The following is a 72,089-nucleotide window of genomic DNA, read 5'->3' on the forward strand; positions in this document are numbered from 1 at the left end:
GATCTGTCTGATGTCTTCCTTATGTGGGGTTATGAGTTTTAGGGAGGACGACCAAAGAGGTAGAGTGCCATTCGCATCACATCGTATCAAGGGTATATAGTGCCAATATGACTTATCACTGTTGACATTAACCTTGACCACCTGTTTCTGGTTGAGGTAGGGTTGGTCAGGTTTCTACACTGCAAAGTTACTTTTCCTTCCCTTTCCATACCGTACTTTTTGGAATGAAGTCACTTCAAGTGTGTTGCCCACACTTAAAGAGTGGATATCAGAGTAGGCACATAAAATAATTTGGAATTCTTCTGCATGGTAGATTTGTCTATGGTCTCAAATTTATTTTGTTAGTTTAGTTAGTCATTTATATCAGTATGGACTCATGGATATTTATTTTATACTTTCGGTTATAATTCAATATTACTTTATTTTGATGCTCAAACTGTTTCAACTTTGGCAATTAGAAGTTCTCTCAGTTGGCACCTATATCCCTTGACATACCACACTGATGGGGTGTGTGTGTGCATGTGTGTGTGCATTTTCTTACTTTCTGGCACTACATCAAAGAATGACAATTAGAAACTAAGTTCTAGGTGTTATGTGTGTTCATTGTTACTAGAGTGTTATTGTTTCTAGTGCCTCTCAGTTGAAAGATCAAGGAAATATATATATGGTATACCAACTCAGATATAAACACATATCTATCTATATTAAGCCCAAACTTCAGTTCATACTGATGTCTCCAACTCTAATCCCCTCCCACAAGGATCATTCTAGCATCCTCTACTTGCTATCCATAACCTCCCACTCCAACAGTGTAAACCTGGCTCCCACCAACCATTACCTACTTAACTGTTAAACTGTTAACCTATATCCTCATGGGAAACAATTTTATCAACTAGAGGACATCACCTCTAGTTTTACAAACTCACTCATTTCCAAAGTTGCATAGGTCAGCACCTTTGCCCCCAGTCCCTTCAGTGAGTCCTTTCATACATCTGTACTACAGGTAAATTCATCTGTCACATTCTGCATTCCACAGTGAGATTCCTTGACCACTTAAGTGATTTAAAAAAATATTTTTGTATATTAATTTTCATTCTTTGGGCTGTAAAACTGTATGAGTTTTGCAAATTCAGTGTTGTGTTTCTACCATTACAGTATCACACAGAATAGTTTCACCACCTTAAAAATTCCTTTACTTCTATTCAACTTCTCCCCAAAGCACTGTCAAACATAGATGTTTACCATCTCAATATTTTTTCTTTTTACAGAATGTCACATAAATGCAATCATACAGTATGTAGCCCTTTTAGATTAGATTCTTTCACTTAGCAATATGAATTAAAGATCTATGTCTTTGGGTGGCTTGATAGCTCATTCCTTTTTATTACTAAATAGATTTCCATTATGTGGATGTACTACAGTATGATTATCCATTCACTTAGTGAAGAAAATCTTACTTGCTTTGCATTTTGGGAAATTATGAATAATGATGATATTAACATTTGCATGCAGGTTTTTGAGCAACGTTTCAAATTACTTGGGTAAACACCTAGGAATGTGATTGCTGGGTCATATGGCAAAACTATGTTTAGCTTTTTAAGAAACTGCCACGCTGTCTTCCAAAGTGACAGTACCAACTTTCATTCCCATCAAAAACAAATGAGAGTGTGATGTCCCTGGTGGCGCAGTGGTTAAGAATCCGGGAATGGATTTGAGCCCTGGTCCGGGAAGTTCCCACATGCCACGGAGCAACTAAGCCTGTGCGCCACAACTACTGAGCCTGCACTCTAGAGCCCGTGAGCCACAACTACTGAAGCCCAAGTGCCTAGAGCCTGTGCTCTGCAACAAGAGAAGCCACCACAACGAGAAACCTGCACAGCACAAAGAAGAGTAGCCCCTGCTTGCCGCAACTAGAGAAAGCCCGCATGCAGCAACAAAGACCCAACGCAGCCAAAAATAAATTAATTAATTAATCAAAAAACAGAGTTCCTGTTGCTCTACATCTTCACAAGCAATTGATACTGCCAGATTTTTAAAATTTTACCCACTGTTGTAGGTTTGTAGTAGTAACTCATTATTAATTTGCATTTCTCTAATAAATTATATTGAGCATGTTTTCATATACTTATTTGGCATCTGTCCACCTTTTTGGTGAGTTATCTGTTCAGATATTTTGCCCATTTTTTTTATTGAGTTTTTTTCTTACTGTTGAATTTTAAGAGTTCTTTCTGTATTTTGGATAGAAGTCCTTTACCAAATATGTGCTTTACAAATATTTTCTCACAATCTCTGGCACAATTTTTCATTTTCTTAACACTGTCTTCTGCAGAGCAGAAATTTTTAATTTTAGTAAAATTCAACTTATCAGGTTTTTCTTTCATGTATCATTCTTTTGAGATATATCTAAAACTTCAGTACCAAACCTAAACTCTTGTCAATTTCCTTGTGTTTACTTCTACACATTTTATATTAGGCCCATAATTGATTTTGATGAGTTGCTTTTCATGTAATGTATAAGGTATGCATCTAGGTTCATTCTTTTTATCATAAGGACATTGAATTGTTCCAGCACAATTTGTTGGTAAGACAATTATTTTTCCATTGAATTCCCTTTGTGCCTTTGTCAAAAATCAGATGACTATATTTGTGCGGGTTTAGTTCTGTGCTCCCTATTCTGTTCCATTGATCCACGTATTATTCTTTAACTAATACCATGATATATTTATTACTGTAACATTATAGTAAGTCTTTCTGATGGTTAATATTATTGTTAACTTGGCTAAGCTACAGTACTAGGTATTTGGTCATACGTTATTAATATACCCCACACTTAATTTCCTTTATTTTTAACATATGATTTTTGAATATAGAATCAGCCTTGCAAAGCTGGAATGAATCCCATTTGGGCATGATGTATACTTTTTTTTATACATTATTGTATTTGATTTGTTAATATTTTGTGAAGTTGTTTGAGTTGATGTTTATGAAATATATTAGTCTGCCACTTTGTTTCTTGTAATGTCTTTATCTAGTTGTAGTATTTATACTGCTAGCCTCATAGAATGAATTAGGAAATGTTCCCTGTGCTTCCATTTTCTGGAAGAAACTGTGAGGAATTGATATTATTTCTTCCTTACCCTTTTGGTAGAATTCATCAGTAAAACCAAAAGGGCCTGCTGGGGTTTTTTTTCATGGAAGTTTACTAATTATCCATTCAATTTCTTCAACATTTATCTATTTCTCTTATATGAGTTTTAGTAGTTTGTGTCTTTCAAGAAATTGGTCCAGTTTATCTAAGTTATCAAATCTGTGGGCACAGTGTTGGTTGAAGTATTCCTTTCCTCTCTTTTACTGTCCATGTGATCGGTAATGATGATGACTCATTCTTTTCTGATATGCGCACTTAATGCCTTCTCTCTACCCTTTTTTTTCTTTTGTTTTGACCTGGCTACAAGTTTATCAATTTTACTGATCTTGAAGAACTCAAAATATTTTAAAATATCTCTTGAGACTTCTCCTTTGACCCATGTGTTATTTGAAATGTGTTCATTAATTTTCAAATATTGGCAATTGTCAATTATTTTTATTTTATTGATTTCTAGTCTAATTCCATTGTGATCTGGGAACATATTTGAAATATTTTTGTATATTTAAATTTGTTAAGATGTGTTTTGTGGTCTGGGATGTAGTTTATCTTGGTAAATGTTCCATGAGAGCTTGAGAAGAATGTGTTACGCTATTGTGGATGGAGTATTCTCTTAAATGTCTATTAGATCAAATTACTGATAGTATCATTTGAGTTTATCCTTATTGATTTAATTGTTATTTATCTATCAATTGCTGACAGAGGGGTATTGATATATTCAACATTAATAGTGCATTTTTCTATTTCTCCTTTCAGTTCTACCAATTTTTGCCTCACATATTTTTACGCTTTGTTTATAGGATTGTAATGACTTTTTGGAGAATTGAACCCTTTATAATTATATAATGTCCTTCTTTATCCCTGAAACTTTTCCTTGCTCTGTAGTCTGTTTTGTTTGAAATGTAGCTACTCCAGCTTTTTTTGATTAGTGTTACGATGGTATATCTTTCTCCATCCCTTTATTTTTTAAGTGAGATTCTTATAGATAGCACATAGTAGGCCTTGGTTTTTATACATCTGACAACCTCTACCTTTTAATAAGTGTATTTAGATCATTCAGAAAGTGAATATTAACGTGGTTGAATTAACAACCACCATGTTTGTAACTCTTTTCTATTTGTTGTATTTCTTCTTCATTTTTCCTGTTTCCTCTTCTTTTTAGTATTAATTAAGCACCTTATATGAATCTATTTTATCTTTTATCTCAGTGTATCAATTATATATCCTTAAAAAAATTAATGATTGCTCTGGAGTTTACATTTTAACTAATTTTATAACTAATTTTAATCAGTCTTCAAATAACACTGTCTCTTAACATGAAGTACAAGTACTTTAAAACATGTATCCCCAATTCTTTCTTCAAATACCTTGTGGCATTGTTGTCCTTTATTTTACTCATTCATATGCTATAAGCACTAAATATATTGTTACTATTGCCACTTTAAACACACATTTAGGTTTTTGATCAATTAAGATAAGAAAAATAAAAGATTTTATTTTACCTTTATTTCTTCTCTGATGCTTTTTCTTTCTTTATGCGGATCCAAGTTTTTGACCTATATTATGTCCCTCTGCTTGAAGAACTTGTTTCATTATTTCTTCTATGGCAGGCCTGCTGAAGATGAATTCCCTCAGTTCTTCTCTTTCTGATAAAGTGTTTATTCTTCTTTTACTTTGAAAGGATAATTTTACTGGATCTAGAATTCTATCTTGGTGTTTTTATTGTCAGCTTCTTCAATATTTCACTCTGCTCTCTTCTCACTCATCTGGTTTCTCAGAGTATAGTATAATCCCTATCCTTGTTCCCTTGTTCTTCTAAGGTGTTTTTGTTGTCTTCTTTGGATTTTTTCAAAATGTTCTCTTTGTCTTTGGTTATCTCATATTTGAATATGAGGCATCAAGTTTTTTGTTTGTTTTTTTGTTTTGTTTTGTTTTTTAACATTTATTCTTCTTGATCTGCTTGCTATTCTCTGAGTTTCTTGGGTATTTGTGTGGTGTCTGTCATTAATTTGGAAACTTCTCAACCATTATTAATTCAAAGATTTCTTCTCCTCCTTTCTCTCTTTCTTCTCATTTTAGTATTCCAATTGTGCATATGTTACAACTTTGAAATTGTCCCACAATTCTTGGATGTTCTGTTGCTTTTCTTTATTACTGTTCTTTTTTTCTCTTTGCATATCAGTTGGGAAGATTCTATTGATCTACTTTCAAGCTTATGCACTTTTATCTTCAATTGTGTCAAGCCTACTGATGATCCCATTGAAAGTATTCTTCATTTCTGTTATAGCGTCAGATTTCTAGCATTTTATTTTGAATGTTTCTTAGAGTTTTCCTCTCTGCTTATGTTACCCATTTGTCCTTGCATATTGTCTACTTTTCCAATTAGATCCCTTAACATGTTAACAATTATTAATTTTAATTTCCTGTCTGAAAATTCCAACATCTGTGTCATACCTGAGTTTAGTTCTGATTCCTGCTTTCTCTCTTCAGATTATGTTTTATCTTTCTTTTTGACATGCTTTATAATTATTTTTGAAAGACAAATATGTTGTGTTGGGCAATAGGAACTGAGATAAATAGGAGTTAGTATAAGTATTTATGTTAATTTGGCTAGGAGTTGGGCTGTGTTTAATGTTTGCTATAACTAAAGATGCCCAAGGCTTCAGTTTGCTGTATTGTCCTTATTTTTCTCTTCCTTCTTGACATTGTACCTCTGTAAATATTCATGTTCAGAGAGAGAGCCTGTGTCTTGCAGCTCTTTCAGCTGTAATCCCCTGTTGTTATACTGGAGCTTGTTAGTATGGTGGTAAGGTGTGAAGAAGTAGAAACAGTCTATAATTTTCTGATTAAATCTCAGTATTTTAGCTGGCTTATATATCGGAGCTGTAACCTTCACAATTGTTTCTCCAGTGGTATAGCTTTCTCTCCCTACCCTTCTCTGCCTCAGTATTCCCAGTCTATTTCCTTGTAGCTTGACCCCTGTTGACTCTGTTTCCCTATACACACTTTGGTGAGATAAGAAAGTTGTATATGGCTGGAGTGAGAGCAGTGTCTGTCCCAAGTAGAATAAGGCTCCCATAAAGTCTCTTTCCATAGACAGTAAGCCACTGTTAACAGAGAATGCTGTAGATGTATTTCACAACAGTGTCCCCATATTTTTTCCAGAGCTACAGAGGGAACTATCTTGGAACCTTGGGAACCTTCCACTATGGGAACCTTGCAGACTTCTGGAAGTAAAACTCAAAAGTAGTGTTCAGGACGCCCCCAAGACTGGGGTCCCCAAGAATTTCTCACTTTCATGCTAGCCTAGTTCAACCTAGAGAAATTCATTAAAATTACATATTTTTTTTCAACCACACTGCGTGGCATGTGGGATCTTAGTTCCCTGACCACGGATTGAACCCACACCCCTGAAATGGAAGCATGAAGTCTTAACCACCGGACCACCAGGGATGTCCCTAAAATTACCATTTAATTCTTCCTACCAGTTTATGGCTTCTACTCCAGGTAAGCATATCTTGGCTACAACTCTGGATGCTCCTGTCTCTCCAGACTTCAAGGAGACAGTTTGCCTTTCAATCTCAGTTCTCTGATGGGTCCAAAATAAGTCACTGATTTTAAGTTTACTTAGCTTTTTCTTATTTTAAGGATGAGAGTGATGACTTTCCAGCTCCATTTATGTCTGAGCTCAAATGAGAAGTGTCAGATAATTCTTAACTAGACAGGACATTTCAAAGTATATCTGGTCAAGCTTAGGAGATAATGGCTTCACTTTCATTAAATAACAATATTTGACACAAAAAATAAAAGCATGTGATATAAACATTGTAGAGATATTTCATATGTTAGATATGAAATTGGAATAAATATTTAGAGGTTTTGCCAATCCTGAGATTCCATGATTCTCTAAACTGAGATGAGACAGAGTAAGATAACACAAATGAACAAATTCCCCAATGGTATGTTTATCAACATGGGAATGCCTTAGAGCAGGGCTTTTAGCTGCAAATCTCCAAATTGAATTCAAGGTGTTTATGAACATTCTGGAGTTGAATGGAAATTTGTGTATGCAAGAGTATCTGTGCCTTTTATTCTGCTGAGTCTACAGCTTTCAACAGATTTTAAAAGAGATTCATAACTTTTGTAAAATATTAAAAATTTAAGATTTTGAGATTGTAGCCTGTGTTTAGCTTTGTGCAATAAACAAAAGATGTGAGTGGTACAGAGTTTTTATTACTCCATATTATGTTCTATTCAGAAATCAAGTATTAGGTATCATACATCACACATTAATGACTATATGCAACAGATCTTGCCCTAGTGAGGGAAAAAATTGAGTAAACAGATGATTATGTTTCCTTGGCAGGAGATTTAATGCATTCAAAAGTCCAAATATGACAGAGAAGGTCATATGTTCAGGGAACTACAAAGAGTTTAACATGTTGAGATAACGTGAGTGCTCATTTTGTGAATAAAAAGAGATTTGAGTAGAAATGTAGATAGAAGTCAGTTCATGAAAAGCCTTATGTGTCATGCTAAGGACTTTAAACATTTTAAAATCTATGGAGAGTCATTAGAAAGTACTTTCAGCTAAGAAAAGACACTATCCATTTCCATTATATTCACCCTGGCACTTATTATGAGGAATATATAAGGTGGTAAGGTAGAATGTCCAAGCAAAACTAGGTTCATGAAAACCAGTCAGATGTATGGGCACTTTTTAATACAAGTAAAAAACGAGCACTGAACTATGGATATGACAATGGAATAATATGGATTCTGGAGGCATTAGAGTACTGGATGTGGTGAAGAAGAGGAGAAAGATATCCAGCATGACTCTTCTTGTTCCTAGCTTGGGCAAATTGTACACCCATTCTTAATTTTTTAAAATGTTTCATAGACTGCATTCAAAGCTGTAGTGTTAAATGAAATATCAGGTATAAACTTATGTGTATAGTAGTGGTTTATTTTTGTTGTTTGATTTGAATATACTGATGCAAATATTAATGGTGCCTCTGGAGCAGTTTTACACCTTTCTGCTAGACTGTTCTTCTAAACATGGTTTAAGGGTGAAACACTTGGAAAATATTAAATCTATATCACTATACAATTAAAAAAAGACTTGCTTTCCTCTGGTTATTCCTTCTCTAGATTATTTGAAATGATAGCTAAGTCATTGAATATGCTGCTCAGTGATGCCTTGTTGCAAAATATTGACGATGCATTACTACGAAGCAATTTAGAGCACTGACATGAAGGTGCTATTCAAATTGAAGTTAGAATTTGTTTTTAGGCAACAAATGGCAAAGTTTACCAGCATCTGTGAACAGCTAATCTCCAGTTCAATTATACTTAAATTGAAAGAGAGATACCTGCTATTACCATCAGAGGCCAAAGTAAAAAGTAAAAGAAAAAAAAAGTCACTGTACTGTCTAATGAAATATCAAACATAAAAGACTCAAAGATTGAGTTTATCAGCTTGTAGCACATTTGCAACAAAGGATTCCTCTAAGCAATGAGGGCAACTTCCAGAGCATAAGACATTGGCTGAGGCACTGACAAGAGCAAGGTAAAAATTTTCTGAGCAAATGACTCATTAGTGGCTGTCTGTTCTTTCATAAGAGTTGTCAGGTTCACGCTGCGGTGTCTTTTGTATTATAAATAGGTATCCAGTTACCTATGGAAACATGTAATGTTCTAGTGGAGATAACACTGAAGAGAATGCAGAAGGCATTTTACTACTTCTTACTGTTTTCTAACATTGGACTAGCAAAATTAATATTGACAGTTCAGTAAAGTAGTGAAGATAAGGCCCGTTTCTCCCTTTCTGATCCTTGAAGGTAAACTGTCCTTTAAAATGCCACAAATTAGTCTATTTTCTGGGACGAAATTATAAGAGGGTCTTGGAAAACAGCTCTGGGGATCTAGTTGTAAACAGGAAGCCCCAGGAGGGAAGGGGGATGCTGCAGATAGTTAATACTAAAACAGACCTAAAATTATTAGAAACCAGGGAAAAGGGAGGTGTTATACACACATGATAATAACCCACCCCATTTTCTCATTCTAACATACCACACAAACTGCCCTATTTTCTCCTAATTGTTCATATTATTTAGTCTTCACCTCTTCAAAAATTTTAGATGGGAGGTGTTAAAATGCATGAAATGATTTGCTCCAGGCCGTAACTCCAGTAGACCACATAGCAAGGAGAATTCTAGAATCTAAATGAGTTGTAATATAGGAATCAATATTGGTCCTACAAATGCTGTTGTTCATGCAATTTCTCCATCACCTATGTAGTACCCAGCACCCCATAACCTGGAGACTTCCTGCTTCCTTTGTCTTTCTACTTCATTTGGTGGCAGTCCACACCTCAAAATATGTCACAATACAAAATCTCAGAAATCTTATCTCTTTGTGAATAAGACTTCTGCAGGCCACCTTCTCAACAGATGACAAGGGCCTAGTCTTCAAAGAATTCTACCTCTAGTGAGAAATCTATCAAACATATTTGCATAAATGAAGGAATGGAGTAATAGGCCCCAAGGATTGTGATGTGTGTTTCTTCTTTTCCCCAAAATTCCTTGATTTAAATCATGTAGAAATATCAGGTAATTTGTTTAAGAAATTTGATCCTCTAGTCAAATTCAATTTAATTCAGCAAAATTTTTATTAGCACCTACTCTATGCCATGCACTGTTCTAAACAAACATATGTGAATAAGACACAGTCTCTATCATCAAACCCAACACCACACAGGCATGAACACCATCACTGCACAATACTGTGTTATGTTCCATAACAAAGGGAAGCTCCAAAACCTTAAGCTATACAAATAAAGCAAAACAGTCTGTGCTTTGGGCAGACAACACAAATGGCATTTTTAATCTGTGTTTTGAAGACTATATTCATCAGACCAAAACAAAGCCAAAAGAAAGGATACAAAGATGGTATGTGCAAAGGTCCTTGACAAGAAAGAAGAGCAGCATGTTTAGAGACCTTAAAGTGGGACAATGTATCAGGTACTCCGCACGCTAGGTACATGCCTACTAGGAGACATGCTTGGTAGGTTTGTGTCTAGATAATGATGCATTCTATATGCCAGAGAAGGAGTAAAGATTTAATCTTGAAGGTAGATTTTAAGCATGGAGTTGTAAAGTCAGAAATTTAACAGACATACAAGAAGACTGACTGGATAGGAAAGATGTTGAAGAAAGAGAAACCATAATAAACTTTACTAGCTAAAAAACAAACAAACCCTTGGGCTTCCCTGGTGGCGCAGTGGTTGGGAGTCCACCTGCCGATGCAGGGGATGCGGGTTTGTGTCCCGGTCCAGGAGGATGCCACATGCTGCGGAGCAGCTGGGCCCGTGAGCCATGGCCGCTGAGCCTGCATGTCCGGAGCCTGTGCTCCGCAACGGGAGAGGCCATAGCAGTGAGAGGCCCGTATACCACAGAAAAAAAAAAAAAAAAAAAAAAAAAAATTGGAGGAAGGAGATCATCAAAATTGAATTTTTATTTGAGGGGGGATATGGGTTTGTGCCCTGCTCCAGGAAGATCCCACATGCCACGGAGCGGCTGGGCCTGTGGGCCATGGCCGCTGGGCCTGCGCATCCGGAGCCTGTGCTCCACAACGGGAGAGGTCACAACAGTGAGGCCCGCGTACCGCAAAAAACAAAAAACAAAACAAAAAAACCCCTTAATTTCCAAGTAAAAATAAGTGAATAAACACATAAGAGATTATAAAATTGATTAGTATTTCACTGTAATAAAATGTTAACATTAGGCATGAAATTCAGTGTCTAAAGGCATAAGTATAAGAACCAAAGGAATTGAGCTTCTTGTTCACATAAAGTGATCATTAGAAGCATTTCCCCCATTACCTCAAAAATGTAATTTAAAAGCATTGAAGAGCAATGCAGGATTTTACTGAATTCCCTTGTAAAGGTGGTAGAGGATCAGGAAGAAGGGTGAGGAATTAAATTGCATAAACAGCACAAAATTTCCTAAAAATCCTCTACAGACATCTCTCTTCTGAGAAATCCTCTCATCATAGCCATTGTTCACAAATTTACCTCTTCTCCATTTCTACCATTCCACCCCACTCTCCACTATTTCATCCACCCATTCATCCAGCCTTTTCAATTTCCTTCCATAAAGCACTCTATGCTTTTTTCTAATGGACACGTTAGTTAACTCTCGTCTAGTTTCTTCCAGGTTTCCTATGACTTTGTCAACACCATCAGCAAATTCCTGGGAGACCATCAGCACAAGAAATACTATATCTTTAGGAGACAGTATTATGAGGACAGTATTATGAATCCTTTGACTTTCATTTTTTATCCTGTCACTAAAGAAGAAAAAGCAGCAGAAGGAAGTGGAGTTTTGTGTCCCTGCTACAAATTGGATGTTCAAGGAGAATGTGGATGCACAAGCACTCATTCATACTGCTCTCTGCATATGTAGGAGCGCTCAGAAGAGTTGTACTTAGTGGGAAGCACACTTGCATGGAGACAGGAGATTCAAATTCTGTTCCTTTTAAAATTTTGTTATTTTAATTATCTTGGTCTCAATTTCTTCATCTACAACTTGAGAGCCATTGTAGAATATTTTTGAAGGGTTCTTCATGGCAAAGCTGAAATTTAAGCATTGACTTTGGTGTTAGAATACCTAGTTTTGAGCTGCTACTCTACACCACTATTAAGTAGCTGTGTGACATTGAGCAGGTTCTATAATTACTCAGGGTGTATCTTCTCCACTGGAATATGGGGAGTCAAGCAACCATCTCAAAAAGAAAACAAAATAATGATGTAAAGTGCTATTTAAGCAACACAGGCTATTATTCTAGGAATTAATTCTCTAGGATTCCAAGTTATTAAAAAAATAGTGATAATCTTTATACAAGATAGGTTTTGTATCCAACCACCTAGTTATATACAGACTTTAACTTAAAATGTTCTTGACAGATGAATAACCATTCCTACTTATGTCAAAGTCTTACTGGTAAAATAGTACTATCTCTTTCAGTAATATAGTCTACTAATATTTAAATCCCGATCATCTTTTTCTGTGCCTACTTGTGATAGAGAACAAGCAGTCATCATTCTCTATATAATAACCTTTCATAGATATGCTCAATATAAATTACTTTTTTATTATTATTACCAAGCTGCTGCTGTTATAGTCATGGGACTAAAAACAACAGTTGTTTGCAATTCTCTTATCCCTTCATACAGAGTCCATTTACTGCCTTGCCTCCCTTCACTGCTGATTACTTCAAAAGGATGAAAAGAGCATAGGGAAGCAATGTTCCTTGTTAAGAATAAATAATTAATTAGGTAAATAAAATCAAGGCCAGGAAGAAAGGAACTAACCGCTCCTTATAAGTGTTTACTTGGTTTGCCTTGATGCTCATGGGTGATGGTTCTTTATCAAAACCTGGATACTATTTATGAGACAGTAAGATGTTAAGTTGTGAAAGAAAAACAAACAAGTGAACAAAACACTGATCTCATTAGCCTTGGTTAGTGAGAGACAATTTTTCAGCATCCTCTGCTGACCACAAACAAGCATTATTTGAGAGATTTTCTGAACCCTCTTCCAGATTTTGGTATCATTTGTACAATTCCATATGTCATGCTTTAGTTTGCTGTACATTATTCATCTCCTTTTCCTGATTATTTATACCTACTCTGTTTTCAAAAGACTTCTCAGAAAATTCTGTTATTCCAGTTGACATTGATTTCTGTCTTCTAGCAATTTTCATTATGCTTAACAATGTATCACCTATTTATATAATATAGTTCACTTCCCTTATCAGACACGTAAGTAAATTTTGTTTCTATAAACGCCTAAACATCCTTGATTCAGGAAAGCAGATGTAATACTCATTTTTGTACCTGCAAAGGCACAGGGGACCTAGCCTAGGATTGACTATATAACTGATGCTCTACAAATGTATTTATTAGTTGCCTTCAACCACGATACTCTAGTGCCCAACTCCAAGGAATACTATTCATATAGCATTCAGTGTGAATACTATTAGCACTATGAAGATAGTCATGGTCAACAAGATCAAATGGGATAGAAGAAAATATTGATGGTGCCCATGGAGTTGTTCAATGCTGGCAATCATGGGTAGACTACATTAAGCATTCTTTGAAAGTGTAGATAAATGATAAAGAAATAATCATGGTTAAAAAAATTGACAATACAGCAATCAATTCTTTTTTTTTTTAATACAGCACCTCTGGCATCATTCAAAATTTCCAGAAACTTAAAGTATCTACATTTATGAAACTAGACCCAACTCAAAATTCAACTAATCCAGGAATACATCCCTAACACCCTCTCAGTAGCAAAATCATTGGGTTGTTTCTCTGTTCCCTTAACACTTCTATATACTTCTCCTGTGGTATTTTATCATCTCCCAATTTGTCCACTTCATCACTTAGAACTAAAGTTAGTCATAATTGCAGCATTTTCAAGCCCAACGGGAACTCAGCATGGCCTGGTAAAAAAACAGGAATAAAGCAGGGTATTATATAGGCAAGTCTGGGAAACTGACTAGAATCAATGTATACCCTCTAACATGGAAATCAGCAAACACCAAGCAACAGCTAGGGCTACTCAGGCTTAGTTCCAACATACAGCAATGTGCTAGAAAGTACCATCACTTCAGTGCAATGCAGCAGCAGACAGGGGCACAGCAGTTAGTAGTCTTAGAGTATTATGTGGCAGAGGCACATCTAACTAAAATGTGTAGCTAACGGAAAAGATAATTAATCGACAATTCCAGGAAAAGGTGATACCTCTACAACTCTGAAAGGAGTAAGGCAGGCTAACAAAGTGAGGATACCATTTTAGACAGGCCACAGCATAAAAACAAAGCAGGCAGGGAACAGCATGTATAGAAGGAGGTATAAGTACTCCAGAAAGAGGACAAATACATTTTGGGTTATTAACTACTGGCCAAAAAGAGCTGTAGAATAGGTAGAGGACAGATTACCATGCCATGGTTATGCAAGCCATGTTAAGAGCTTCAAATATTATCTTGTAGCTAAAGGAAATCATCCAAGCAGTTAGAAAAAGAATGACCATATGCCTGATTTCTCCAAGGGCTTCAGGGGGAAAATGATGAGTTTACTGCATGATGTACAGATTCAGTTTTCCATAAGGTAGAAAGATATTGGAGACCAGAGATTGAAGACAGAATAAAAAAGGGAGAGACCTTTTGCTAGGGAATATACATTTTGGGACATCAATTTATACTGGTAGGCATAATCCTGAAACTAGATGAAATCATTAGAAGATTGTGTAGCAGTGGATCAAAAACTATACTATATTTTACAAATGATGTGAGAGATTAAGATGCACATTTCTAGGTATGTATAATATCCCAAGCCTGACTATTCTAATTCAGTCTTTGGGGTAGGTCCATAATATCTGTAGTCTTAAAAATATCTTCAGTTAATTCTGTTGTACAGAAAGTCTGAAGCAATGTTTTAAGGGGTGAATGAAAGAGAGGAATCTGCAAAGAAAAAATAAATGGTAGAGTCAAAGGGGTCAATGGAAAAAATAAGAGAGTGTGGTATCCCCAAAGATAAGGGATTGGACAGTTTAAGTAGATCGAGGTTCAGCTATGACTTTGCCACTTACTAACAGTGTGACATCAATTTATGTAATATCTCTGACTCTAACCTTGTTAGTAAAATGAGGATAATAACAGTAACTCTCTCATACAGTCACTGTGGGGATTGAATGAGATAATGAATGGAAAATGCATAGTATAATCAAGTCATATCAGAAAATGCCAGTAAATATCAGTTCTCATTAATATGATTATTATCATGGATATTGTGATTAAGAGTCTCAAATATTACAGGTGGTCTTTGGGCTTGGCAATCAGTAAACTATTGGTTATTTAGGCAAGAGTAATTTTCATAGTATTTTAAGAACAAAAACCAAATTATGGTAGATTGGAGAGTAAAGAATAGAAATGAGTGCTAACCATTTTTTTCAAGAAGTTTGGGTGATATAGGCAAAAGAGAAACTAGATGGTAACTGAAAAGGGATAGATGACATAGCAGGGTTCTCTTGAGGAATGGAAAACACTTGACTATGTTTCTAGACAAAGAGGAGTCAAGAGAGATTAGACAGAAAAGATATATGAGACAGAAGTAATATTTTGTTTCTAGCCCCAGAAGTTGCTAGATTTAAGCAATCAGAGAAGAAAAAGAAATAGAAGGAATCCAAATTGGAAAAGAAGTAACATCGTCACTGTTTGCAAATGACATGATACTATACATAGAAAATCCTGAAGATGCCACCAGAAAACTACTAGAGCTAACCAATGAATTCGGTAAAGTAGCAGGATACAAAATTAATGCACAGAAATCGCCTGCTTTCCTATACACTAACAATGAAAATTCAGAAAGAGAAATTAAGGAAACACTCCCATTTACCATTGAAACAAAAAATAAAATATCTGGGAATAAACCTACTTAAGGAGGCAAAAGACCTGTATATAGAAAACTATAAGAAACTGATGAAAGAAATTAAAGACTATACAAACAGATGGAAAGATATACCATGTCCTTGGATTGGAAGAATCCACATTGTGAAAATGACTACACTACCACAAAACAATCTACAGATTCAATGCAATCCCTATCAAACTACCAAGGGAATTTTTCACAGAACTAGAACAAAAAATTTTACAATTTGTATGGAAACACAAAAGACCCTGAATAGCCAAAGTAATCTTGAGAAAGAAAAACAGAGCTGGGGAATCAGGCTCCCTGACTTCAGACTATACTACAAAGCTACAGTAATCAAGACAGTATGGTACTGACACAAAAACAGAAATATAGATCAATGGAACAGGATAGAAAATCCAGAGATAAACCCATGCACATATGGTCACCTTATTTTTGACAAAGGAGGCAAGAATATACAATGGAGAAAAGACAGCTTCTTCAATAAGTTGTGCTGGGAAAACTGGAGAGGTACATGTAAGAGAATGAAATTAGAACACTTCCTAACACCATACACAAAAATAAACTCAAAATGGATTACAGACCTAGATATAAGGCCAGACACTATAAAACTCTTAGAGGAAAACATAGGCAGAACACTGTATGACATAAAGCAAGATCATTTTTGACACACCTCCTAGAGTAATGGAAATAAAAACAAAAATAAACAAATGGGACCTAATGAAATTTAAAAGCTTTTGCACAGCAAAGGAAACCATAAACAAGGTGAAAAGACAGCCCTCAGAAGAATGGGAGAAAATATTTGCAAATGAAGCAACTGACAAAGGATTAATCTCCAAACTATACAAGCAGCTAATGCAGCTCAATATCAAAAAAACAAACAACCCAATCCAATACTGAGTGGAAGACCTAAATAGACATTTCTCCAAAGTAGACATACAGATTGCCAACAAACACATGAAAAGATACTCAACATCACTAATCATTAGAGAAATGCATGTCAAAACCACAATGAGGTTATCACCTCACACCAGTCAGAATGGCCATCATCAAAAAATCTACAAACAATAAATGCTGGAGAGGATATGGAGAAAAGGGAAACCTCCTGCACTGTTGGTGGGAATGTAAAAATTGATACAGCCACTACGGAGAACAGTATGGAGGTTCCTTAAAAACTAAAAATAGAACTACCATATGACCCAGCAATCTCACTACTGGGCATATACCCTGAGAAAACTATAATTCAAAAAGATACATGTACCACAATGTTCACTACATCACTATTTACAATAGCCAGGACATGGAAGCAACTTAAATGTCGAGTGACAGATGAATGGTTAAAGAAGATGTGGCACATATATACAATGGAATATTACTCAGCCATAAAAAGGAACGAAATTGAGTTATTTGTAATGAGGTGGATGGACACAGAGTCTGTCATACAGAGTGATGTAAGTCAGAAACAAAAAAACAAATACCGTGTGCTAATGCACATACATGGAATCTAAAAGAACGGTACTGATGAACCCAATGGCAGGGCAGGCCTAAAGATGCAGATGTAGAGAATGAACTTGAGGACACAGAGGGGGAAGGGGAAGCTGGGAGGAAGTGAGAGAGTAGCACTGACATATATACACTACCAAATGTAAAATGTATGGCTAGTAGAAAGCTGCTGCATAGCACAGGGAGATCAGCTCAATGCTTTGTGACGACCTACAGAAGTGGGATGTGGAGGCTGGGAGGGAGGCTCAAGAAAAAGGGGATATGGGGATATATGATACATATAGCTGATTCACTTTGTTGTACAGCGGAAACTAACACAATGTTGCAAAGCAATTACACTCCAATAAAGATATTTTTTAAAAAAAGAAAAAGAAAACATACATTTAGGACTTCAAATTTTGACCCAATCTCATGGCCATTACCTGACCAAACATACAAACACATGAGTTAACTTATTTGAAGTAACTGAAATAAAATAGTTACCTATTCATCAAGAAAAAATTTTAAAATTTTTAAAAAGATAAGAATCTCAAGTCTGCAGTAACTGAAACTAAAGGAGATAAATATGAAAGTGGCTATATTTGTGCATTTGGGGGAGAATATGGAAAAGTAGAGAATGCATCTGTAGACATTTAAAAAAATCATTTTAGTCTACTAATTTTCATACTTTTTCATTTATATCTTTTTAAAACAGTATTGTATGTTGTATAGAGAATGCACATTAGACTTGAATTTGTCTTGCCCCTCATCAGTAGATTGTCTCTTTGTTATGTGTGCTAGACCCATCTAAGGAATTCTAGCTTCATTAAATGCAAGATTGTCGTGTGAAGCATGACTGAAGATTGTGGTGAAGAGTAGTATCATTGCTAAGAAAAATGGTAAAAAGCATGGCCAGTCCATGTAAAATGACAGACTGGTCAGTGCTTGGGTACAGCTAAAGTTGAAGGACATGAATAGTGGCAACAGCATTCAAAACTGGGATTTGTTGTTGTTGTTGTTGTTGTAACAAAAATTCAAGACCGGAAAAAAAGAGAGAGAATTATAGGACTGACCAAGGACTGAGATTTTTCTGACTAGGTCAGAAGGAAAGCTAGGGGAGCAAGTGAGTTGAAGATGCTGGTAAGAGTGTAGCTCAAAAGATTAACCATTAAGTTTAGAATAGACAAGAAAGGAAGAGAAGGCAGAATGTTGGTGATAGATCTGTTAAGAAGTGGATCATGCAAACAACTCTAAGACCAAGGAGCAGATGTAGGGACAGCAAATAAGTAGGACAATTTTAGTCAATATTTAGTATTTTATCCCCAGATGCATTAGGTACTGTGTCTAAAATAACAGGATGAATTACTTGACTGCTGAAATAAAGGTACAACCTAAAGGATGGGAGGCCTCTGCTTCACTCTTTCATTGTAGATTTCGGTTTCCCCAAGGTGACCTCTCAAGACACAGGTGAAGTGAGGCTTCTCCAACCCACCTTCTATTTCCTCATGTGGGAACAATTCTTTCTTTTTAGAAGATCAGAGTGCCAGAGTACTTATGCCTGAAACTGCTTCCATTAACATGACTTATTATATGCTTTAAATATCACAGTGAATTTTTTTTAAGTATTTATTTATTTGGCTGCACTGGGTCTTAGTTGTGCCATGCAGATCTTCTTTGCGGCATGCAGGATCTTTAGTTGTGCCATGCGGGCTCTTAGTTGAGGCATGTGGGATCTAGTTCCCTAACCAGGTATTGAACCCAGGCCCCCTGCATTGGTAGCGTGGAGCCTTAACCACTGGACCACCAGGGAAGTCCCTCACAGTGAATTTTAGAACTCAGGAATAACTTAAGTACGAAACAAACAAGCAAAAAAGAACAGAAAAGACCCCCTCAGTCAAAACTCTTGGGGAAATTTGGAACTTCTTGCTCAAAGCTATCTTAAACCCAATGTAACCTTAAAGATTTAAAATTCTTTTGGTGTAACAGAATAACCAAGTAGCATATATATTTATTTCTCCAATAGTTGAATAGACTTTTACCTCAATCATTAATCTTCTTGCAAGAGAATAAAATGGAATAATAAATCACCAGTACAGATATGCTGGATTTGATCAATGTTTCTCTTCACAAGGAGTAAATAATAGAGAAACACTCACTCTGCAAAATTTACGTATTACAGCATTCTGTCACCCAGGCAAGGGGATTAATAAGGACTGCTGAGAGGAAGCAAGATCTCCTCTCCCCTACAGAACTGTTAAAGCAACAAGTCATCATTTACAGGGCAAATAACACCTCATTCCAGAACAGTGTAATACTTTCTCAGCAGAGAACTGCCCTAATCTTCAACCTCTTCCTCTCTTAAGGAAATTAAGAGTGGTTTATTTCATTAATCATTCTAACTGGCAGAAGAAAAAGAATAGCATTTAGAGGGAAACTACTCTATATTGAGTATTTTACATGTTTTCTGACACAATCCTTAAGTCACCATTATGAAAGTATAACACTTGTTCCCAGAAAGAAATGCTTCAGTGTAGAAGCTTAGTGTAAGTTCTAACACCAAATCCAAATCAAGCTAGGTTGGAATGCTGATTCTACTACTGAATTTCTAGTCCCAAAGTCCATCTATCTGATGTCTGCTATACCATGTTTTTTATCAGAAGGAAGCATTTAATTCAAAACCCCTCATTTCAAAATCAAGAAGAATTGGCTATTAGTAGTAAATGCTTCTTGAGACAAAATACTCATGACTAGTAATAATAAGCAATCAATGAAAATGTTTATGGCCATGTGCCCCTCAAGAGAATATCAGAACTTTCAGGAACCAGTAGGTCTATAAGAAGATTCAGGGATAGGGTGTGTGTTTTTTGGAAAATCACTAGAATACCCATGTGATTTTGATTGTGTTAGTGTCCTCCTTCCTCTCTAGACCATCCTAGCTGAAAAATCACCATTAAAATAAACTAGGTGGAGTATTGTTAAAATGGTTGCCCCTTTCCAAGCAAGGTAGCAAGTGAAGTAAGGCTTCACTTCATAATGAGTCTGGTAAGTTGAAAAAAAATGGGAGATGTAAAGAGTGAGCTTGCAGTAGCTAAAGAGCATGTGGGGATGCAAGATCAACAAAAATGAAATTAATATCACTGCAAACATAAGCCTAGCAAGACATAGCCTTCCAACTGATAAGAATCCATGAGGAGGGGCTTCCCTGGTGGCACAGTGGTTGAGAGTCCGCCTGCCGATGCAGGGGACGCGGGTTTGTGCCCCGGTCCTGGACGATCCCACATGCCGCGGAGCGGCTAGGCCCGTGAGCCATGGCTGCTGAACCTGCACGTCTGGAGCCTGTGCTCCGCAACGGGAGAGGCCACAACAGTAAGAGGCCCATGTACAGAAAACAAACAAACAAAAAATACAAGAATCCATGAGGAATGATGCCAGTTTTCTAGGGTTTAACGAGTTAGGAAATGCTGCAGACTGCTTCCCTTTTTAGGAGACCCACAATGCAGAGTAGCATCTTAAAGTCCCATTCAAAGACCCATTCCATTATGCTTCACCTCATTCTTTCAAAGTATTTTTATTTTCCTCTGCTCTAGAGGAACATCTATTAATACCTAAAAGAATAAATCTTCATAACACAGTTTAGTCTTCATAAAACATATATTTTGGATATTATCATAGACAAGAATGGAGTGGTGAGGCTGTGACTTCCATAGAATAAATAAGAATTTCAGGGAGTGATGGTGGCACTGAGTAACAGGGTTTGGGTCAAAGTTTGAAATTCAAATGCCAACAGGACCTGGAAGTAAATGTACATGAATGACAATGAGTAAAATATAAGATGGTAAATAGGAACTGACTGTCCCCATGAGACACAGAGAAGGAACAAGGAATAGTACAGACTTCAATGAAGTGGATAATGTAAAGCTTCATTTAAGAAGACAGCTACTACTAGTCTCAGATAACTGTTGCCACATAGGAATATGCATGCTCTTTACCAGTGTTCTAACTTCAAAGAGAAGCTGGAAATTCTTATTTTTAATAGAAAACTCCTACAAAGTAATTCAAATTTAAAAACTGTGCTTTCCATTACTTTGGAAGCCAATCACCTGAAGACCACAAAACACATCTTGAGATCATCTCTGGCCCATGAGCCACCTGCCTGTGGTGACTGCCTGAACAATCAAACAAGCACACTGAGCACTTGTCATGTGAATCAGAGTAAACAAGCATGGTGAGAGAAGGAACAATCTTTAATGCAGAATCTATGGTGAGATGACACTAATTGCCAAAAAAAGAGAGAGACTTCAACTAAGGTTAATGAAAATGTTATCGGAATGGTTGGGGATGCAGTTTGCTCACAGAGGTTCCACAAAGCTCAGTGGGAGAAGCTTGTTGCAAGACTGAGAGATAGTCACAGTTGTAGTGAGATTAACTTGAAGGGAATGAAATGGGAGAGAATGAAATTTGAGATAAAAGATCCACAGAAGAGGAAACGTCAAACCATCCTTCATGAATGAACATGCATAGTACCCTGTATGTGTGTGGTTTACCACAAAGGTTGTGCACTTTGTAGTGGTAGAGTTAGGCATGGCACTCAAGGCTTCTAAACTCCAGTCCAGTCCTTTCTTGTCAAACCATGATGCTTTTATTACACAAAAACTATACGTTTTCTCTAAATTTATTATAGATATATCTAAACAAGTGAACTCTTTGATACTTTGTCACCTTTTTCCAGACCATAAAAATGATTATTATAATAGAGTGTCCTTTAAAGCTAACCGCAGGCAGCCAATACTACACAGGATAGGATATTAAAATGAGGTCCATCAAGTAATTAAATTTTTCTCTCAACACAGTTAATGTAATTCTGAATTCTGAATCAAGATATAATAAAGCATGACATGAGAAGTCCAGTTAACTCTACTCTTAGCATTTTTAAAAACTTACTCCAGATGTATTACTACATTATAGAATAGCTGCAGAGCAGAACACAGGATGAAGAATTCTCATGAACATTCCAGAATAGACCTTTTCAAATGTGATTGCACAAGAATCATGTGTGGACTTTTTATTAAAAATTTATTATGGGGACTAATTCCACATATTCAGATTCACAGGGATGGGTTCTAGAAATGTATATACATTTATAAAACTGCATTTAAAAAACTGTGGTAAAAATACATAACAAAATTTATCCACATTAAACTTTTTTTTTTTTTTTTTTTGCTGTACGCGGACCTCTCACTGCTGTGGCCTCCCCCGCCGCAGAGCACAGGCTCCGGACGCACAGGCCCAGCGGCCATGGCTCACGGGCCCAGCCACTCCGCGGCACTTGGGATCCTCCCGGACCGGGGCACGAACCCACGCCCCCTGCATCGGCAGGCAGACTCCCAACCACTGAGCCACCAGGGAAGCCCCACATTAACCATTTTTAAGTGTACAGTCCAGTGGCATTAAGTATATTCACATCGCTATGCAACCACTACCACCACCATCTCCAGAACTTTTTCATTTCCCCCAGATGAAATTCCGTACCCATTAAACAATAACTCCCTATGCCCCACTACTCACCATGGGCAACCAACATTCCAATTTTCTGTCTCTATAAATTTGACTACTCTAGGTACCTCATATAAGTGGAATCATACAATGTGTTTTTGTTGTTGTTGTTGTTGTTGTAACTGGCTTATTTTACTTAGTATAGCGTCTTTAAGTTTCATCCATCTTGTAGCATGTGTCACATTTCCTTACTTTTTAAGACTGAATAACATTCTACTATATGTATATACTACATTTTGTTTATCCACTCACCCACCAATGGACACTGGGTTGTTTCTATCTTTTGGTTATTATGAGTAACATTGTTATGAACGTTGATTTGAGTTCCCGATTTCAATTCTTTGAAATATAGAGCCAGAAGTGGAATTTCTGGATCATATGATAATTCTATGTTTAATTTTTTGAGGAACCACTGTATCATTTTCCACAGTGGGTGCACCATTTATATTCCCACCAGCAATGCACAGGGTTTCAATCTCTCCACATTCTCACCAACACTTATTTTGCTTTTTGTTTTGTTTTTTAAAATAGACCTCCTAATTGGGGTGAAGTGGTATTTCACTGTGGTTTTGATTTGCATTTTCCTAATGACTAGTGATACTGAGCAACTTTTTATATGCTCACTGGCCATTTTGTATCTTCTTTGGAGAAATGTCAAGTTCTTTGCCCATTTCTAATAAGATTGCTTTGTTGTTGTTGTTGTAGAGTTGTAGAAGTTCTGCATATATTTGGGCTATTAATTCCTTATCAGATATACAATTTTAAAATAGTTTTATCTATTCTATGGGTTGCCTTTTCACTGTTTATGGGGTCTTTTGATGCACAAATGTTTTTAATCTTGATGGAGTCCAACTTACTATTTTTTTGTTTGCTGCTTGTGCTTTCGGTGTCATATCCAATAAATAATTTTCCCCATGCTTCTTTCTAAGAATTTTATAGTTTTAACTCTATAATTGGGTCTTTTATTCATTTTGAGTTAATTTTTGTATATGGAGTAAGATTCAGATCCAACTTTTTTTTTTTTTTTTCATGTGTATATCCAGTTTTCACAACACTTCATTCCAAACACTGTCTTTTCCTCAATGAATAAATTTGGCATTCTTGGTTTATGGCTGGTCTTTCTATTCTATTCCACTGGTCTATATATCTGTCTTTATGCCAGTAACACACTGTTTTAATTATTGTAGCTTTGTAGCAAACTTTGAAATCAGAAAGTATGAAATCTTTAACTTTTTTTCAAGATTATTTTTGACTACTCAAAGTTCCTTGAGATTTCATGTAAAATTTAGGATGGCTTTTTATTTCTACAAGAAAAGTAGACTTTGATAGGGATTGCATTGAATCTGTAGATCACTTTGGGTAATACTGAGTTCTTAACAATAAGTCTTCCAATTAATGAACATAGAATGTCTTTCCATTTTTTGTCTTCTTTAATTTCTTTAAGCAACATTTTGTAGGTTTCAGTGTACAAGTCTTTCACCTCCTTGGTTAAGTTTATTCATAAGTACCTTAATTCTTTTTGATGCTATTTTAAATGGAATTGTTTTCTTAATTTATATTTTGAATTTTTCACTGTTAATGTAGAGAAACACAAGTGAATTTTCCATGTTGATTTTGTATCCCATAACTTGCTAAATTTGTGTCTTAGTTCAACAGGTTTCTGTGAAATTTTTAGGGTTTTATACATACAAGATCATGTCCTTTGCAAAGAAAGATCATTTTACTTCTTCTTTTCCAATTTCAATACCTTTTATTTCTTCTTCTTGCCTTATTGCTCTGGCTAGGACTTCCAGTACTATGTTGAATAGAAATGGCAAAAGTGAACATCCTTGTCTTCTTCCTTATCTTGGAACAAAAGTTTTAAGTCTTATACCACTGAGTATGTTATCTATGTGTTTTTCATATATGACCTCTATTATGTTGCAGTAGTTTTCTTCTACTCCTAGTTTGTTGGGTGCTTTTATCATGAAAGGATATTTAATTATGTCATATATATTTTCTACATCGATTGAAATAATCATGTGCTTTTTTTCCCCTTTATTCTGTTAATGTGGCATGCTACACTGATTAGTGTTTGAATGTTAAGCTATCCTTGCATTCCAAGAATAAATCCCAGTTGGCCATGGTGTGTAATCCTTTTAATATACTGTTGAATTCAGTTTGCTGGTATTTCTTTTCTTTTTTTTTTTTTTTTAGGATCTTTCAACCAAAAGAGAGACTGGCTGAATGCATACAAAAACAAGACCCGTATATATGCTGTCTACAAGAGACCCACTTCAGACCTAGGGACACATACAGATTGAAAGTGAGGGGATAGAAAAAGATATTCCATGCAAATGGAAATTCAAAAAAGCTGGAGTCGCCAGCCATAAAAAGGAATGAAATTGTGTCATTTGTAGAGACACAGATGGATCTAGAAACTGTCAGAGTGAAGTAAGTCAGAAAGAGGAAAACAAATATCGTATATTAATGCATATATGTGGAACCTAGAAAAATGGTACAGATGAACCGGTTTGCAGAGCAGAAATTGAGACACAGATGTAGAGAACAAATGTATGGACACCAAGGGGGGAATGTGGCGGGTGGGGGTGGTGTGATGAATTGGGAGATTGGGATTGACATATATACAATAATATGTATAAAATGGATAACTAATAAGAACCTGCTATATAAAAAAAAATAAAATAAAATTCAGAAAAAAAGTTGGAGTAGCATTTCTTATATCAGACAAAATAGATGTTAAAAGAAGGATTATTATAAGAGATAAAGAAGGACACTGCAGAATGATCAAGAGATTAATCCAAGAAGAAAATATAACAATTGTGAACATTTATGCACCCAACACAGGAGCACCTCAATACATAAGGCAAATACTAACAGCCATAAAAGGGGAAATTGACAGTAACACAATCATAGTAGGGGACTTTAACACCCCACTTTCACCAATGGACAGATCATCCAAACTGAAAATAAATAAGGAAACACAAGCTTTAAATGACACAGTAGACAAGATGGACTTAATTCATAGCTATAGGACATTCCATCCAAAAACAACAAAATACACTTTCTTCTCAAGTGCTCATGGAACAGTCTCCAGGACAGATTATATCTTGGGTCACAAACCAAGCCCTGGTAAATTTAATAAAACTTGAATCATATCAAGTATCTTTTCTGACCACAGCAGTATCAGACTAGATATCAATTACAGGGAAAAAACTCTATAAAAAACAAACACAGAGAGGATAAACAATATGCTACTAAATAACCAAGAGATCACTGAGGAAATAAAAAAATACATAGAAATGAATGACAATGAAAACATGACAACCCAAAACCTATGGGATGCAGCAAAAGCAGTTGTAAGAAGGAAGTTTACAGCAGTACAATCCTACCTCAAGAAATAAGAAACATCTCAGATAAACAACCTAAACTTACACCTACAGCAATTAGAGAGAGAAGAACAAAAAAACCCCAAAGTTAGCAGAAGGAAAGATAGCATAAAGATCAGTTCAGAAATAAATGAAAAAGAAATGAAGGAAACAAAAGCAAATATCAATAAAACTAAAAGCTTGTTCTTTGAGAAGATAAATAAAATTGATAAACCATTTCCAGACTGACTCATCAAGAAAAAAAGAGAGAAGACTCAAATCAATAAAATTAGAAATAAAAATGGAGAAGTAACAAATGACACTGCAGAAATAGAAAGGATCATGAGAGATTACTACAAGCAACTATATGCCAATAAAATGTACAATCTGGAAGAAAATGGACAAATTCTTAGAAAAGCACAACCTTCCAAGACTGAACCAGAAAGAAACAGAAATTATAAACAGACCAATCACAAGCACTGAAATTGAAACTCTGATTTAAAATCTTCCAACAAACAAAAGCCCAGGATCAGATGGTTTCATAAGTGAATTCTATCAAAACATTTAGAGAAGAGCTAACACCTATCCTTCTCAAACTCTTCCAGAATATGGCAGAGTGAGGAACACTCCCAAACTCATTCTATGAGGTCACCATCACCCTGATACCAAAACCAGACAAAGATTTCACAAAGAAAGAAAACCAGAGGCCAATATCACTGATGAACATAGATGCAAAAATCTTAAAAAATACTAGCAAACAGAATCCAATAGCACATTGACAGGATCATACAGCATGATCAAGTGGCATTTATCCCAGCAATGCAAGGATTCTTCAATATACACAAATCAATCAATGTGATACAACATATTAACAAACTGAAGGATAAAAACCATATGATAATCTCAATAGAGAAAGCTTTCAACAAAACTCAACACCCATTTATGATATAAACTCGTCAGAAAGTAGGCATAGAGGGAACCAACCTCAACATAATAAAGGCCATGTATGACAAACCCTCAGCCAACATCATTCTCAATGGTGAAAAACTGAAACCATTTCCTCTAAGATCAGGAACAAGACATCTCTATTATTCAACAAAGTTTTGGAAGTTTTAGCCAAGTCAGTCAGAGAAGAAAACGAAATAAAAGGAATCCAAATCAGAAAGGAAGAAGTAAAACTGTCTCTGTTTGCCGATGACATGGTACTATACATAGAGAATCCTAAATATGCTACCAGAAAACTACTAGAGCTAATCAATGGATTTGGTAACGTAGCAGGATACAAAATTAATGCACAGAAATCTCTTGCATTCCTATACACTAATGACGAAAAATCTGGAAGAGAAATTAAGAAAACACTCCCATTTACCATTGCAACAAAAAGAAGAAAATACCTAGGAATAATTCTACCTAAGGAGACAAAAGACCTGTATGCAGAAATCTATAAGACAGTGATAAAAGAAATTAAAGATGATATGAAAAGATGGAGAGATATACCATGTTCTTGCATTGGAAGAATCAACATTGTGAAAATGACTGTAACTACCCAAAGCAATCTACAGATTCAATACAATTCCTATAAAATGACCACTGGCATTTTTCACAGAACTAGAAAAAAATTTTCACGATTTGTGTGGAAATGCAAAAGACCCCGAATAGCCAAAGCAAACTTGAGAAGGAAAAATGGAGCTGAAGGAATCAGGCTCTGATTTTAGACTATACCACAAAGCTACAGTAATCAAGACACTATGGTACTGGCACAGAAACAGAGACACTGATCAATGGAACAGGATAGAAAGGCCAGAGATAAACCCACACACCTATGGTCACCTTATCTTTGATAAAGGAGGCAAGAATATACAATGGAGAAAGACAGCGTCTTCAATAAGTGGTGCTGGGAAAACTGGACAGCTACATGTAAAAGAATGGAATTAGAACACTTCCTAATACCATACACAAAAATAAACTCAAAATGGATTAGAGACCTAAATGTAAGGCCAGACAGTATAGAACTCTTAGAGGAAAACATAGGCACAACACTCTATGACATAAATCACAGCAAGATCCTTTTTGACTCACCTCCTAGAGAAATGGAAATAAAAACAAAAATAAACAAATGGGATCTAATGAAACTTAAAAGCTTTTGCACAGCAAAGGAAACCATAAACAAGATGAAAAGACAACCCTCAGAATGGGAGAAATTATTTGCAAATGAATCAATGGACAAAGGATTAATCTCCAAAACACACAAGCAGCTCATGCAGCTCAATATCAAAAAAGCAAACAACCCAATCCAAAAATGGGCAGAAGACCTAAACACACATTTCTCCCAAGAAGGTATACAGATTGCCAACAAACACATAAAAGGATGCTCAACATCACTAATCATTACAGAAATGCAAATCAAAACTACAATGAGGTATCACCTCACACTGGTCAGAATGGCCATCATCAAAAAATCTACAAACAATAAGTGCTGGAGAGGGTGTGGAGAAAAGGGAACCCTCTTGCGCTGTTGGTGGGAATGTAAATCGATACTGCCACTATGGAGAACAGTATGGAGGTTCCTTAAAAAACTAAAAATAGAACTACCATATGACCCAGCAATCCCACTGCTGGGCATATACCCTGAGAAAACCATAATTCAAAAAGAGTCATGTATGACAATATTCATTGCAGCACTATTTACAATAGCCAGGACATGGAAGCAACTTAAGTGTCCACTGACAGATGAATGGTTAAAGAAGATGTGGCTTATATATAAAATGGAATATTACTCAGCTATTAAAAGAAACAAAATTGAGTTATTTGTAGTGAGATGGATGGACCCAGAGTCTGTTATACAGAGTGAAGTAAGTCAGAAAGAGAAATACAAATACCATATGTTAATACATATATATGGAATCTAAAAAAAAAAAAAAAGGTTATGAAGAACCTAGGGGCAGGATGGGAATAAAGATGCAGACCTACTAGAGGATGGACTTGAGGACACGGGGAGGGGGAAGGGTAAGCTGTGACAAAGTAAGAGAGTGGCATCGACATATATACACTACCAAAAGTAAAACAGATAGCTAGTGGGAAGCAGCCGCATAGCACAGGGAGATTGGCTTGGTGCTTTGTGACGACCTAGAGGGCTGGGATAGGGAGGGTGGGAGGGAGATGCAAGAGGGAGCGGATATGGGGGTATATGTACATGTATAGCTGATTCACTTTGTTATACAGCAGAAACTAATGCAAACTTATAAAGAAATTATACTCCAATAAAGATGTTAAAAATAAAATAAAATATAGTATAGACAGTGAGATATAAATGTGAGCGTAAGTTAGTTTTAATCTATACCTAAGAGGGATCAATTTGTGCTAATTTGGAATGCAGATTCCAAATAAAATTAGCTAGATTTTTATTCCAAAGGACTAACTCCAAGGCAGCTGGTGATAGCATTCCGAGTATCTTTATCTTTAATCAACACCAGAATTTTTAATTAATTAGCATAATCACATACTAGAATTGAATTTTTACACTTAAAATTATTGGCTGTTAGTGAACATAATGGATATTAGAGATGGGTTTTCAGTAGTGGATTAGTAGTTTTCAACACATATAGATTTCAGTAGAAGTACTTCAGAGACGTTCCTGCCCTTGAATAAACAGGTCATAAAAATCAAGGAAGCAGAGTAATCGTGTCCATAGGAATACTATTCTCAGCTTTATTCCTAAATGGTCCTATGTGTATCTACTTACTTCAGATGATTTTTGCTTTCCTGACTCCCACCAGTAATGTGAGCTGAATCTTGCCAACAGATGATTATCATATTTGAAGCATCAAAAATAAAGCTGGGACTTTAATGAAGCCATAACACAGTTTGTCTGAGGACTTTGTATCATCTTGTACTTGCATCAGGATTATATTCCAGACTTGTTTTCACTGATAGCTGGTATGACACTGTTGTGGGGAGAACCCCCCACCATCACTTGCCTCTAACTATTGGAGGCTACTGACATTTACCAAAAGGAATCTAATCATGATCTAAGCACATGATCAAATTGGCTTGCTTCATTTTGCAACATCATTCTTCTCAGCACAGTGATAGTGTAAATGTAACCTAAATTAGGGCAGTAAGAGGGAACTATGGAAGCTTTGCAGAAATTATTTAGAAAGTGCTGTTTTTCAAAGACACTTTAAACACACTAGAATTGCCAGGCTGGTTGAATAGAATCTTGAAGCTGCTTAGGGCCATACTGGCAACTGCACGGAAACAGTCTGCATGAAAATGAATCCAAAGCCAAGGAAAACAAGATTTAGAGGCAGACAGGTTCTTGAGGTTTGAGCATCTGTATCCAGAAATACTAGAATTTAGTTCTAACCATGAAATTTTCAATGTCAGAATTATCCTCAACAATTAGGATTACATTTCTGCCATTGCAACTAGTATAGATGTTCAAAAAGCATAAAGTTATACATATTTTTGAGAGAAATACATGATTAAAAAGCATATCTAGGGTCTGGGTTTTTTCTCACACTCATCTTTGTTGTTTTGTTTTCTCAGTTAGCTCTTGGTTGAATGAAGCTCAAGGGAGTTCTGTTCAAAGTTTGTGTTATGTTTAGGCTCCTCTTAGCATATCCTTAGCAACACTAATCCAGATTGATTGATCAGTGTAAGTGCTAGGTAATAGATACTTAACAAGGACTTTGTTTATTCACAGAATCTATCTGAAATAAATTGATCAATAAAGTTTCCTGATTTTACTTGTTTGATATCTAGACTATCTTTCTTGACTTGGTAATTTGTTTCAACTCAAGTTGTTCACATACTAGTAGGACAGTGAAAGAAGGTAGTTGAAGATAACAGCAGAAGAGTGTTAGAACACTGTATCTAAGCTGGGATGGGAAGAAAGTTAATACAGAGATGAGTGACAGAATGCAGACAAGCCAACGGACTGCTTTTGTAATGTCAAAGAACTATTGTTTCAGGCACTGCTGATTGAGAGGGTACACAGGAGTCTAGCAGAGTAAATGCAGGACAACTTTTATATGCAGCCTCTATCATCACTCTGAAGCCTAACACAATCCATTCATGACTTTTTTCTACTATCACAATAAAAAAAAAATGAAAAATAATTCACTCATTCAGATTTTCCAGACTTTTCCAACAAGGTTTGTATTATTCTGTGTTATAATTCTAAAGTGCAGATCTATAGCTTTCATATAGATTGGGATAAATCTAGCCACACTGACATTTCACATATACTTTTATTCTCTTTTATGACTTTTGTTTGCTGTGGAAAAAAAAACCATAAAAACATATAATCATTAAGAAAGCTGCAAATCATAATCAGAAAGATTGTTTAACTTTTCAACACCCATTTAACTCTAAAAATAGGTAGAAGCATACTGTATATATTTCTTCTTGGTTTTGTGCTTTTACCATAAAAAGCAAAATGTAAAAAAACTTGTGGGTAAGTGCCTTGAATCCAGTGTTTCATTCCAGCACCATTCATGTTGTATCATTTTGTACAACTGATAATATCTATTAACAATAAGAAAATTAGTAGGCTGTACCTGAACCTTTATTCTAAATACAAAAGGTGTATAATTTAGCTGATGAGTCTTATCTTTGGTAAATATTAAGTGTGCCTTTCTCACCCTTTCCTCTCCAAAGGCTAGTCATGAGATCAGTTATTTCATTATTTGATAAGAACACTTAAGAAGTCAGTAAACAAAACATTAGGGATGTGAATAAACTTACCAACTCAAATAAAAATTTATTAATTTGTTTATTACTAATGAATAGTAGGGTCAGTTTATAAACTATCAATACACTTTATCTATTGACAACTATTTATGATGACATAAATAGACTGAGAGGGCCAATATCTGTGGGTGGATTGCTTTCAGTAGGTACAGTTCATTCCCCAAATAGTCTATTATATCTCTAGATTTATGCTAAATATGTGGAAAACTGGTACACAGACATTGGATTAATTCTAGATTTTTGAACGTACTTTAATGTGGTACCATTAGAATATGTTTGGACTTAATTCCAAAACATTCTGAAAATATGTTGATGAGTATATTGTTCAGTTTGTTATACATAATACATACTTACATATGAGAACCCTCAAAAGAAATTCATCTGATTTTAGGATTAAACGTAGTTGGGCCTTTCCTAAGATACCGACTTGCTCTTGAATTTATGGAGAGTGAATTATGTGACTTACCAGATTTCCTTCTTTATACAGTCTAGAAGAACCAGATTTGTCACCAATAGCTATCAACAACATAGACAGTTATGAAGTATTTTTAATAATTATATTTGGTTAAGTTTATTTTCTTTTAAATTTTTGTCACAATTATTTCTCATTTATATATATTTATATATATATATATATATATATATAGTGTGTGTGTGTGTGTGTGTGTGTGGTATGGGCCTCTCACTGTTGTGGCCTCTCCCGTTGCGGAGCACAGGCTCCGGGCGCACAGGCTCAGCGGCCATGGCTCACGGGCCCAGCCGCTCCACGGCATGTGGGATCCTCCCGGACCGGGGCATGAACCCGTGTCCCCTGCATCGGCAGGCGGACTCTCAACCACTGCGCCACCAGGGAAGCCCTCTCATTTATATTAATCTGGGTTTTTTATATCTGTTCAACAATTGATACCTCCTTTTTGGTTTGAAAGGAGATATTTAATTAAATAATCAAGCAATTGATTATAAAAGTATTCATATAAATATGACTCCCATCATTCTTCATTGCTTCTATCAATACTTCATATTCTTTGACCATACGTAAATTAGATTAGCTAGTAATTCCATGTGATGTATACAAATTTCTTTTCATTATCCAATTTTTGCTATTTTTAATACTGGGAATACTGGATTTGCCTTTAGCAGCAACTGTTTCATTTCTGTAATAATTGTCTCTGTTCAAGACAATTGGGAGTGATGGGGGCTTTATTAGTTAATTAGCAAGGCCTGAGGAACACTGCTTCACCAGCTTAATTAAATCCATTTTAAAACACAATATAAACTATAGTTGACTGTTAATGATCAATACATCTTGTCTACTGGTTCCATTTTTTCTCTTAAATCTTTTCTTTTAAACCTGTGATCTTCCAGCTGTTTCCTCAAAATAAAGTGAAACAGCTGCTAAGATATATTAACTCAAACATCCAAAAGACATTCAATACCTTCATATTCCCTATTCTCTATAGTTATTATGACAATCATTTAAGATAACTTTTCTTTATTCTTGCCATTTTTCCAAGTAAAAAATTTGCCCTAAAAGAATGAGTAATTTAGAAAATGGGGCAATCCTTTGTTTATCTCCTTCTTTGAAAAGAATGGATAAATTAGTTAATTATATTGATTACAAAGTACTTTTCTAATTCTTTAATGACTTGACCAATTAAATATAAAAATTTCCTATCCTTTGGCTATAATTTAAATTTAACTTAAATAAACCTTTTCATTTGTATGTTATCATTTTGTATTGTTTTCCTTTTCTTTTAGTTCCCTTTCTCCTATGTACACAAGGTACCTCTATGGACCTACCCTGACATCTTGGTGTGTCTTTGATTATACAGAAATAAACATCACTCACTTAAACCAAAAAGAGAGTTGTGAGCAAAACAGAATGGCCATGTTCTTGTTTATATAACTATGATGAGCTTGAAGGTGACTGAAAGAGGATATAGAAAGGAGTAAATAGAGAAAGGATAGGCATCCTCACTATGGGCTAGGAAACCTTAGACATAGGGCAAACTCAGTTAACAGCCAGACAGTACTAACTGATCAGTCTAATTATTCTGTGTATTATAGTTTTGAAGAGGAGTGTCAAAGACAGGTAGCTGCTCACTAACTAGCCAGTGTACATTTTTACCCACAAAAATAACCCTAAATACATATTGTTGCAATATTAATGAGCACAACTGAAAACTCCATTCCTCACTCTGGCTTGCAGGTGGGGGTGGCCATGTGATTAAGCACTGGCCAGTAAGCTATAAGAAAAAGGTTTAAAAATGACTTCCAGCAAAAACCCTTTAAAAGGCAGAGACTAGGATGTGTCTCTTCTCTTTTCCCTTTCTTTTGCCTAGGATGTAGATGTGATGGCTAGAGATTCATCAGCTCTTTTGTGACCAAATACATTTGTTCACTGCGGCATTCTGTTCTAGAAGAGTGGCTGATATGGAACTCAAAAATATTTGTCAACATTGTGATCCTTTCATCTGTACGTTTTAATGTACGGATTTTTACTTTTTACATTACATATAGTAATGATAACTTTGTTGACTTACATAAGTTCCAGCAAGGAGGCTGATTAGATCTATTGATACAATGTGCTGTTTGGGGGGGCAGGGAGAGTCAGACCTCACTAGAATACCAATGTCTTAAAAGGCCAGAATGAACTTTAGAAAAGTTTAGGTTGTGTTACATTCCCCTTATATAACAGATGAGAAAACCAACATCCAGAGAATTTGAAGGGAAGTAACATGCATAATGGTTAAGAAGAGGGACTGGGTCAGAAAAACCTTTAAGTTTGTGCTATAATATTCATATAGCTGTTTTGATCTTGAGTCAGTTACATAGTCTAAGATCCAGTTTTTATCTCTCTAAAGCAGAGTGATGTTTATACTTCAGGAGTGTTGTGAATATCAAATGAAAAAATGCTTATAATAAAAAAAAATAATTGTCAAGTGAATGAATGAATGAATGAATCAATCAATCAATCAATGAAGCAGAAAGATGTCTCCTCTTCAGCAGCTGCCTTGTCTTCATCTCTTACTGAGATTTCTTTTGTTAGATTTAAAGATTGACATTTTTAAGGCCAGGCTTTGGAATTGTTGGCTATATTTATTAGGTGCGTGCCCTTTAGCAAGTCATTTACTCTTCATAAACTTTGGTTTTACCATTTGTAAGCTGAGATAATATCTATCTTGCATGGCTGTTATAAGGACCTGAGATAGCTTATTAAATCCCTAACTCGTTGTCCTGCATATTATAGATTCTAAGTAACTTGTCCACAAATGTCTTATCATTTATATGCCTCGAATACATTCTCTAGTGAATATAATGAGGAATGACTAAACTTTTATTGAATTCACACTGAATTTTATGCTAGACACACAGAATTCCCTAACTATATTCTCTCCATTTAAGCTACTTATTTCATCATTACTATACAAGCACTCATTTCAGAATGTCATTATATAACTTTTCAAAATACAGTATTAAAAACAAACGAAAATGGAAAATCTTCATTCTTTACTCTTGCATTATTTTCTACTGACAAGATAGAAATTCTAACTAGATTATTAAAATATAGTATCATATTAAGGATGGGACACTCAAGGAGCTTTTTCTATAGTAGGGAAGAAAAACATAATATAAGGTAAAATATGAATTTCATCAGAGAGATAATAAAAGCATATGAGGAATTCAAGGGAGGGAGAGATTTCTTTTGGCTGGGCACACCAGGAAAGGTTTCAGAAAAGAGGCAGCACAGTAGTCAGGGTCTGATGGATGGAATAAGATGGAAGAAAGGGCATACTATCTGACAGAACAGCGTGAGAAAAGACATAGAAACAGAAAACATGTTCAAATAGCAATCAATGAGTTGGTTTGACTGGAAGGTAAGAAATGTAAAAGGAATTTTAGAATATAAAGCTTGAAAGGTACCAAGATGTGAGCTTAGTTGGAAAAATAATAGTTAACCATTTCCAAAAAGGAAGATGTATGTACAACTATGCTCACAGTCTTCTCTTAGTAGAAAGATGAGTTTCTGGAAATAGGAGGGGAGGCTGAATCAGGACTATTTAAAGGCACTGTGATGCTGTCTCTATGGTGATGCAATCCCAGTCTTTCACTGACACATGTCCCTCCTTTTCTTTGATCACCTGAATTCATGACAGGCTCCAACTACCTATTTGATAACTGGTCAAATAGCCCAGGATGCAGAGATATTTCTGATACCTTTCATAATATTTCTAGAAACCCCTGCTCTGTTTACCTTCTTGTGCATTTGTGGACAAGAAATGTGCCTCCAGCCATGATTAAAGGCCTATTTAACATCCCACTTTATATACTTCTTTTGATTCTTTTTAAGAGTCCAACCCTATCATTTATCTGACATCTTATGGCAGATATTATGGGTCAAACAGTTTACCAGGCCATGTCAGATTCAACAGCAGATATTGCAGAACACGTGCAATTAGGTAGGGCACACTGGCTGAAAGAGCATTACCACAGCCAAACAAAAACAGAAACATAAAAGAAAACCCAATCTCAGGATATTAATATTTTTTCCTCTAGAAATATTACTTTCTTTCCCAACCTTTTTTTCCCGTTTCATAAAGTGAAATCTTGCCTTACCCAAGAAAGCTTGGATTATATTGTGACTTTTAATTACTCTATTCTTAAAGGAGAAAGAAAGGAAAGAAAAGGAAGAAAGGCATTACACAAGCTCGTGGCCTCACAGCTACTCCAATTCTCTTCTGATAATGTATCTGACTAGAATAACGCATGTGGAAATACTCTTCCCTGCACTCAGTCTGCTTCTCTGTCAACTTCAATAGCAAGGTTCACTGAATGGTCTCATTGTCTACAAGGAACTCCAGAGCTCCTTTAAACTCACCAGTCAGGCTGGAAGAACCAGTAGACATTTGGCCTTTTAACACAGGATGGATCCATACACTGACTTACCAATTAAACTGGGTAGAGTAGGAGGAATAGGGTAACTTGAACAAATCTCATCGGTTAATGACATTCAAGCCTTCAGCTGTTCTACAGTTTCTGAAATGTCAAAGACTGAGAAATCCTTTTTGAGTATCTCATTCCCTGGTGGTGTCAGGTAGCCTCAAACATGATGCAAATTACTTCTGGGGCATGGCATGGAGCAGTCTACCTCCTGCTCTTCATGCACTTTATGGGACTAGTTGATCAAACCACCAGACTCTGTACATCAGGAGGCAGTCATAACTCCTCCGGGAATAGTTGAAAAGTCAATATTAGAAATAATTATGGATTAAAAATGTAGTGGAAGTTTTAATGTGCCTTAGATACAAGCAGCAACATCTAAGGGTAATCTTCATCGTGCCTGAGTCAGTTGAGAGGATTTAAAGTCTGAGAAGATTCAGTTTGTTTATAACTAAATGCAATTTGGAATGGTTCATAGATTGGTGAATACTGAAGATTAACAGACCCCCCTAATTAAAAGTGTTTTGTTGGTGTGATGAGCAGTGCTTTCTTTCATGAAACAGACATACGAATACTTCGAAATATTTTCTTTGCTTCTGCCTTTTTTTTTTTCACTTTTACCACCCTCTTTTTCATGTGGGTGCTGTAAATGCCAAATCTCTCTTGTGCCTATATACGGCCCTCCTACCAAGACTCTTTCTGTGAAAAGACTGTTTTCAATTATTGAGGTTAGATTTCTAAGTTCTTAAGAGCAAATATATTAAATGTTGTTAGTTGAATCTATAGCTAAATCTACTTACTCTGTTTTCTAATCTCAATCAGTAACTGAATTTACCTACATACCAGTGGGTTTTTTTCATTGTTCGTTTGTTTGGTGGCATACTTTCACCAGAAATATAGAAAAGTGATGTCTGTCTTCAGGGAGACTGGTACACCTTCCTGAAAGTATTTGATTTTTTTTGTCTTAATTTTAATGGTTGATGGAAAAGATATTCTAAATAGCAGAATAAGCAGAATAATGTGGTCATTAGCTACAAAAACATTGGTGTCATCCAAACATGAGTTTAAATCCTGGTTTCACTGTGTACTATTTGTATAATTTGGGGTGAGTTACTTATCTTCTTTGGGTCTCAGCTCCCTTATCTGTAAAAGGGCATTATCTGCATTATGGAATTGTAAGGAGGATTTTAAAAGATAGTGTATTTAATGGTTTTCACACCATGACATATACACAGTAGGCACTCAACAAAAGATAGCATACAACAAATAAATTATTGCCAGTCTTCTTTCTGTCTATAGAGCTATAAAAACATCAGGCAGCTCTCAATTAACTTCTGACACTGTAGTCTTCTCAAATCAACAGAAAGCATCCCCATCCAATCGTTTGCCATAATATGTGACAAAGGTTCTCCAGCAGAGTCACACAAAGTCCCAAGACATGCTAGCGTCCCAAACACTCAGACTTTGATCTAACAGATCCAAAGAGAATCTAATGATATTGAGCTTCTAAAAACTGTGATGAGTGAGGAGCAGAACAGAACAGAAGCTTAGATGTTTGGCAAGATGGTAGCATGACACACCCTGCCTTCCCCTACACTGACCACTTTCCCTTTAAATATGACCTCCATTTTATGAATTAGGTGTACTGATACTGAAGGAGGAAATGTGAAAAGCCATCCAAAGACAGTATGAGACAGTAAAAAGAGTCTATTTTCCCTGGAAACTTCAACTGAATGCAGCCAAATGAAAGGTATGAGATTCCTTTAATGAATTTTGGAAACCCCTGCCTGCAATATATAGAGGGAGACACTGCTCTGCGCTAGTGCCATTTTCTTTGACTTGATACTAAAGCCAATGATTCTGCCCTTTAAGGTCCTACAGAATTTTCCCTTTTCCAGTCTCTCACCTCAATTCTTTCCAGTGTATGTTTTTTTCCTTCCAATTATACTGAGATATAATTGACATACAGCACTATGTAAGTTTAAGGTGTACAGCACAATGATCTGACTTAGATTTATCAATAAATGATTATCACAATAAGTTTCATGAACATCCATCATCTCATATAGATACGGAAATAAACAGAAATTTTTGTGTGATGAGAAACTCTTAGGAATTACTCTCTTAAAAGCTTTTACATATAACACACGGCCATGTTAATTATATTTATCATGTTGTACATTATATCCCTAGTACTTATTTATCTTATAACTGGAAGTTTGTTCCTTTTGACTGCCTTCATCCAATTCCTCCTCCCCCACTCCCCTTCTGATCCCCCACAAATCTGATCTCTTTTTCATGAGTTTGTTTTTGAAGTACAATTGACCTACAAAGCTATGTTAGTTCCTGTTATACAAAAGTGATTTGATATATCTATACATTTCAAAATGATCACAATAAGTCTAGTTGTGATATGTCACCATACAAAGATATTACAGTTAGTTATCGACTATATTCCCCACGCTGTACATTTCATACTTATGGCTCATTTATTTTGCAACTAGAGGTTTATACCTCTTAATCTCCCTCACCTATTTTATTTCCTCCTCCTCACTCCTCTGGCAACCACCTGTTTGCTCTCTGTATCTATAACCTTGTTTCTGTTTTATGTTCATTTGTTTTGTTGTTTATATTCCACACATAAGTGAAATCACAAAGTATTTGTTTTTCTCTGACTTATTTGACTTTACATAATACTTACTAGGTACATCCATGTTGTCACAAATGACAAAATTTCATACTTTTGATGTCTGAGTAACATTTCATTATATATCTACATACCACATCTTCTTTATCCGCTGACCTATTGATGGGCACTTGGGTACCTATCTTGGCTACTGTAAATAATGCTGCAGTAAACATAGGGGTGCATATATCTTTTTGAGTTAATGTTTTTGTTTCTTTGGATAAATACCCAGTAGTGCGATTGCTGGGTCATATGGTAATTCTATTTTTAGTTTTTTAAGGAACCTCCATACTGTTCTCCGTAGTGGCTGTATCAATTTACATTCCCACCAACAGCGCAAGAGGGTTGCCTTTTCTCCACATCCTCGCCAATACTTGTAATTTGTTGTCTTTCTGTTAATAGCCATTCTGACAGGTATAAGGTGATATTTTATTGTGGCTTTTATTTGCATTTCTCTGACAATTAGTGACCTTGAGCAACAGTGATGTTGAGCATCTTCTCATGTGCCTGTTGTCCATCTGTATGTCTTCTTTGGAAAAATGTCTATTCAGATCCCCTGCCCATTTTTAAATCAGGTTGGTTGTTTTTTATTATGTTGAGTCATATGTGTTCTTTTTATGTTTTGGATATTAACCCCTTATCTGATATATCTTTGCAAATATCTTATACCATTCAGTGGGTGACCTTTTTGTTTTGCTGATAGATTTATTACCTGTGGAAAAGCTTTTTAGTTTGATGTAGTCCCATTTGTTTATTTTTGCTTTTGCTTCTCTTGCCTGTGGAGACATCCCCCAAAATATTACTCAGACCAATGTCAAAAGAGTACTGCCTATGTTTTCTTCTAGAAGTTTTATGGTTTCAGGTCTTCAATTTACGTCTTTAATCCATTTGAATTTATTTTTGTGCATGATGTGAGAGAGAAGTCCAGTTTGATTCTTTTGCATGTAGCCATCCAGTTTTCCCAACACCATTTATGAACAGGCTGTCTTTTCCTCACTGTATATTCTTGCCTCTTTTGTCATAGATTAACTGCCCATGTAAGTGTGGGCTTATTTCTAGGCTCTATATTCTGTTCCACTGACCTATATGTGTTTTTGTGCCAGTGCCATACTGTTTTGGTGATAGTAGCTTTATAGTATAGCTTGAAACCAGGGAGCATGATACCACCAGCTTTGTTCTTTTTTCTCAAAATTGTCTTGGCTATTGGAGGTCTTTTGTGTTTCAGGACAACTTTAGAATTATTTGTTCTAGTTCTGTGAAAAATGTCATTTTGATAGGGACTGCACTGAATCTGCAGATTGCCTTGAGTAGTATGGAAATTTTAACAATACTAATTCTTTCAATCCATGAACACAGTATGTCTTTCCATCTGTTTGTGTTGTCTTCAATTTCTTTCATCAGTGTCTTATAAATGTATGTCCAATGTATGTTTTTGATCTCTATGATTTGACCAGGTACATTGGTTCCATTCTCCTAGGTTTATGCTCTTCTCCACTGTAAACCCATTTTCCTATGCAACTCCTAGGACACCAGTAGATTTTTTTAAAATTATTATTCTTAAACATCTACACCACCACATCCTTCTTGTGATAACAAAAAGCAAATAATTCTCTCTGTTACTAATGAAGAAGTTGAAATCCAGAAATGTTTAAGTGATTTCAGCAGAGGCAGCAAGGGGAGCATGCAAGTGTTTAAAACAAAGCTCATGGCCCTGACAGACCTGTTCTTTAACGGAAGGTCAGCACCTGTTTTCAGTTTACATATTTTTATCTTTTACTAATAAAATCTAGCACATAAAGGGTGCATAGCCCTTTACAGTTTATGACAGTGTCATCACACACATAGTTGTTTCTAACTTTCAGAGTAGCCTATTAAGGAAGACTTACTTTCCCTCATTTTACCTCTGAAACACTGGTTGAAGATACTTGGACAAGGTCACATTACAATAGTTATAGTGGCTGGATGTTAATCTGAAATTTCTAACTCCAAAAACCAAAATCATGTGCTCTCTCCCTATGATAAACCACATGACTGAGATTAACTCCCTGCTTAATGTTCTTTCAGAGACTTTAGGAAAAACTATGTCTCCTAAAACATCTCTATACTAAAGCCTTGCAGTGGAACCTAAACTCTCCACATCACTAGTTTCCCCTTGCATAAAACCACAGAAGGACCCGTGGATGTAAAAGTGTCAGAAAAAGTGGTAACATATCAACATAGCTTCAGATCATCTTCAGTCATTATCAACCAAATTTGACTGAATTCATTAAGTTAAACCATCAGGGATACAAGTTTTGCAGATAATCAATATGAAAAAGAATGTCTGCAGGAAAATAAGTTGCAAGTCTAGCTCCTTGGGGAAAGCAAGTGTAGAGTAGATAATTATCAAGTCCCGGCATGGTGAGATGTTGGTGTCAAGTAGTAGGAATGGTGTTTGTAGCAGAATGACAGTGAGGCTTGTTTGGGTGTCACTCCTGGTCCCATGGCTTGAGTCAGACTCTCTGATCTTCCTAGATATACTCAGATAATTTCATAAATTCCCTTCCTACTTAAGCCCACTGCTAGATGCCTACTGAACATGCAATTATTCTTTTTCCTTATTAGAAAAATATTGTACGGTTTTTTGAGTGGTAATGTATCAGTTTAAAAATAAACAGCCTACATGTCCCACCCTTTCTCACATCCACGGTGGCCAATGAGATTCAAGTAGAAGTCTCCTAGAGACTTCTGGGAATGTTTTGCCTTCCAAATATACGTATTGTCCTTTCTTCTTCCTGTCTAAAAGTTGGATGAAAATGTGTAAATTGGGTAGCTTCTTTGAGATTATGAGAAAATCAGGAGAATTAAACTACAGGCTATGGACAGACAGGAAGAAAGACAGTAGAAGCCTGAAATATTGATGTTTTAAAGCTCCTGTATCATCACTATATCACTTGTCTTAGACTTCTATTTATCTATGACACATAGGCTTTTGTTTGATTAAACCACTATAGGCAAACTTTTGATCATTGCACGGGATACACTATCCAAAAAGATTATTTTTTTTCTAAATAGGAAATCTTTACAATCCACATATAAAGATTTAAAATATAAATGTAAAGGATTTACTGATATAAGTCTCTGTTCTACCACTGCTTGACCTAGGGTAAGTAATTTTAATTATCAGGATCTTAATATCCAAAAGTGAGGTAGTTGACTTAAGTAATACTTAAGTGAATTTTTTCCATTTAAAGTTCTAGAATTCCATGACAGGTCCAAATGTAATTGAAAAATAAGTATTCCTTACTTGTAACTACTCTGCAAATTGAATCAGTTATAGCTGAGAGAAGAGACTGAAAATATTTGAGAGAGATTACCAAGGATTTGATCTTGTATAAACTGGATGAATTTGGGACAAGACCTCATACACTCAACAAGTGGAAGCCAAGTAGACTATATATCTAATTACAGATAACAAAATATAAAAATATTACTTTTAAGTGAGCTTAAGATAAAAAATTAGGATTTCTGGAGGATAACGAGAGTTCTAACGGGATTATCATACAAAGGAAAGAGGCAGGACATCAGAAAAACATTTTCATGTGAAACTGAAGTTGCTATGTGCCATATTGGTCACATTGTGGTAGAGGATGCTAATTCCTATTTCAAATATTCATCACTTATTGGGAAAAGATTTACTGAAGATGTACTACATGCAAATCACTGTGGAAAATACAATGGCATGTAGAAGAGAAATAACATCACATTCAGGAAGCTTTCAACTGACCAAAAACAGATAAGGCAGCATCATAAATAACTATAAAATAGCATGAAATGGTGTACAGGGCATAAAAGCAGAGTTACCATGCATTTGGTTTGCCTAGGACAATCCTGCATTCATTCTGTTGTCCTGGCTTAATTATTGACATTGCTCCATTCCATACTCAAAAGTGCCCCACAATGGTTACACAGATTTGAAATTAAAATTTTATTTTATATATTTACCAAGCCAAAGTGTTGAGTTTTATCCTCATTGTCTTTTGCAATAATACAAACAAAATTTTAAGTCTCCAAAATTACCTTTATGCTAATTAATTCACCACCAACTTGCTTCCTTTCCATCCCACCTAGTCATGAGCAACACAAAAGGAATCTAAACAAAATCTGAAGAAGCAGTAGTTTCAAGGATAGTGACGTAAATGGTCCATAATAGCACCTTTAGAAAATATATTGAATAAGGTTAAGTAAAAAAAAAAAAAAAAAAAAAAAAAAAAGTAAATTCAAAGGACAAAATGAACCTATAGGTCATACATGAGAATAATTAATAGGCTGGAGATTAAGAACATCCTTTTTGTCTAAGGAAATATGCTGTTAATGTGTTCTCTGATTGTAAAAGATAAAACTTTGCTCCCATTTATAAATGCCGGTTACCAAATAATACTGTAACATCCTATTTTACATTATTAGTTTTAGTATTAGTTCTTCTGGCCAGAGATGACATCCAGAAGACACTAACAGGTGATGATGATGAAAAAATAACTACATTAAAGTTATGTATGATGGCACTGAAAGAGTAGCACACAGTGGGAGGTAACCAACCGATCTGTGGTACTGGGGCTCATTCTTCTACACAGGAAACTTTGCTTAGGTCACTTATGGACCTTTATGATTGGTTTTAGCATTTTCCTTTTCTGATTGTTAAAGAATAAAAATGCTTTACATATCCTTGGCACCCACTAGAGAAATCATTTTGTTCTCTAATAATAATGGGAAGTGCTGTAATTAGAAGCACAGAGATTTTATTCCTTCCCAGTAATGTGACTTAGCATAAATCCCCTATAGTAAAACCATTTATCTATGGTTTGTTGAAACATAATTATAAACAGACTTAAAAAGCAGTTTTGGTTAATAATGCAGCACTATAAGTTGAGCAGGATTAATCTATTCCATTATTCTGTACTTCAAAATAAATTGGGGGGGGCAAGACAACAGAGCAAGGAGATTTTCCAATTTTCCACTGAAGTAAGCCATCCTGCTTTAATCACTGTTACCCAAAGTGAACTAAAGAGATTTAAAAGTCACTTATTAGTATTGAAAAGAATAAAAAAGGTTTCCAGGTTTAGACAAAACATTAAAAGATTACAAAATAGTGTAATTTTATGGGTTTAATGAAAGATTAACTGGGAGTAGAAATTTGATTGAAAGTAAAGCCTGGTTAAAAACAAATCATAAAACAAAACCCTTCTTCTCCATCTGTTCCTGAGGTTCTTGTCTCTCAATACTTAGAGAAGATTTCAAGTTTCCAAAGGTCGCATCTAAAAGTGGCAGAGGGCTTCCCTGGTGGTGCAGCGGTTAAGAATCCGCCTGCTAATGAAGGGGACATGGGTTCGAGCCCTGGTCTGGGAAGATCCCACATGCCACAGAGCAACTAAGCCCGTGAGCCACAACTACTGAAGCCCGTGCGCCTAGAGCCCGTGCTCCTAAACGAGAAGCTACTGCAATGAGAAGCCTACGTACCGCAACAAAGAATAGCCCCTGCTGGCCACAACCAGAGAAAGGCTGCACACAGCAACCAAGACCCAAAGCAGTCAAAAATAATAAATAAATAAATAAATAAATAAATAACAAATAAATAAAAGTGGCAGGGTGAGAATTTTTACCCTTGTCTTTCTGGTACCTTAATGATGAGGTTCATCCTCTTCTTTGCCAACCCAAGTCCTTTCATTTTAGGACCATTTCAGCTTTCACATGGTTAACTGGTGAACTTAATCAATGTCCTAATATAATTGTTCCTTGGAATCCAGAATAATTCACCTTTACCGTAAGGAAGGACTCTTAGGACCTCACATTAGGACTCTCTATCACTTGGATGTTCTTCACCTATGGATTCTCAACCTTCCAATTCTTACTTTTTGGCTATATCCTTCTCTTCTTTTACATCCTCTATGGCTACGCACTAAATGCACCTATTATTCAATAACGTTTAATTACTCTTTCTCTTGACCCTACTCTATTCTATTCCTTCAAAAGCCCTGTCTAAGTTTCATCTGCTTTCTTCACTCTATCTAGACCCACTGGTTAATGACTTCAGATAATTCCTAATTCCTACCTAGCCTAATTTAGTTGAAAGGGCACTGAATGTAAAATAAGACATATACAGGTTAAAATCCTGTGTCTGCCATTTGGAACTTGTGACCTTCTCTAAGGCACTATGATTTCTCAACTTTAGATTCTTCTTCAGTAAAATGGAAATAATGTCTGCCTCTGAACATTCTGTGATGATTAAATGAGATAATGTATGTAAAGTTGATCAATAGAAATAAAGGCTAAATAAAGGTTAATTGCCCCTTTCCTTTTTTCTTTTTCTTTGTCCTTATGAAGAATTCACTAATTCCTACCCTAAGACCTAGCCAACTAACAGGAATGCTTCTGTGACAATGCTATTAAACTTGATGCAATAAAAACATATCTGGCCTCAACTGAACAATTCCAGTAAAGCTTGAGATTCCTTTTACTGCTTTCTAGGCTGTTCCCTTTAGTGTACCTTCTTTTAGTTTTTGTAAGTCCTTATTATATTTTTACAAACCTATCTCAGTCTGCTACCCTCAGTCCCAGAAAATTATCTTGCCTCATACTCCTCTGAGAATCTAACAGGCTATGAAACATAAACTCCATCAACTTTCCTCTTATCACATTCAAACTCATCTATCCACTACCTACCAACCTACTATTTCCCCCCACAACTATTCTTTCTTTTTTCTGTTATGTCTCAAATTCGATGCCCTACCTCATCTCCAAGACAGACAGCTCCATCTATGTTAATCATCTCATTCTCCACTGCTCCATCTGGGACCCTGCTTGATTGATGATACCCCATTTCTGTTGGACTTGGCAATTTTCTTCTCAGCATATTAAATATATTTATTCTTTCCCATTTAAATATATTTTCTTTGCCATATATTCTTATCAGAGTATATAACCCTTGCTCTGTAATTCACCTTAGTGCCCAAGTCCTTGAAAGAACAGACTACAATTATTTTTTTCTACTTTCTCACTTACCATTCCCTTCTTAATCCAGATATGACTTCTGCCTTCATTACTTTATAAATTTTTTTAATATTATAGTAGGTACTTCTTAGGTTAAGAACTGGTGGGCATTTTATTTTTTTATGTTCAAATACTTTGCTTAGATTTTATTTTATTTTATTTATTATTTTTTAACATCTTTATTGGAGTATAATTGCTTAACAATAGTGTGTTAGTTTCTGTTTTATAACAAAGTGAATCAGCTATACATATACATATATCCCCACATCTCCTCTCTCTTGTGTCTCCCTCCCACCCTCCCTATCCCACCCCTCTAGGTGGTCACAAAGCACTGAACTGATCTCCCTGTGCTATGCGGCTGCTTCCCACTAGCTTTCTATTTTACATTTGGTAGTGTATATATGTCCATGCCACTCTCTCACTTAGTCCCAGCTTACCCTTCCCCCTCCCTGTGTCCTCAAGTCCATTGTCTACATCTGCATCTTTATTCCTGTTCTGCCCCTAGGTTCTTCAGAACATTTTTTTTTTTTCTTTTTAGATTCCATATATATGTGTTAGTACACGGTATTTGTTTTTCTCTTTCTGACTTACTTTGCTCTGTGTGACAGTCTCTAGGTCCATCCACCTCACTACAAATAACTCAATTTCGTTTCTTTTTATGGCTAAGTAATATTCCATTGTATATATGTGCCACATCTTCTTTATCCATTCATCTGTTGATGGACACTTAGGTTGCTTCCATGTCCTGGCTATTGTAAATAGAGCTGCAGTGAACATTGTGGTACATGATTCCTTTTGAATTATGGTTTTCTCAGGGTATATGCCCAGTAGTGGGATTGCTGGGTTGTATGGTAGTTCTATTTTTAGTTTTTTAAGGAACCTCCATACTGTTCTCCATAGTGGCTGTATCAATTTACATTCCCACCAACAGTGTAAGAGGGTTCCCTTTTCTCCACACCCTCTCCAGCATTTATTGTTTGTATATTTTTTGATGATGGCTATTCTGACCGGTGTGAGATGATATCGCATTGTAGTTTTGATTTGCATTTCTCTAATGATTAATACGTTGAGCATTCTTTCATGTGTTTGTTGGCAATCTGTATGTTTTCTTTGGAGAAATGTCTATTTAGGTCTTCTGCCCATTTTTGGATGGGGTTTGTTTTTTTGATATTGAGCTTGTAAATTTTGGCGATTAATCCTTTGTCCATTGCTTCATGTGCAAATATTTTCTCCCATTCTAAGGGTTGTCTTTTTGTATTGTTTATGGTTTCCTTTGCTGTGCAAAAGCTTTTAAGTTCCATTAGGTCCTGGTGGGCATTTTAAACTTACTATTTTGCTTGATCTCTCAGAGGTATTTGCCACTGTTGTTTTCTTAAGAATTTTTTTTCCCCTCTTGAACTCAGAATATCATTCTCTTCCTAAGTCTATTACCAATTCCCTCTTTTCCCTTCATTTAACCCTACCTCTTCACTCGGCACTAAAGTACTTTGTTTCCTAACTTCTATCTTTGACCCGCTGTTATTCTATACATTTCCCTCTCAAGGTCATATTTATTCTCATGAATTCAATGGTCAAATAAAACTTGAGAATACTCATACTTGCATTTTGCCCGGTCCTGATTCTTGAGCTACCATATGAATACGTAATTGGTACTAGACATCTACAATTGGATATTCTCTTATAAATTAAAGGATTTCCATTAATCCACTCATCCAATATAAAAACTTGCCATAACTCCCTTTAAATAGATAAGGTATATCCATGTTAGAATTTGAGTCCAAGAAACGAGGGAGAGATCAGCAGTCCTGTCTCCAGATAGTCAAGAGGAAAAGAGTGGTGAGCCTAAGTCCAAATGAATACCTTAAGTCAAAGCTAAGAAAACAAAATAGAATAAGACAAAACACTTGTGGCAAAAATACCCAGAAAATTCCCAAATGACAGTTGATAATGGTAGGGAAATGTCCATGGTTTGTGGCTGATAACAACCGCCAAACGGTTCACAGGTAGATCATGTTGACCTAAAAGCAGACTCGAACACTGACCCATGATTCCTCAGTTGCTAACATCTTCATATAAAACCAACCCAATTCCCAAATCCATTTACTCCTACCACCTAAACATATCTCAGACCAACTCTCTTCTCACCATCCCACAGTTCAGGCCATCGTCACTTGTCACATTCACTACTGCAATAACCAGCTAATCAGTCTCTCTTGGTCTCTGTCTCAAGTCTAATAAATCTTCCACTCTACTTTCAGAGTTATCTTTCTACAACACGAACCTGGTCAAGGCACTCCATTGCTGTAAGTCCTCTGCTGAAAAGTTAAAATCTCCATCTCTTAGCCTGCCAAATAAGAATATTCACAAACTTGCTCCTGCCCATTTTCCTAGGCTTAGCTCCAACTGCTTTTGTCAACTGTATTCCTTTTTTCTCATCATGACATTCTTTCACACCTCTATATTCCCTGCTGGTTCTGACTGTTATGTCCTAAAATCCATGGTTTCATCCCGTGAAACGTCAGTAATTCTTCAAATTTTAACTGAAATATTGTGCCTTTGGCATGGTTACCTCTAATGTGTTGCAAATGGCATGAATTAACATTGCCATAAGTAATTATCATATCCCTAAGATTCTATGATTTAACTGAGGTCTTTTACATTTGCATGCCCCATATTTAGATGTGTGCGTGTTGCCTAACACCAAAAAATGCTCAAAAAATGTTTGTAGTTGGACTGTTTGGATGGACGGATAAAGGAATTAGTGAGTGACAGATTACTGTAAAAATTACCATGCCCCATATAAATTCTAAGCTGGTTTGAGTATATTTTACTGTGGGAAAAAATATTCTTAGTACTTCTGAAAGAAGATACACAATCACAGAGAGAGAAAAGGATTGCCAGCCCCAAAGGGAAAGCTTTTCTTTCAGATACTAGATGACAATGATAGTAATGCTTTTTACAGTTGCTATTTAAATTTTTTTAATGGTATTTAAATATTTAAAAAATTACTTTCTCCCAGTAATTACAGCTTCAGAATTGATTTAATATAGACTCAGGGGATAAATTAGTATCTGGCAACTAATCATTAATTATGAAGGGAGTGAAACTCTGATCAATGATGACCCCCAACTCCCCCTTGTCCTCAATCGTTATTGATGCCTTTCCCTACCAGTCTTAGCACCACTCACTTCCCAAGGAAGTTTATGTGTGGTGTCTTCAGCCACAGAAGTTATCCTCTGGCACAATCTAGAAGTGACAGAGAAAGCTCTCATCCTACTCTACTGGTTCATTCTACATCACTAGTCAGGTTTCAGTTTCTTGCCTGACATTCACCCAGCCCTGTATCCCAGCCTGCTCAGTGAGGGCCCGAGACCTCACCTAACTTTGACCAACTTTCTTTCACTTGTGCTGAATGGATGGATCACTCAAATTAAATCACTCTTGCCTTCTCCAATGCCTTTACTACTACTTCCCACCCGAAGCCTTCTTGGGCTCTGAATCATCTCACTGTTTTATTACGTTTGCTTAAATCAAGCTTGTGTTTGCATCTTATCTTTGGACGTTCTATATGTGAAGCTGGATATTCTTCTAAAGTGCCAGTTCTAGAATCTAGATTGTTTTTAAGTTCCCTGTTGAGCTTACATCAATTTAAGTGGTTCTTGATGAGCAGACAGTAGGCATATTGTCCCCTGTGGGACATCTGGCAATGTCCGAGACATTTTTTGGTGTTCACAATGGGGGATGCTACTAGCATCTAGTGGGACCAGGGCTGCTGTTACACATCCTATAAGGCATACGACAGCCCCCAGCTCACCCCCCAAAAAGAATTATCTGGCCCATAATGTCAGTAGTCTTGAGATTGATAAATCCTGCATCTAGCATTTTCCTCTTTCTCGTACACCATTGGTGATTAAAGTACCAATATACCTCATGGCTGTACTGACCTCAGTTATAAAATCAGGACAGAAAGCATATAAAGTTTGCCAAATTTTGATACTGTAACCTAGTCACTCGTACTCCTTTTGGCCCAGGTTTCCCACCTTGATGAAATAACAGCTGACCATTCCTCTTCTACAGAGGGCCCTGGAGGTTTAATAAATCCATTTTAATGAGGAGCTTTGCCATACTCAGGTGAAAAATGCTTCCACAAATGTTATTCCCATCACAAGAAAGATTAAGGATTGCTTTGCAGATTGGCACATGAAGTTCATTCCTGCAATGCACTTCCATCCCATAGCTCCAAAAAGTACAAAATCTGCTCATAAAAAATAGAAGCGGACTGACAGTTTCAGCATTTTCTTTTACCTCTCTCAGTAGAAGTGGAGTCACTGAAGAAGCAGCTGTCAGGTGCCTGTATCTCTAATTATCCAGTGCATCAGCTATCATTGTTATTAAATTCTTTGGTTGGTTTATAGAATCCCCTAATGTATAAAGCAGGCAGTAGATGGAGATTATTGATCTCACAAAAACAGGGATTAAAAAGTCTTTAATGTACCCACCAAAAGTATCGGTCTGGCAAATGTGGCATATCTAAAGCTGTACGGATTGGAAAGGAAAAGATTAACAACTTTTGTCTCCTTAGAGTTCAGAAAACGCTTCCCCCATCTGATAGAATTTAAATGGTTTCCTGTCCCTGGGAAGCTGCCGGTATATGGTGGCCTAGATGGATTTAGTTTGCTTTCTCTTCCAAATGAACCTATGATTAAATGAGGCTTTAAGAAACTAAATTTGATTTTTTAGTCATTTTATTTTAACTAGAAAGACAATACTAATTTCCCTTTTGTACGTTACTTAATTTTTCAAATATATTCTAACATGATAGTAATCATGGTGAATATTAGTTTCATAGTCTTTTAACTACCTTAATTATCATTTTATCAAGTTAAAGTATTCAATTCATTCATTTATTCATTCATTGTTTTTTTCAAGTAAATATTTATGGAGTGCATTCTCTAAGCCAGCATTACATTGAATTACCATCTCCATAGATACCAATGTATCCAAACCACTAACTTCTCTTGCTTGGACTACTTTGAGAACCCTTTATTTTCAGTTTGCAGAGAATGAATTTGACTGCATATTGGAAAATAGAGGGGCTTAGATAAAACTGAAGATGATTTTTCTCTCATGAAGCTAGAAGTTGTAATATAGTGGTTCAGGCCTTGTGCAACAGTCCTCGGTCCCTGACCCATTCTGTCCCTCAGACATACTTGTAGATGTCTGAGATTTTGGAGATTAATCCTTTGTCAGTTGCTTCATTTGCAAATATTTTCTCCCATTCTGAGGGTTGTCTTTTGATCTTGTTTATGGTATCCTTTGCTGTGCAAAAGCTTTTAAGTTTCATTAGGTCCCATTTGTTTATTTTTGTTTTTATTTCCATTTCTCTAGGAGATGGGTCAAAAAGGATCTTGCTGTGATTTATGTCATAGAGTGTTCTGCCTATGTTTTCCTCTAAGAGTTTGATAGTGTCTGGCCTTACATTTAGGTCTTTAACCCATTTTGAGTTTATTTTTGTGTGTGGTGTTAGGGAGTGTTCTAATTTCATACTTTTACAGGTAGCTGTCCAGTTTTCCCAGCACCACTTATTGAAGAAGCCGTCTTTTCTCCACTGTATATTCTTGCCTCCTTTATCAAAGATAAGATGACCATATGTGTGTGGGTTTATCTCTGGGCTTTCTATCCTGTTCCATTGATCTATATTTCTGTTTTTGTGCCAGTACCATACTGTCTTGATTACTGTAGCCTTGTAGCAGAGTCTGAAGTCAGGGAGCCTGATTCCTCCAGCTCCATTTTTCGTTCTCAAGATTGCTTTGGCTATTGGGGTCTTTTGTGTTTCCATACAAATTGTGAAATTTTTTGTTCTAGTTCTGTAAAAAATGCCAGTGGTAATTTGATAGGGATTGCATTGAATCTGTAGATTGCTTTGGGTAGTAGAGTCATTTTCACAATGTTGATTCTTCCAATCCAAGAACATGGTATATTTCTCCACCTATTTGTATCATCTTTAATTTCTTTCATCAGTGTCTTATAGTTTTCTGCATACAAGTCTTTTGTCTCCTTAGGTAGGTTTATTCCTAAATATTTTATTCTTTTTGTTGCAATGGTAAATGGGATTAAAAGATTAGCCGATAATGTTTTACAAGTCATTTCACCTTTTTGGCCCTTAGTTTACTGTTTTTTAAAATTAAGGAGATGAAACAGATGGCCTTTGATATACTCTTTAACACTAAACATCTATGATTTTATGAAACATCCATGAACTTTTTTTCAACACAAATTGTTTTATCCTCCTAAAGACATCTTCTGAAATCTATTAAGCAACATAATTAATGAATTGACTGAAAAAATATTTACTGTCTATGTGTCAGATACCATAATTTAACACAGATGCAAAGTTCAATCAGACAAGGGCTCAACACATAATCCCAGGGAGTATTTCAGAAAGCTTTGTTTTGCAAGTTACATTTTTAACATACCATGCCATCAGCAAACCACACGGAATACTATCAATCAGCAATTTGGGTAAAAGTAATTATTTTTATATAAGAAATCAAAATTAATGGCAGAGTTAACCAAATAATTCCTAACATTCTTGAAATGTTATAATGGGAGGAAAGGTTAAATTTTGAAAGTTTATTGTAAAAACGCAGGTCCATGGATTGATTCAGAATTTTTTTTTACATTTTTCTTCAACTTAAGAAATAAAATTATCATTTGTTCTCAAGACAAAGACTTAAAACACACCTCAGCACTGTCTTGTTTTCAAAGGGTGAAAAGTGACATTATAACCACACAAAAGCTTTAAAAAATCATTCTGACTTCACGGACATTTAACATGTGCACCTGCTGTTCTGTTGAACTGGCAGGTGGCTAACAATTTTTTACCACTGCGAACCTTTTTCCTTAATGCCGGCTTGCGGTTTCATGTCATTTTCTGCCCTGAGGAGAAGAGTGTGCCTGCTGTTTCATCTGCCTAACTATCCTGCCTGATGAGTTTGCCATTTTGTGCATGCCTATATTATAGCGATAGTTTCATGAAACAGTCTAGGTTTGCTTTGTTCCCCAAACTGTCTGTTCTTAAGGTCCTAATGTGGTTCCAGAGAGCAATTCAAGAGAGAGGTAGCAGCAATCTGACACACGAAGATTAATTGGTCCTTAGAGAGTGGGAAGTCACACCCTCACATGGTCACCACTTTCCAAGGGCTAGCCCTTAGCTTTGTTAACCCAGAAACCTAATTTTATCATGTCATCAAGAACTGATCAGTCTTTCGGGACTCAAGTGAGGATGTGAGTAATCAAACCCAGAAGAGAATGATGATTCACTTAGAAAGAATGGAGCTCTAGGTTTCATAAACCTAGCTACACTGGTGTCTTCATCCAAATCACCCATTGTCAGAATCAAAACATCTAGAAGGCAGAACTTACTATTTAAATGTAGCCTGATGGGGGTTGAACCAGTGTTAAAGTTGGATATTTCTGAAAGAGGTTTCATCTGTTAGAAAACTGCGAGGAACTAATACCTTCTCCAGTAGTGGAATACCCTTCTCTTGGAAAAAAAAGAAATTCACATTTAAGATTCACTCTGCGTCAGCTATCATATTATGCATATACATAATTTCACTTATTTACACAACAGTATTTGCATCCAAAGTGGGTGATGGTGTTATTTTCACTTACTAGGAACAAATCTGAAGTCCAGAGAACACCTCATTGCTTTAGGGAGTGGAGTCAGGATGCATACTCAGGTCCTTTCGGCATCAAAGCCCAGCCTAGAACTTCCTATTACCTGCTATACTCTTAAACTCTCCGCTTCAATACAATGCTTCTCCTTAATGTGGGATGCCAAGTAAAAACTGACCAAGAAATTTTGTTATTTTTCCTTTTCTAAACTCAATATAAACCTTACTCTCCTCTGGTTGACACTTTTATTCCCTTAGACACATGTACAAACTACAAGTTTCTTTATCTTCATTCTTATCCTGAGGCTTCTTTGTTCATCTAGATTGGATTTGAGTAGTTCCAAACCTCTATAAATACTTTCAAAAAGTGAAATCATATTTTGGGGTTATAACTAGCCCTTGGTGAATGCTTGTTGCTTCTAGTGCTCATTATTTTCATTCAAGTAAACTGGATTTTTTAAAAGAAAGCTCAACTTGATGGTATAAAAATATAGAATGGTTTATTTTTCTTTAATCACTGCCTTCCAAAATGTTCTATTGAATTGCTGTTCCCCACTGGGAACCAGATTCTTTCACGACCATCTTAGGAAATTTCTATAGCCTTCTGGACATTGTTGACTATATAGTTAGTCCAACTCAGTTTAAAATTTCACATGATGGTCTATTTAAAGCTTTCCTTGTCCCCATTGTTGGCTGTAATTATGGCTTCAGGAACATTCATTGGAAAGGAGTCATGTCTGCTTTTTTAGTCCTTCTTTTCTTTTCCTCTTCTAGGAATAGCTACTCTAATAATGAGGCTAAGGAGAAAGAATGGGAAATGGTGAACGTCAGTGAGCTTAACTGGTACAGCTAAAATTCTCTCTGTAGCGGCGGCTATTGCTGCTTTTCTGACTAACAGGGACGGATGGCCTCTGTTTGTCAAGCATGCCTCTCTCATGAGGCACACCTGCCTCAGAGTACCACCACCCCTCACAGGTCTTTCCACTCCACAGTTCCTGAATATGGGAGTTCAAGCTCATCTTCCTCCACCCCTATCCTCCCAGTTTCCACCCCAAGGTGTTTGCCTTATGTAAAGGCATCTTCCTTGGCCATCAGCCCTCCTGGGTTCGTTCTCACAAGGGTGACTAAAAATCAGTTACCTTTCATACTATGCACCAGACACAAAGGAAATTCACACATCCATACCATGCCAGTGAGCATGCAGAAAGCTTTACACCCACACCAGCCTACCCTGCTCCCTCTCTCCAATTATTTTCCTCTACTTAGAAAGGCAGAGGAACAGTTAGAAACTCACCGCCCAAGTGTATATTCAATCGAGGGAAAGAACACCAGTACCTTTCATTGTAGTACAGGTATGTGAGTGATTCCCTTAGAGTGTCCCCATTATTTGAATTGGCGGCAGAGTGCCCACCTTTCATCCTTACAGTGCAAAAGCTTCTCACCAGCCACAGTTTACTTCCCATGACGCCCATGATGGTAACAACACTCCCTTTATCCCTTGCCTCTCTATACTTCTTAGATATACCGAGCAGAAAGTAAAGTTGAGGTCGTCAATTGTAAAAGAAAGACTGATTCCAATGGCACTTAGTAAGGAAGGCCTGGCAGGAGAAATGTGGCACCAATTTTTGTTAGCTATCTTTAGAATGGAATGCATTGAGTGACTTTTTGTGCAGCTTAGGCCTGACTTGAATTGTTAAGTCCTAGGAAACAAAGTCCTATCTTTTTCTTACTACACATTTATTTTTTTAATACATTATTCAAAAAACTACTGAATGGCTTCTACACAACAGCCATTGTAGTGCATGCTGATATAGAAGATGGATAAGATATAACTACCACCCTCACAGTTACAGTCAGGTGCATTAGTTCATGCTCTGTCTTTGGTCACAATACTCATAGCTGCCCACTAACTTTAACTTGAACCTTTTCTTACTGTAATGATAGTATTTATTGTGTGATGGGAGCACCTAAAGGGGTGAAAATGGTTCTCTGTGGGAGGTGGGAGGTCAGGGAAGGCTTCACAGATGAAAAATTGTTCCTACTGCCTCTTAAAGAACAAATAGGAATTAGCCAGTTAAAAAGATAAGAATGGGCATTCAAGAAAGAGGAAATAGCTTGTGCAAAAGTATGAAGACATAAAAGAAATAGGAAATTACAAGTAATCAAGCATGGCTTGAACAGAGAGTCCATAATAGTAGTACAGGGATAAGCAGAGCTATCATATTTAATGACTTTTACTTTTTTACTGTCTCTATACTAGTGATTCTTAAACTTTGTCAAAAGAATTTCCCAGGGTTCTTGCTCAAATGCAAATGCAAATTTCCAAACCCCACCAGAGATTTCCCAGTGCCACTAGAAATTCTCAATCAGTATGTGTGAAGTAGGGCCCAGTATTCTGCACTTTTAAAGACATTCCAGGGTAATCTAAACATGTAGCTTATGCAGTTCACTATCATAGATTCTGGAAAGTTTTTGAAAGGTTATTAGCAAGGGGGTAACATGTTTAGATCTGCATTTTAGATACACACCTCTGGATACCCTGTGGCTGAATGACCGGAATAAGGCAAGACCAGAGACAGGAGACTAATTAGATGGCTATTACAGGGGTCCAAGCGAGACATGAGGGTGGCTCAAACTGTTAGATTATAGGATGGACCAATCAGGCAGATGCCTGAGATACCAACATCAAAAGTTGCTAAAATGATCACTGGACAGAATCGAAAATATGATATAAGTTAAATAGGAAATATTTATAACATAACTAACAAAATGGCAAAATGCACACTGATCATGCTCCTTCTGAGTTAGAGAGGATCACTTGTCAATGACTCCTATCTCCGTACAGTGTGTGTTTTTTTGTTTTTTATTTTGGTTTTTTTTTTTTTTTGGTTCAGATGTTCAAATTCGGGGGTACAACTGTAGGTCAAACCATCAGCCAGCCCTGGAACCTTGAGTCAGAAATTGCAGTCAATTGAAATTGTAAAACCATAGGGTGCAAAGCACAAATTTAAAGATTTATTTTTATTATCTAAATTAAGCCCTTTGATATGTCTTCCATTGAAATTGTGTATTTAAGGAAATTACCAAAGAATATGGAAGAGAAACCAAAACCTACAGTAATTTTTTATTTCCCTTGTTAGCAAGTTTTTTGTTTCCCTTCTTTTCTGTAAGTTTTGGTTTCACCCTCTCAGGCCAGGCAGCTCTCTTTGTAGAGAGCCTTAGAGGATGAACGTACTAGGACAGAAACTAGCAACTAGTAAAATGGAAGGACTCCTCTTTCATTTGCCCATGGAGTAGAAGAACACTGCATAACGGATTGTACACAGAGGTCAGGGGTCACATCTAAAGACATGGAAGTTAAGGCTTTTAGGGGTGGTCTCAGGAATCCAGATATGGAACAGGAATGGAACCTCTCTAATTCCATAATGATCTAGTGACATTCCACTCCAGTTTCTCCATCATGCCAGATAACAGTGCCATGAAGTAAAAGAGTCAGAAATGCCCACTCATGATGGAAATGTGGAGGTATAAGGACTTGGTCACTTGATTGAGAGCTCTCCTCCTTTCCCAGAACTCTTTGTGGACAAATTTAGACAGAGTTGATGCGGCCTGGGGTGATAGCTCAGACTAAGAAGTCCAGAGAGTTGGTGGAATATGAAAAGAAAGAGATAACAGTAGGGTTTTAGGTAAGTGATAATGCCTTTGTCAGCTTAACACCTAAAATTCCCATGTGGATGGCTTTAAACCACAGACAGTTGTTTATCTTCTAGTCCTGCAAGGGGAATTCTGCTTGCCTGTGCCTGGCTCTCTGAAGAGGGGTAAGAGTAGAGGCCTAAGGCTGGGAGGAAAGAGGATCTCATGGGGAAATGGGGCTGCATCTCCTGCTGAGGAGCCTACTCAACTCTATTAGACTTGCAAAACCTGCTAGTTACTTTCCTGGGATAAGAAGTCATGTCTGATCTTCTTGGACAGCTCTGCGAAAAAGAACCTAGATGAAAAAACTTCATGACTATACAACAATTTACTGAAAGAGAATGTGCCTGAAATAATATTCTGAGATATTAATCTGTACACTCTTTGCTCCTACTTTTTTTCCATTTCTTTTATTAGTACTCAGTTTGTAGCAGTACTTGAGTAATATACCCTATACGTCTCTTTTCACTATGACATGACCCTAGGATGGCAGGAACTCATGGAAGGCCCAAAGTTTTTCATCAGTATAGCACTAACCAAGAGTTCAAAAGCAAAAATTAAATGGATGACTTGAAAATTTAAAACATTATATCTCACATCTGAGACTCTGAACCAAGATTCATTCATCCTAGCAAGTTATAAATTGCTTATTTTGAAACTAAAAAAGATTTATAAATTTAGTAAATAGGAAGTTAACTTTTCTTATCTACTCAAATAAATGTTAAACAAATACTTAAAGATTATTAATTCAAAGGCATGCCAAATCACTTGCTGTCCGTGTGGCTACACACCCTGGCCTCAGGCCTACGTCTGAACTTAGGAAAGCAAGTAAAGATTTAAAAGATTTTAAAGATTTAAAATCAACTTCTGCCCTTTGATCTTTGATTCAATGCTTCCTTTCAATGGTTATTTTGTCTTTCCCCTCCTTTAAGTCTTATATTAAGATGAATTATGTATATGAAGCTCCTTAAAGACAGAAAATATGACATTGTCATGTACACACTCCTTCACAGTGCAGTTCACATAGTAGACACTAAAGAAGTATTTGCTGAATGATTGGATGAGATGAAATTTAAAGGTGCTATATAAATATGATATTGTTTTGTTCCAAGCTAAAAATTGCAAACATACCACATCTAAGAAGTAATCTGCCTCCTTTGATTGAACAATGAAACAACACACAGGGGCTTAGACAAGTAATTTCAGATTTCTATTGTATCTGTGACCTTGGTTATAACTTTGGGTAACTGGCTTAAGCACAGTATCCATCTATTTCCATATCCTTGAATTCCTCTATTCATAGAGTCACAGCAACAAAGATAATTCTTTCTGACCTCATATAATGGCAGTAAGAAATAAATAGTCAAAGCTATGGTTAAGTACTTTATGACTGAAACATAATGTGCCTTCCTAAATGTTTGTGGAGACAACCAAACTGACCTTTCAGCAGACAATTAATTATTCAGATTCCACAATCATTCTAGAGCAGTCCAGATACTAATAATATTCCTTGACATTGATATAAGCACAGCAGATATGCTTTGCATAAATGAAATCATTTCTATAGTATTTATCATATTTGAATTATGAAAAAGCTCTACAAAAACAATCCAAAATATAGCTTTAACATAACAAAACTGTAATCTATTCTCAATAGCTTAATTGGAATGTGAACGGTGGTAGAAAATATTAGGCAGGATAGCAAGCAAAACACTAAAAAAAATAAGCTTTCAGTTTCTGGCTAGATTTCTGTTAGCTACTGTAATTGACTAACCACGATGAGGTTTAAAGATCTAGTTGAAATATGACAATTTAGATAAACATCTAACATGGTTCCTAAATCCAAAGCCTCATTTTCAGGCAGAGGCCCATCCAGAAATCACATGGGACAATACTTCTGGGAGAAAGTTTAATTTAGAAGGATAGTTAAGATTGCTTTAAAAAAAACCAGCAGGAAATTCTTCCAGAGCTTAATGATGATGACATTAGCCTTTCTCTGCTGAGAGGATGATCAAAGGTGGAATGAGAGACAACATAACCTTACATTAGTCAGGTTATAAAAAGGATTCCATCAAAAGATGAAATCTCTGAAGTGTAAAAATGAAATGCTATAACTTGCAGGAGACTCTATGTAATTTTTTCCTTCAAAGGCATTAAAATGTCACAATATCATTGAAGAGGAGAGTTTATCATTTCTAAAATGTAATAATGTTATATGGTTATACATATATGTCGTATATAAAGTTATATATATATGTATATATATTCATGTAAGTACATTAAACCACTGTTTTCTTGATCAAACTAAAAGCACTGAGAATGTCTGGAAGTCACAGTTAACTATAATTTGTGAGTCTGAATCCACATGAGACAAATTCACCACATTTGTGAGACACCTGACACTGTTTTCTGATTCTCTGGAGGGCTGAGGTGAACTTTCTTCTCCTTAAATTTCAAGCAAATCCAATCAGATCAGCCCAGCACTTTTACTTACTGAAACAACAAGTTAAGATTCTTACCAATTCTAGTAATTCACAAAAGCAGTAGTGAGGGCTTCCTGTAGAATGTTTCAATTGATCATGAAGTGTTAAAGGAGAGAATATATAGAATTCCTACCATACAACAAAAACAGCAGAATAGAAGAATCCTAATATTGCTTGAGATTATTTGCTCTGAGGTCCATGTCGTTTAGACACAGCCAAAATAAATCTAGCTTAAAGAGCATGCCCCAAACACTATGAGTAGAGCATTGCGATATGTACTAAAAAGGAAACAAATGACATACATATGCCCACAGGAAACTCAAAACCCTAAAACTAAAAGTTTAAAACCTAAAAGTTTGCAGATTTGCTTCATATTCAAAGATCAAAAATCTCCTTAGGAAAATGCCACACTGGAAATGAACATACATCTCTAAATTAGTCCAGCACAGGCTGAGAAGGAATGAGCTAGTGAGAATTATTTATTTACCATTTGACTAGTATTTTGGGACATTGTTAAAATACACAAAATATGCTACATTCTTCCAAACAAGGACCACATCAGGCCATAACTCAGCAAGATACTGTTACCAAAAGCCCATGGGGGGCTTCCCTGGTGGCGCAGTGGTTGAGAGTCCGCCTGCTGATGCAGGGAACGCGGGTTCGTGCCCCGGTCCGGGAGGATCCCACATGCCGCAGAGCGGCTGGGCCCGTGAGCCATGGCCACTGAGCCTGTGTGTCCGGAGCCTGTGCTCCCCAACGGGAGAGGCCACAACAGTGAGAGGCCCGCATACCACAAAAAAAAAAAGCCCGTGGGAACTGAGACCAATATGGAGAACTCAAAATCTATGACTTTCAACTCATGCTTTCTTTGAAAAGGATGGCAGGTAGAGGTAGATTCAACAGTACTATTGAAATCCTGAGTACATATATAGGTGATTAAGTTAAATGAATCTGTGATAAAACTACACTATATTTGTAATAAAGCCAAAGCAAAGCAACGATACAAACCAATTCCCCTAGGATTTAACAGGAATGAGCCTTCTGTGTACAGGAAATATGGAGGCAATTCAGGTAAACTTTGAAAGTTTGGGAGAACAGTGAAATGTGAACAAAAGAATTAAAAAGAAAAATATTCCAAAAGATAGAGACATGTGAAAGGGCAAGTCCTAGAAATGAGGAAGATACTGAATTCAGTGAGGTTCTTATTTATATTAAAACACATATTTTGAAAGGCCTTGAATTCCATGCTAAAGAGTTTAGATTTATTCTGCAAGTAGTAGAAAACTGGAAAATTCATTTCATTTCAAATGTACTGTGTTTAAGGAACCCAGGTGTACAAAAGTAAAGGTATTCATTAGGCTCTTGACAATTGAGATTGTCAACAAGGAGAATGCTTACAACTGAAGGTGATTTGAGAGCTATCTGAATGTGATGATATTTTAAGCAGTAAATATGAATGGAAGAGAAAGATGTAGCCAGCATATATGAGTGGAGAATGGTTTATACAGCCTACTTACCTCATAAAATGATCAACTTATCACATGAATCAACATTTGAAATCTAAGGATGATGTGAGCAAAAGGAAGAGATTACTGATGCTAGAAGGAAGGTGGCTAACCATGTTATTTTCAAATGCCTTCCTAAATAATGCAAAGTATTTCCTGTATAATAAAAGCTTTGAGAAAGCAAAGTATGTGGGTCCCAAGTTAATGCCTTTAGAAAACAAAGGAGGGAGTGGAAAGCCAACCTGAAGCCATTTTCAAAATGGGATGCAAATGGCCTTACAAATACATATCTCTCAAGACAATTTATCTCATAAACATTTTATTTTTAGAAACACTGCCATCTAAGAATTTAAACAGCTCAATAGACCATTAAAGGAATTGTTTTAAAGTAGAATATATAGCATGTTTGGATTACAATTACAGCAGTAGCTAGAGCGTTTGTGGAATTTTTGTTATAAAATCAGACACAACCAAATAAACTGGATAATAATAGACACATGAAAAGTAACCTAACTTAAACAGAAGTTTCCTTCTGGTTAATCATCTTGACTTCTATGGTATTATTCAAAATCTTTATAATGAAGCATAAAATACAACGTATCTAATAAAGTCATTTTTAAACTCAATATCTCTTATCTTCCTGCATTATCTTTCTTAACATCCTTCCCTTTGGATATCTGCTATTATCTCTTAAAAAACTGAAATTTCAAATCCGTAACAAGAGATTAATCCTATATATAAATGTATATCAGGTCTTCGGTCCTTTTCCTCTAAAATAATTTTATATTTTGTAATAGGTATAGAAGAAAAGATGCTAAATTATATGTACTTGACAAACCCTAGACTCTGACCCTTTCTACTTCTCTTGCCTGCCACCCTCCCTAGACTTTTAGCAGGCTGCAAAAGAGGACTTTGTCTTTGGCTTCTTGGCCTCTCCTGCTGCCTCACCATGTAAAGGCTTGCTTTGTTCCTGAGCTGTTTTATAGGATTGGGGAAATCAGGAAAGAGAGACCTCTAGGAGAGGTGGGGATGATATTCAAACACTTGTTCAGAAGGCAAAAAACATGGTTTGTTTTGTCTTCCATTCCAATTAGATGGTATATGTTCTGTAAAGGTAGTTAAATACATTGGATATCAACACCAAAAGAAAACTAGAACAATGTTTCTCAAACTGTGCTGAAGGACTAGCTTTTCCCCCCAATTCATTACACACCAATATAATTTTTAAATACAATAAAAATAAATATAAAAATGAAATTAAAAAAGACAAAATTCAAGCCCATGTTTTGTTACTAGATTCATCACACAAAACAACTCATCAATATGCTATAAAGGATTCTAAATGTTTCTTTTCAGTTTCTGTACTTTTTTCATTTCTGTTGGCAGCATACATTTATTTCTAGGATCAGTATGAATCTGCACACTGTTCTGAGAAGAGCACTGCATGGAAAGATATCACACTGAAGAAGGAAGAAAAGAAAACCATAGGCCCAGGTAGGTGACAGGAGGGGTGAAAGAGCCAAGAGTACTTTGGCCTCAATTTGGGGAAGTATTTTTGGAGAGGAAGGAAAAATGGGGCTTGGAGAGAAGCTGCAAGGGCATCTACTATGGAAAAAAATTTTAAGAACTTTTGCTTTGGTTAAAAATTAGAGTTGGCATTCTTTGAGAAAGAGTGAGCAAAGAATGGATCTCTTTTTAATAATTTTGGTTGTTGATTTCTTTACTGAATTTAATATGAGAAGAGACAAATATGCAAATGCAGTATGGTTTAACAGAGGAACTACTCAGCTCTATCAAATTAAAAAAGAATATGAGAAAAGACAGCCTTTTCAATAGTGGTACTCAGAAAACTGGACAGCCACATATAAAAGAATGAAATTAGAGCACTTCTTAACACTACACACAAAAATAAACTCAAAATGGATTAAAGACCTAAAGGTAAGGCCAGACACTATAAAAGTCTTAGAGGAAAACATAGGGAGAACATTCTATGACATAAATCACAGCAAGATCCTTTTCGACCCATCTCCTAGAGAAATGGAAATAAAAACAAAAGTAAACAAATGGGACCTAAAGAAACTTAAAAGCTTTTGCAGAGCAAAGGAAACCAAAAACAAGATGAAAACATAACACTCAGAATGGGAGAAAATATTTGCAAACAAATCAGCAGATAAAGGATTAATCTCGAAAATATACAAGCAGCTCATGCAGCTCAATATCAAAAAAACAAACAACCCAATCCAAAAATGGGCAGAAGACCTAAACAGACATTTCTCCAAAGAAAACATACAGATTGCCAACAAATGTGAAAAGATACTCAACATCATTAATCATTAGAGAAATGCAAATCAAAACCACAATGAGGTATCACCTCACACCAGTCAGAATGGCCATCATCAAAAAATCTACAAACAATAAATGCTGGAGAAGGTGTGGAGAAAAGGGAACCCTCTTGCACTGCTGATGGGAATGTAAATTGATACCGCCATTATGGAGAACAGTATGGAGGTTCCTTAAAAAACTACAAATAGAACTACCATATGACCCAGCAATCCTACTCCTGGGCATATACCCTGAGAAAATAATTCAAAAAGAGTTATGTACCACAATGTTCATTGCAGCACTATTTACAATAGCCAGGACATGGAAGCAACCTCAGTGTCCATCAATAGATGAATGGATAAAAAAGATGTGGCACATATATACAATGGAATATTACTCAGCCATAAAAAGAAACGAAATTGAGTTATATGTAGTGAGGTGGATGGACCTAGAGTCTGTCATACAGAGTGAAGTAAGTCAGAAAGAAGAAAACAAATACTGTATGCTAACACATATATATGGAATCTAAAAAAAAAAAAAATGGTTCTGATGAACCCAGGGGCAGGAATAAAGACACAGACATAGATAATGGACTTGAGGATATGGGAAGCGGGGAAGGGTAAGCTGGGACAAAGTGAAAGAGTAGCACTAACATATGTACACTACCAAATGTAAAATAGATAGCTATTGGGAAGCAGCTGCATAGCACAGGGAGATAAGCTCTGTGCTTTTTGACAACCTAGAGGGATGGGATAGGGAGGGTGGGAGGAAGGCACAAGAGGGAGGGGATATGGGGATATATGTGTACATATAACTGATTCACTTTGTTATACAGCAGAAACTAACACAACACTGTAAAGTAATTATACTCCAATAAAAATGTTTAAAAAAAAAATATTTCTCCTGAATTTGGGATAAGGGAGGGTTTTCCAGAAGGAGAAAACTATACTCTGAGACTTGAAAGATAAATTAGAGTCATTGAAGAGAAAATGGTGAGGAGAAAATGGTTCTATGCTAAAAAAATGAATAAATGAATTAATTATGAATAAATAAATGAATGAATAGATGAATGCCTGGTTACCAACTAGAAAGTAAGAAAGAACACTTCCTGGTCAAGGGAGTTTACTGTGCTAAAAGATAACAATGAAAGTAAATGATAACATTATTTTTAAAAGCAACCAATTAACCATATACTGTGTTTGCATTTCTTCAGTCTCACATTTTCTGAGATATAGGCTGAGTACATTAAACATTGAAAACACATACATACATACATAAGTACATGTAAAATCTGCTTCATATAAGGCATTATGGTCTATACTAGAGATAATGAAACTCTAAAGATTTATAACTCAAAGCATTACTTCAGTATTTCACAATTAGTAATGCAGATACCAAAAATAAGGTAACTAGAAAGAATTAGAAAAAGAAAATTAAATCTTCAAGGACAGCTGATGTCCATAGTTACGCTTAATTTTTATTATTGTTGGGGAGTTAGTGACGGTTTGTTTTATTCTAATTAGCTTTTATTCTCACAGTGTTTACTCTTGCTGAAATCCTGATGGACAAATAAATATTCCCATAAACACATATGAGACTGGATTCCAAGAAAGTGAAAAAACCAAGCTTTGAAGGCCCTTAATTCAGTGAATCTAAAAACACAACAAATAATTTAGTCCACCACAGAAATCTGAAGAGTAGTCACATGAATTTTATGTTGCTTTAGAGGACAAAACACCCCTGACCCACCTCATTCTCTGCCCCTACAGTCTTTTGCTTTTTCCATCTAAAACTACTTGTTCACCACATCACTCCCTCCCCAAATCCCAGCTCAAGGTAAATCCTGTACTACAGGGGAAATATAAAAATCCACAGCTGAGCATTTTAAACAGTGAAATACAATTAAAATGAACTAGCTACTCAATTTGTTTTTTACACAACGATATTAAGAGTAGCAATTAACACAGTGATCCTTTATTTATATCAACTTCAGTCTTTATAAGAATTTTATTTGGTATGTATTCTACCCATTTTCCACCAAAGAAACAGAAGCTCAGAGATGATAGACAGCTATCCAATATCAAATGGTTAGTTACTGTTCAAGCTAGAATTTAAACCCAGTTCTCTCTGATCTCAAATCCCATGCTCCTTCTAAAACTTTATTGATCTTCTGAAATGTGAAAACAGAAGCAACTTAATAATAATTTTTCCTTTGGGAATTTTCAGTTTTACCCTATCTTTACTTTTGACAATTATCCATACAGGAACTTGTTCTAGTTTCTAGTGTCTTAAAAGGGATTTATTTTTAAATGTTTTACGGTTGTTTTCTTCTTTTCCCAGTGCACCTTTCTCTGTAATTTTATTAATACTATATTAACTAAAATTTTTAAAGTAAACAAGGAAGGCAATACCTCTAGCTATCCATTAAAAATGGTTCATTCTTTTTTGAGCCCACAGCTCGGCAACATAAAGCAGCCTCCCTTGCAGTAAGTTCTGTACAAGGAATATCATGGAAGCGGTATGTGCCACTTCAAGATCTGGTCCATAAATTCTTCCCTCACAGGCTCCTCCATGGTCTCTCTATTTTCTGTGACAGGGATGTTCAAAGTCAAGTACTGAGGATAGCAGAGAGGAGAGCTACTCTGCAGACCTTATTATCTGCTCAAAACTGTTAGACAAGAAATACACTTACAGGGTTAGTAATCATTTGGTCCTGTCCAAAATGTACATAAGACATTTTGGTCATGTGGTCCTATCCAAAACATACATGAGCATATTTGGTCCATGCCAAAAGGTTTTGGATACGATGAAATATCAAGGAAGCTTTGGCATAAACCAAATGTATTATGGATGTTTTGGATAGGATCAAATGTCCTGCAAGAACTTATAGGGTTAAGCCACAGAAATGTTGAGATGTATTTGTTACTAGAGCTTCACCTGTATTACCCTAGCTAATTCACCAGCAATATATGATGATTAAGGCCACCTGTGAGAGTCAGCTTCCAATTTGGAGAATAGGGAACATAATCACACCTACCTCACAGAATGGTTATGAAAACTAAATGAGGTAACAATAAAATTAACTGATTATGTCTCAATAAATGGTACTCATTGTAAGGACTTTCTTCATATTTTAGTTGTCCTTATATAACTATAGATTTTTCTAGTATTTGTGTAAAATTTTCACAGATTTTATATCTTTCCTTTTATATCATGCAGTCAGTTATAACTTACTGTCACTAATATGCCTGTCCATAGAATATTCCCTATAACAAATCAGCTGGATTTTATCTACTTAAAGCTGAAAACTCAAAAAATCAAATTTGGGGCTTCCCTGGTGGCACAGTGGTTGAGAATCCTCCTGCCGATGTAGGGGACACAGGTTCGTGCCCCGGTCTGGGAAGATCCCACATGCCACGGAGCGGCTGGGCCCGTGAGCCATGGCTGCTGAGCCTGTGCGTCCAGAACCTGTGCTCTGCAATGGGAGACACCACAAGAGTGAGAGGCCCGTGTACAACAACAACAACAAAAATCTAATTTGTTGGAATTGCTTGCAAAATTATACTATCATATTGGCTGTGGATTAAGATCTAAGGTTTTTTTCACATGAGAGAAACACATGAGCTTCTAAAGTTGAACTTTTTGATATTTCTTTTATCTACTTGGAAATCTGTCTCTTAGAATGTGATCTTTGTAACTACTCTCTTGATGGCAAATAACAGAAATACAACTCAATTTTATTTTTGACTCAAATTTGACTAGGCCAAGGACAATTTATTGACTCACATTGTAGAGAATACCAGAAATACATCTAGCCTCAATAAAAACTGTATCCAAGAATACTGCCAGGTTTCCTCTTTGTCCTTCCTCCCTCCCTTCCTTCATCATTTCCTCCCTTCCTCCCTTCCTTCCTTTATTTTCTTCTTTCCACTCTCTCTTTCACCATCATTTTTTCTCCATTTTTCAGCTCTGATTTCTTGTTTTGTTTTCACTTTCAAATAGGCTTTCTCCACATTTGTAAAAGTAGTCACCAGCAGCTTAGCTAACAGTAGGTTAAAAAAGAGTGCTCTTCTAACTTCTGAACAATCATCGGAAGGACACTGGCACGCACTAAAAAAGATGCCCCACATCCAACGACAGGGGACTAGCTGCAATGAGATGGCAGGAGGGGTACAACCACAATAAAATCAAATCCCATGGCCACTGGGTAAGTGACTCACAAACTGGAGAACAATTATACCACAGAGGCCCATCCACTGGAGACAAGGTTCTGAGTCTCACACCAAGGTGCCCAACATGGGGGTCTGACAACAGGAGGAGGAATGCCCAGAGAATCAGACTTTGAAGGCTGGCAGGATTTGATTGTGGGACTTCAACAGGACCGGGGTAAGAAGAGACTCCACTCTTGGAGGGCACACACAAAGTAGTGTGTGCATCAGGACCCAGGGGAAGGAGCGGTGACCCCATGGGAGACTGCACCAGACGTACCTGCTACTGTCGGAGGGTCTCCTGCAGAGGCGGGGGGGGGAACTATGGCTCACCGCAAGGACAAGAACACTGGTAGAAGTTCTGGGACGTAATCCTTGGCGTGAGCCCTAAGAGAGTATGCCATTGGCCCCACCAAAGAGCCAGGTAGGCTTCAGTGCTGGGTCGAGTCAGGCCAAACAACCAAAAGGGAAGGAACCTAGCCCCACCCATCAGCAGACAAGAGGATTAAAGTTTTACTGAGATCTGCCCACCAGAGCAACAACCAACACCTAGCACTACCCACTGCCAGTCCCTCCCTTGCGCAAGCCTTTTAGATAGCCTCATCCACCAGAGGGAAGACAGCAGAAGCGAGAAGAACTACAATTCTGCAGCCTGTCAAACAACAACCACATTCACAGAAAGACCAACAAAATGAAAAGGCAGAGGAGTATGTCCCAGATGAAGGAACAAGATAAAATCCCCAAAAACAACTAAATGAATTGGAGATAAGCAACCTTCCAGAAAAAGAATTCAGACTAATGATAGTGAAGATGATCCAGGACCTCGGAAAAAGAATGGAGGCAAAGATAAAGAAGATGCAAGAAATGTTTAACAAAGACCCAGAAGAATGAAAGAACAAACACAAAGCTTGTGTTAAGGAAACACAAGCTTTAAATGACACAATAGACCAGATAGATTTAATTGATATTTATAGGACATCCACCCCAAAATAGCAGATTACACTTTCTTCTCAATTGCACATGGAACATTCTCCAGGATAGATCACATCTTGGGTCACAAATCAAGCCTCAGTAAATTTAACAAAATTGAAATCATTTCAAGCATCTCTTCCAACCATAAGCTATGAGATTAGAAATCAATTACAGGGGAAATAACGTACAAACACATGGAGGCTAAACAATACTTTACTAAATAATCAAGCGATCACTGAAGAAAACAAAGAGGAAATCAAAACATACCTAAAGACAAATGGCAATGAAAACACGATGATACAAAACCTATGGAATGCAGCAAAAGCAGTTCTAAAAGGGAAGTTTAAAGCAATACAGTCCTACCTCAAGAAACAAGAAAAATCTCAAATAAACAATCTAACCTTACACCTAAAGGAACAAGAGAAAGAAGACAAACAAAACTTAAAGTTAGTAGAAGGAAAGAAATAATAAAGATCAGATCAGAAATAAATGAAATAGAAACAAACAAAACAATAGCAAAGATCAATAAAACTAAAAGCTGTTTCTTTGAGAAGATAAACAAGATTGACAAACCGTTAGGCAGACTCATCAAGAAAAAGAGGGAGGACTGAAATCAATAAAATCAGAAATGAAAAAGCAAAAGTTACAATGGATACCACAGAAATACAAATCATCCTAAGAGACTACTACAAGCAACTGTATGCCAATAAAATGGACAACCTGGAAGAAATGAACAAATTCTTAGAAAGGTATAACCTTCCAAGACTGAACCAGGAAGAAACAGAAAATATGAACAGACCAATCACAAGTAATGAAATTGAAACTGTGACCAACAAACAGAAGTCCAGGACCAGATGGCTTCACATGTGAATTCTATCAAACATTTAGAGAAGAGCTAACACCCATCCTTCTCAAACTCTTACAAAACAATTGCAGAGGAAGGAAGACTCCCAACCTCATTCTATGAGGCCACCATCACCCTGATACCAAAACCAGACAGAGATACTACAGAAAAGAATATTACAGATCAATATCACTGATGAATATAGATGCAAAAATCCTCAACAAAATAGTAGCAAACAGAATTCAACAACACATTAAAAGGATCATACACCATGATCAAGTGGGATTTATCCCAGGGATGTAAGGATTCTTCAATATACCCAAATCAATCAACGTGATACACCATATTAACAAACTGAAGAATAAAAACTGTATGATCATCTCAATAGATGCAGAAAAAGCTTTTGACAAAATTCAACACCCATTTATGATAAAAACTCTCCAGTAAGTGGACATAGAGGGAACCTACCTCAACATAATAAAGGTCATATACGACAAACATCATTCTCAATGGTGAAAAACTGGAAGCATGTCCTCTAAGATTAGGAACAAGACAAGGATGTCCACTCTCACCACTATTATTCAACATAGTTTTGGAAGTCCTAGCCACAGCAATCATAGAAGAAAAAGAAATAAAAGGTATCCAAATCGGAAAAGAAGAAGTAAAACTGTCACTGTTTGCAGATAACATGATACTATACATAGAGAATCCTAAAGATGTCACCAGAAAACTACTAGAGTTAATCAATTAATTTGGTAAAGTAGCAGGATACAAAATTAATGCACAGAAATCTCTTGCATTCCTATACACTAACAACGAAAGATCAGAAAGAGAAATTAAGGAAACAATCCCATTCACCACTGCAACAAAAAGAATAAAATACCTAGGAATAAACCTACCTAAGGATGTAAAAGACCTGTATTCAGAAAACTATAAGACACTCTTGAAAGAAATCAAAGATGACACAAACAGATGGAGAGATATACCATATTCTTGGATTGGAAGAATCAATATTTTGAAAATGACTACACTACCCAATGTAATCTACAGATTCAATGTAATCCCTATCAAATTACCAATGGCATTTTTTACAGAACTAGAACAAAAAAATCTTAAAATTTGTATGGAGACACAAAAGACCCCAAATAGCCAAAGCAATCTTGAGGGAAAAAAATGGAGCTGGAGGAATCAGAATCCCTGACTTCACACTATACTACAAAGCTACAGTAATCAGGACAATATGGTACAGGCACAAAAAACAGAAATATAGATCAATGGAACAGGATAGAAAGCCCAGAGATAAACCCACGCACCTATAATCAAGTAATCTATGACAAAGGAGGCAAGGATATACAACAGAGAAAAGACAGTCTCTTCAGTAAGTGGTGCTGGGAAAACCTGACAGCTACATATAAAAGAATGAAATTAGAACACTCTGTAACACAATACACAAAAATAAACTTCAAATGGATTAAGGACCTAAATCTAAGACCAGACACTATAAAACTCTTAGAGGAAAACATAGGCGGAACACTCTTTGACATAAATCACGGCAAGATCTTTTTTGACACACCTCCTAGATTAATGGAGATAAAAACAATAATAAAGAAATGGGACCTAATAAAACTTAAAAGCTTTTGCACAGCAAATTATAAACAAGATGAAAAGACAACCCTCAGAATGGGAGAAAATGTTTACAAATTAATCAATGGAGAAAGGGTTAATCTCCAAAATATATAAACATTTCATGCAGCTCAATATTAAAAAAATCAACAACCAAATCAAAAAATGGGCAGAAGACCTAAATAGACATTTGTCCAAAGAAGATATAAGATAGCCAAGAAGCACATGAAAAGCTGCTCAACATCACTAATTATTAGAGCAATGCAAATCAAAACTACAATGTGGTATCACCTCACACCAGTTAGAATG

The sequence above is a fragment of the Kogia breviceps genome, chromosome 6 (assembly GCF_026419965.1).
Source record: "Kogia breviceps isolate mKogBre1 chromosome 6, mKogBre1 haplotype 1, whole genome shotgun sequence".
Classification (NCBI taxonomy): Eukaryota; Metazoa; Chordata; class Mammalia; order Artiodactyla; family Physeteridae; genus Kogia; species Kogia breviceps.